Here is a 72,089-nt window from a genome sequence, read left to right on the forward strand (position 1 = left end):
AAATTATGAGGAAAAAAAATCAATCCACTGTATTTCCTTCACGAATTTTGAACTAAAAGATTACGGGCAACAGATAAAAACTTTTATGTTATATTCAAGGATGAATCCAAAAATTATAGGTGGATTGAGCTTTTAGGTGTGGAAGGAGTAAATTTTAATGGGCTAAATAAAAACTTTATATAGATATCTCTAATTTTACTATTAAAGAAGTATATTTTAAACAATTCCGTCTTTAATTGCACTTCTTAGATCCTCTATACTTGAGTATATTATAATATTTTTGCACAAAGTTAAAATAAGATTTTCATATTATATTTTATCAAAATGATTAAAGTATATTTTAAACATTTCTTAGTTAAAAGTACGAGGAAACAGTAAAAATATCATTAAGCATAATGATACTTGTGTATGGAATTAAAAACTTAACAAATATCTCATTGAAGTTGGACTAATATTGAAAATGTTGAACTTCAAAAGCACTAATAAAAAAATAATAAAAAATATATTTGTTGAACATATTTATTATTATTATTATTATAGAAATATCCATATTAATATTAATACATATTGGTAATTACATTTTTAGGACCAGTACATAATTTTTGAAGGATAGAGTCACCTTTAAGCTTCATGTAAATGAAATTTTATGTGAGATTTTTGTTAAAAGAATGCAAATAAAGATATTATAATGGTCCTTGTTAAAAAAAATTAAAATAATTTTGTTTATGATACGAAATGGAGTGATAATATTATTTGGGATACAATAAAGGCACACAAAGCCTTTTTTGCTTGACATTAATTTGTCTGATATATTTACATTTAATAAGCATAAATAATCCGGCAAATAGTTAGGGGATCACAAACAAAGATGGACTTACCGACGTGGGGCCAACCATTTAGGCCAATCGCACGCGGAGGCTTTGTAGCGCCCGACACAAACCACTGCTTTGTGTTCCAAGCAAAAGAGACACGGCACCGAAACACGTTATTTTCCCATCAAACCGCATTCAAATTTCGACCTACCGACGTGCTTACTCCCTTATAGACCCGTTTGCAAATCCCAATGGGAGTAAAGACTGCGGCCCTTCACCGCTGGGCCCGATTACTCAGCGTCGTCGGGTAATCGCTGTGTCAGTGTCTAGAGTTTCCCTTTCCTGTTCTATAAAACGAATCGAAGACCGCACCACCGCATTCTTGCCTCCTCTCCCGCTTTCGGGTAGTCTTCTTCGCCCTTCTCTCCGCCTCCTTTGAATCTGGATCTCGAAGAGCCGTAGATCGCGGGGAGAAATCGTTCTGCCTCGCGGTCGCTGGGTTCTGAAGGCGATCAGAGTTGGATCTTGCTTCTGATTCGTCTCGGGAGGGTCAGATCTGATATCCTAAACTCGATTTAGGAAGGAATGCGATTGAAGCTACGCTAGGTGAGTCTAGATCTGGAAACTTCGTCGATGTTTTTTTTTGTTCCTACAGTTGGCTTCTACGTTTTGGTTTGGGTAGATATTATCGCTGTGGATAGTTCGAGATTTGGTTAGAATAACAGTGGCAAAGATGAGCTTATTTGTTGTTAATTTGTTTTGTTATTGCACTTTTTCTTGCGTTGATAGAATGTCGGAGAGGGAATTTAGATTAAATCCGAAACTACCTGATGTTTGTTTTGGCTTGGACGTTAAAAGGCGTCTGCTGCTGGTTAATGGAGTAACAAGATCCGTCTGAGAATTTTGTTGATTCTTTGTATTCGTTTAGAGTTTACATATGGCAATTGGTATGTTTGTATGATCCAGCAGTTGTTTCTTCTCTCTCTCCCTCTCTCTCTCTTTAGTTTTATTCTCAAATTTTCACCTTCCAATCGTAGTTTTTCACTGTTTGCAGAATTGCTACTGTTGTCATCTCAACCACCTTGAGGAACTATTGGCTGTGTAGTTCAGAATTATCGCTTCCATAATAGCTACTTTTTCAATGCCAAAGAACGGGATGATTGAATGCAACAACTGCGGCTCCAAATTGGTTGCACCGAGTCCCAGATCTGTATCAAGAGCATATCATAAGCACAGGAGTCAAGTGTCATCCAAACACAGAGCTCTCAACTTCTTTCTTGTTGTTGGTGATTGCATCTTAGTTGGCCTTCAGGTAGCTTACATTGATTTCTATGTATTAATTTCAGAGTCATTTGAATATTCTTTTGGACCAATATTATCCTGACTTGTTTAAGTTATGTTTTTCATTTAAAGATTCTATTGAAACTTTACTTATGGTCCTTTTCTTTCCCTATTGACATAACACTAGGTGTATGAATTTGAATCACATTTAGGCACAAATGCATGTTGGTTACATTGGGTGTTAAAACTATGGCTCCTTGTTTCATCTTTCTCTGTCTCACACATGATACTTGTAAAAACTCAGCTTTGCATTTTACCTGATTTTGTTATTTCTTTTGCAGCCTATATTAGTTTATATGTCCAAGGTGAATGGGAAGTTCAACTTTAGCCCAATCAGTGTGAACTTTTTGACAGAAGTTGCCAAAGTTCTCTTTGCAATCACCATGTTAATTATCCAGGTTTATTGTTCAACATTTTCTATATTAAAATTTAATTTATTTAGGTAGAATGTATTTTATGATTTACCCCAAGTAATCTCTTTTCAATTCAAAATTAGCCTATAACATCTGGATACTCTACATTGCTTAATAATGTAACTGATAGTGAAGGCTTTTATTTAGCTAATTAGCTTTTTTGTAAGTACAATTTCTTAATCTTATAGCCTAATTTTGCCTTGTTATAGGAGTTTGGAGTCTCAATAATAGTCTAAATTCTACTCAGAACTAAGGTTTCAAAACATATGTGCTGATGGAAAAAAAAACATATGTGCTGATGGTATGCAGTCAACGATTGCTTAGTGCATATGTTGTATGTAAGCGCAAATTCTAGGGCATGTGTTTTATTAAAAATATTTAACAAAAAATTCTATGAACAAAGTAACTAAAATATATTCAGTAAATATCTTAATTAACACATCCAATTCATTCGTCCACATAGAAAAATATATGTATGCCACTCATACAAGATAAAATACTTGAAATATAGTAATCATATTATTCAACAGTGTAGAATAGGTTCGATGGTATATAACATGCATATTATTAGTATCTAAATTGTTTTCACATGCATTTTTAGGCTATTCATCATATAACTTTCATTTTTAGTATATAAATAGTAAATTTTATGTACCATTTTTAGGTCAGATTGTTGTTATAGCTATACACTAATATTCATTATGTCATAAATGGAGGAGGGTAGTAGTAAATAATACATCACATATATGAACATCATCAAGATGCCTGGTAAACTAGCTGTGCTAATTTACTCTATAAGAAGTTGAGTTAGATCTTTTACTAAAAGAAGTGAGAAACCTCGTAATAGTATAATTCATCATTTGGTATGTCACTTGGCTTGGATAGGACTGCTTATGCTCTAAATTCCTTTTGTGTTTAATTTGATAATAAAATCAGCCGATTTTTATCATTTTTATGTCCGTAAGTCGTAACTTTAAATCAAGGACTAACTACCAGAAAAATACAAAACCACTATCCATAAGGTACTTCAGTTATTTATGTGTATTGTGAAAGAATAAGAAAGAAATTCCTAATACATGCGATCCTGGAGACTCAGGTAAGGTAGAGTTTATGGAGATGATATAATTGGTGTATTTATTCAAGATTGCAAGTCTTTGGCTACATATATGGTAGTACAGAATTGCACACCTGGTGCAAGTTGTCATTATGGTTCTTGAGTTTAACTAACTTTCTTTTGTGGAGGAAGCTTAGGCGTTAGAACAGAAGAAAAATCTACTGAATTTTTGCTTAATTCAGTGAAAAACAAAGGAGGCTAGTAGTATTTTCTATAGCTAATATTTTCTATAACTAGTCCTTTGTGTATGTTTACACTTTTTTCTGCCTCTCTTTTCTTCTATATTATATTTAGATTCTTCTTACTACTCTGAATGATCTTTTAGATTCCATTATCTGATTCTTGAACTTGAACTATCATCCTTTGCTTGCCATACTATTTTGTTTTACTGAGCTAAGTTATAATTTTCCCCAATCATAGTTGATAAGTAATTGATCTAACCTGCAGCATGAGTTTTTTCTCTACTTCATTTTCATAGTTAATGTGGTAGGAAGGTTTGTCATGCATTTATATCTGTACTGTTGACAGGCTAGAAAGCAGAAGGTTGGAGAGAAACCCCTTTTATCAATTTCCACGTTTGTACAGGTATATTATGGATCCAAAATATACTATGTTCATTGAGCTTGTACACTGATGAAATTGCTTATTTTTTGAACATTTTTTCCTGGTTTCTTATTTTGTATGTCTTGATTAGCTCTTAATTATATTATTATGTAGGATAATTTTTCTTCTTGTATTTGGTTTTTGTGTGTACCTTTTTGTGGCAGCTGACATGATCCTTTTTTTACCTTGGGCTTTAATTATGCCAATTGACTAGCTTAACTGGTTTATAACATAAATTCTGTAGGACCTTCAAATAATAACATTGCTTCTTAAATATTGAAAGTCTTCTGGTAGTCCAGTTTATAGCTTTTCCAGAACAATTTCCCATTCTATGGGAATGGGGTGCACTATTAAATGTTTGCTTGAAATACAAACATTACCAAAGATTTTGCTTTACCTAGTACGAAACTACATCTGGGAGAGTGGCAATTATTTTATCACAAACGTACATATCCACAGTCCTGATTAAAACTATTCAAAGATAATGGACAAAAGAAAAGTTTCACGTGGGTCTAACTCAGTGGATTTTTTTAGGTTACAGAAGATATACTGTCTCCATAAATGTTTCTTTCAAGTTTACACAGCCTGATTTTGAGAGCATATGTTATCAAGGCCTTTCATGCAGAACACATTGCCTTCATTTCTCATATCCTGTCACTTTCTGTTGCTCACGTTCTTTACTCTAGCTCTTCTGAAGCATTTCAAACTTTTTTTTTAAATCAATAGGAGTGTACTTGAGTATGTTTGCTCAATGGATTCTCATATTGAAACTGGATATAGGTCACATACCACTAGTGCTACTCCAGAGTTGTTACAACATAAACCAATTAGTTAGATCAAAATAAAGCATGGTTGCTAGTGACCTGGCCCTAGCATGTGTAAGGGCAGTAACTTTTCCTCAGACCCTGCTTTGCATTTCCATAGCCACATGAGTGCTACTCCAGAGTTGTTACAACATAAACCAATCAGTTAGATCAAAATAAAGCATGGTTGCTACTGACCTGGCCCTAGCATGTGTAAGGGCAGTAACTTTGCCTCAGACCCTGGTTTGCATTTCCATAGCCACATGTATTCTTCCCAGGCCTGAAGAGTCCCATCCTCTGAAGCACTTTTAATCAATTCACATGTTGATACAACATAAGATGGATTTCCACAGAATTGTGTTGTCTTCTGCCTTCTAAGCTATGTTGTACAATACAAACTGGCTTTTGAACCAGTGAGTCTGGTAAAGTTTTCTTTCTGAGAATCATCTTCTCTTAAAGCATTGTTGACAATGCTTTTGCTTAAAGAACACAGGCATAAATGGTGGGTGAACACAGGATCAGGGTTCTCTTGATTTGTTCCTTATTAAGTTGGCATTGTGTCGGTGAAATTTGGAGGGCATGGAGTCATACTTTGTGAAAGGTTGATATGATTTCTTCACGTTCTTTTTTGAACGAGTTTACGTTTGATTATAATGGAGTGATAGCTGAGCTATCTATAAATGCAATATGGAGTTCTATTTCTTTTAATTTTGAAAGAAGTACAATAGGTTCTCTGATAACACTATTGTCTATTTGTCTTCTCTGTACTTCAATGCCGTGACTGTCATTATCTAATTCTTTGCCCCCTTAGTTCTCAGTGCTACTGTAGTTATGTTCATACATAAGATTTTTATCAAATCCTGTACCCAAAAACCTCATATTCATGTTATAATCTGATTGATTGTCCCTTCATTTTCAGGCAGCTCGGAATAATGTTCTTTTGGCTGTACCTGCTCTTCTGTATGCAATTAACAACTACTTAAAATTTATCATGCAGGTATATTTGTATCTGTATGTCATAATAAAGCTGTTATCTACATTCGCCAATGTTTGATTTATTTATTTGGATGCCTCTGGAAGTTGTTAATATTTTTGCTATTCTCATTAATTTCTCCTCTTTGCAGTTATACTTCAATCCTGCAACTGTGAAAATGATGAGTAACCTGAAGGTATTTTTTAATGAGGATTAGGCTGAATATAGTTTTTTTTTCAATCATTTATTTCAACATAATGTCTTTAAAATGGAAAATATTGGCATTTTATAATCTAACTTTGTAATGGATAAAATAGCCTATTGAAAATTGCACTTAGGTAGAAGATACTGGCAATTGTTCATGCAATTGTTTTTGAAGTTGCAGTTCTTTATCTATCTGTATTGCATTTTCAATCTGATATACATATTTTGCTTCATGAAACACTTTGGAGTATGATGCCATCTTAGCAACACTAATAACCTTTTTTGTTTTTGCTGCAAACTGAGCCAATTAGCGTGAATTTGCCTTTGCAAGACTCCGGCTTATGATCAACTAGTGTTGAGTTATTGTGGAGGGAATTGGGCTAGATAACACGAAACATGTTTCACTGTTTTTATATTAGTTTAAGAGAGTTATTGATGACCTATAAACCTAGAATTAAATCTCAAAATAGAGGGCTTTTTTTGGGTGTCTTTTCACTGTTTTATCCTCTCGTCTTTTATTTACATGACTTGTTAGTACAAATCATAAGATGATGGCAAACTCAGTCTGCAAGCATATTGTGGATATTTATCTTCTTTATGCAAACTCTTGTAGGTCTTGGTGATTGCTGTCCTACTAAAGGTCATAATGCAAAGACGTTTTTCCATAATTCAGGTATGTTGAACTGAAAATAAGTTTGTATCATGTGCATTTGCTTATGGAAGGGTTATGTACTTACCTAATCATGAATATTTGTGCCTCAGATGAAATGATATTCTTTTACTGGACTATTATCTACACAGTCAATTTACTTTTGAAATTTCATGGTATGGGCTGTAATGTTTTCATATTGACCTTGACCCTCTTCATTTTTGTTGATTACAGTGGGAAGCTCTTGCACTTTTGTTGATTGGGATAAGTGTAAATCAGCTTAAGTCATTCCCTGAGGGATCCACAGCTCTGGCTCTTCCAGTTACAATGATTGCTTATGTCTATACCTTAATTTTTGTAAGTTCTATCATCCTTGTTTTCATATTTTTTGTTTTTGTTCCTCTTTTGCATTGAAATTTATTTTCCTACCCTTGATTAACCCAATACTCAAATTGCAGATTTGTCTTTTCTTCCTAATACATAAATTATATGTTTGCTGAACTATTTTCATTAAGTCAATGAGCTATAACTTCTGCTACCTATTTGTTTGCCTTTAAGGCTCAAACTCGGTCATATAATCAATTAGATGGATCTAACATCATCAGATCACGGCAATGCTTTTCTTCAATTAACATCTTTAAACCACAATGTTAGCCTGTTTCAATCCAAGAATTAATTCTAAATAGATTATTAATTCATTTATCTGTGGAAAAAATGCAGTTTTGATGGGTACTTTTGAGTACATGACATTCTTTTGTTCGCATTTAAATGTGCATTAAATTTTAGTTTCGGTACCATATAATTCTTCTGTACATTAGGCTACAAGTATTACATGATCATGTGAACATCCTTACATTTTTTTTCGTCTAGGTTGCTCATCTAGTAGAAAATATTAGTTGAAGTTCTTTTACGAGAACTTAATGAAATATTAACAAGTTGCAAGATAAAGTGAATCCTTATAAAGATTACTACTTTCAGTATAGATATTTTGATTTAATCTTATAAGCTCACATAGCACCATGTAATTCCAGGTTACGGTTCCCTCATTGGCTTCCGTGTACAATGAATATGCTTTGAAGAGTCAGTTTGATACAAGTATCTATCTACAGGTGACTCTTTATAATGAATGTAGCTGACATTCAGTCAATGAATAACTTACACATTACCTTTGTTTTTTTCCCTTCAAATATACTGGGAAATATGCCAGCCCATATACTGATGACAGTTTACCACCCTCTTTTCGTTTTCAGAATTTGTTTTTGTATGGCTATGGTGCAATATTCAACTTTTTGGGCATTATAGGAACTGCCATCTTTAAAGGTCTGTATCCTTTCTCTTGACATCAAAAAATATACCAAATACCTGTGTAGCTGTTGTGCTTTTCATGACTGCCTGTTTTACTTTGTTGTGCTAATGACATTCTATTTTTGTATGATTAATTTTAGCAAATTTAGAGTCAAACAAGATAACAAAACTCTAAGCAAACACAAATTTTATAGCCGATGATATGAGAGTGATGCTATGCAGCGTGAGTATCATGATATGGCACTAGTTGACGTGATTATAAATAATTTATTTTAAAGAAACTTTGAGTGATATAATGTCATAAATTAACATATTAGGAAACTTTACTAATTCAATATCATATATTTTTTATAGGAATTTTAAACGTTTTTTTTTTTTTTTTTTTTGTATCATCATATCATTGGATATTGATACTAAATGTTGACACAAAATGATATGGCAAAACCATGTCAAAAAACAAAGGTTTATCCCTATGCAGGGTTCATGAATGCATGTTACAGATAGAAAAAGCGCCTATTTAGTCATTGGCCAAATCTTGGTGTTTGTGTAACCTTGTTTCGTTTGTACTTGATTTTGATTTAATTTGGAAAGAGATCACAATAGTTTATGTTCTTTGAGTTGTATCCTTCTGTTTTTGTATAATTTTTTCTTGTTTCACATTTCAAAATCATCTATAGGGCCTAGTAGCTTCAATATCCTTGAAGGGCACTCAAGAGCGACAATGTTTTTGATATGCAACAATGCAGCGCAGGGCATATTGTCATCATTCTTTTTTAAGTATGCTGGTAATTTATCATAACTCTGTTATTTTTTACTTTAGATGGTTATCAAGACTTGTGAATCTTAGGGATATTTTTCTTCCTTTTACTCTTTGTCCGACTGCTCTAATGGTTCTGGCAGACACCATCTTGAAGAAGTATTCATCTACTGTTGCTACAATTTTTACCGGGATTGCATCTGCTGCTTTATTTGGCCATACATTGACTATGAATTTTATCTTGGGGATTTCAATAGTCTTTATTTCAATGCATCAGGTATTTGATGAATTAGATTCTTAGAACCATTCTAGTCGTTTAGTTCCATAATAGCCTTGCCCTCTTTCTATCAGTTCTTTTCTCCCATGGCCAAAATCAAAGATGAGGCACCAGTTGGATCATTAGAGATGGTGGAACCTCAACGTGCCAGGTTATCCCATAAATTAATTTTGTTATTATTTGTGTAGTTCCAGATGTTGGTTCTGATCTATAGTTGCTTTTGTGTGGGAAAAAAAAATCAAAGATATTAAATATTATCTTATATAATCATTTTAAAGGGCTTCAGCACTTAAATTTAGTTGTACGGTTGTCTCTCTTTCCAGGTTGAAAGATGATTCTTTTGCGAACATGGCTGCTGGTGCTGCTGAAGATGTAAGATGCCGTGAAGCACATTTCTTGCATTAGGTTGAACTATTATATTCTTACACAAAAACTATTTCTTTTTCAGGCTGCTCATCATGTTGGACACGATGAGAGACAACCACTTTTGCCCATATAATGTTTCTTTGAGGCACTACTCAAATCCTTGTTTATTATTTGATGCATTATCTGATAACTAAAGTTGCATTTCAATCTGTAGCCTTCATTTTTACTCAAAAGATATATTTATGTTTAATTATTCTGCCTTGGTATGTTACTAGTCTATTCTCTTAACCTTACCAATTTTTTTTTTTTTTGTATCTAGGTTGAAGAATAATATCCTAACATAGATTTTATCAGACCTCGTTCTTGCATTCTCTTAACAATCATGCATGAAATCAAGTGCCTGAATACATATTGTGTCACTTTAGATTTGACAATATTGATCAATAAAATTTCCATTCTGTTTTATTTTCTGCCAAATTTATTGAGATTTTATCCTCTTCATAGGTAGATTCACTTGTTCATTGACAAGTGGGTTGATCTAGCTTGGAAAAGTATAGAAAAACATCGGTCTCATTGAGTAGAATTGTCTGATAGAGGATGATTAATGCTAGCTTGGAAATATTCTTCCACCATATATTAGGCAATCTTAATTCCTTAGCCCTATTTCTTATATTACGTTTTATAAAAATTTGCTGATAATTTTATATTTTCTAATCGTGGTCAAATTCCTTGTGAAGGTTAGATGAATACCTGTCCTATCCCTTCTAAATTTACATTAATATTGGTCAAATTCTCAAGTCAAAACTATAGTGACAGCAAATTTACATTGCATACTATTTTTTGCGACAGGTATCTTTGAGTTCTTTTTTGTTAACTTTAGACACAGAGGAGCCACCAACAGGGAATATAACTATCCAAAAGTGGGGAAAAGGAATTCTTGATCCACGACCGTCATATCTTCTCTGTGATCAATGTTTTGTTTGAGCAAAAGAGGAAAGTAGCAGCCATTACTTGAAATTGCAGAGGATGGTATTAAAGAAATTGTACAGGTGGATCCAAACATCAATTAATGGTGTAATTTTCAATAACTAGACTTCCCTAGAAATCATTTTCCATAAACCTCACAGGTCTCTCATTATTCTGTATTGCATTCCCTCTCTAGGCATTTTGATATTTCGTTCCTTACCTTATTTCTCTATTTGTTCAATAAAATAATGATTCATGTTAAATCGATACCCCTGCCTGTCGCTCTTTCTCTTGGGGTGTTTTGAGGATCAGTAAAAATTATATTGGACATAATCGTTTATTGTGCCAATGTAGCAAATAATTCTCATCTATTTGTTCTACTACCAAGAATACTGTCAGTTCATTTTTTTCTGCATTGAAATGCTTGTTCATTTTCCTCACGAGATTGGGAGCTTGTGTATTGTGTTTTTGTTTGGTGAATGTTGCAATAATAACTTGGGTTTCTATTGTTTGACACTGAATATGAGTACCAGTATCGAAATTTGGACTTCTCCCCTATGCATTTATACGCAACGGCGATCATTTCTAAAGGTTTATTTCAGGTGCAAGACAAATGATCTTATTAAAGAAATTGATGATTATGTCATTACAATGGCCTTTATAACAAACTTCATGATCCAGTTGTCTTCGTCCTTTCAGATGGGTCTAGTGGCTAGTACATGAGATGTTGTTATCATGAAGTCTGGGGTTTGAATTTTGGTAAAGTCGAAGTAAATGTCTCCTTTATGTATTAGTCACTATTTCAAAGGTTAATAGTTATCCATGATTTATCTTTTCTGTGTTAACCTTAGAATGGATTGATGAGGACGTTGGAGGTGAATATATTCGTCTTTTTTATCACCATGATCTAGTTGTCTTCGCTATATAAGGAAGTTGTTTCTTGACCGTGACTTTGAACGTGATTGGTGATCACATAATAAAGTCTCCATATCAATGTCTATTAGTTAAATATGTACTAAAAACTTGTACCAGAAAATCTTGATCATCGTCTCGTTCTTTTTCCTTGCGATTCCATGTGATGGCATTTTATTCACAAACTCATGAAAATGAGCATTAAAGATATTCTTACTTTTAGCTGTTTTGGGCAGACAATGTTACGGCGTGGCATCATGGAGTCCCTTGGTAGTAGGGCTGTAGGAGGTAAGTTTTGAGGTGTTTAAATTTATTTAATAAGGTAATTGAACTAAGTGGAGTCGAATTTAGAATGAATTAAGTTTTTAAAATAATTATTATTTTTTATAAGTTTGAGTTTGTTTGAAGTTTCATTTGAGCTTAATTTATTTTGATGTTGTTAAATTTTTAATTTAAATTTGACTTGAACGAACTTGCTATCCATCCAATCGAACTTTCTGCTAAATATGGCGTGTGTAGAGATAGCCATCATGCGACGCATGACCTGAAACATGCACGAACACTGTCCTGTGCATCTACACAACCTACCACTAGCACTAGACATCATCGAACAACATGATGTCGTTCGTCCCATGTCACGCAGTTAGCACATGTAAGTGCAGATCGTGTGGAGCCGCCATTTGTAGAAACCTTAGTGATATGAAGTAGCTCCCTAAGGTAGCGGATCTACCTCTTAGGCTATGTTTACTCTAGAGGGTGGATGAGGAAAGGAAATGAATCAACGATAGAAAGTTGTCTTTGGAGGAAGAAAAAAGAAAGGGTGAAGAAATCTTTTCCTTTGCACACTTGTTTATCTTGATAGAGGAAGGTGAATACTTATGATGTAATTTTGTAAATAAAAAAGGGTGCATGCGTCATTTTTTTTTTTGTATATGGTGTAATTTTGTGAATGCAAAAGGGGTACATGCGTCATTTTTTTTTCCATCCGTTGCTTTCCGTCCGATTTTGAGGTGATTGATTTTGGCTCCAAAATTATCCGCGGATGGATTACATTACTTTTCCTTCGGAAAATTTTAATGAAGTAAACGACGGAAACTTTTCCACCGTGGAAACTTTTCCTTAATTTTATTTTTCACTCTCCCAAATAAACAGAGCCTTAGTGATATGAAGTACAAAATCTCTCTAATAATTAAATAGATTAAGTAAAATAAACTCATGTTAATTGTACGATAATTAAAACATCCATATCAATTATTTTACCTAAAGATTTATCTTAAATTTAGAATAGGATAGTTAAAAAATTTTTACATCAGTTACTCTATTCATTATCTAAATTTAGTATTTATAAATAGTATTTTTCTAAATTTAGAAAATATATATTATTCCTTAAATATTATAGAGGAGAGAAAAAAATAGGGAAGCTAATATATGGTATAGTGAAAACTATATATCCAAATTTAATAAAATAATTTTTTTACCTTAAATTATATATTTTAGATAAGAAAGTTAGTATGGATGCTTAGTATACTTAAAGAATTTGAACTACTTATAACGATAGCATGCATTTCTCGATTTATTCTGATTGTTGATAGGAAATCATTTCTCGATTTATTCTGATTGTTGATAGGAAATCTATGTAGAATTTAACGGGTCAAATTTTAGAGAGTTGGATACTTAAATTAAACAAATAATAACCTCTATCTCACATTCTGTATAAGGGTAAAGGCATTGATATCAATTTCTTTATAATATTTTTAAAATTTAAGATAAATTGTTCATTTAAATTTAAACAATCACTCTTCACTATACACAATATTAACTATTGTGAAATTTCTATTATTTTTATTATTTTCTTCTATTTTCTATTTTTTAAATTATTTTTTCTCTCCTATATAATATCTATTTTTCATCGTCTAATTCATTCTTTTTATTTTTTGTCATCCAAATCAAATGATATTTTAATATTTTGAAATGGATTTTATTATCTAAATTTTAATTTAGAGAATGAATAAGATAATTGATATAAAGATTTTTTTAAAAAAATATATATATAATTTAAAATAAATTCTGTGCTTAGAAAAATTAATGTGGATCTTCATGAATGATTTTTTTTTTTTAAAAAAAAAGTAAATATAAAAAATCTCAAGTCATTCATTTAGATGTACAAGATGTGCTCATCAAAAGCAAATATAAAAATCTCAATAAATAGATTTAATAAACATATAATAGAATACAATAGATAGAGAGGCAAGTCAGCAACTTTAGCAATTGAAAAGAAAGTCCACACTATCTAAACTTTGGGAGTGCAGGTGTTTCATAATACTATATTTGAATTGTCAATTCATCAAGGCCATAAGTAACTAAGTTTTGGCTTCCGACATGCTGGTAGTACGTTGGCATGTATTTTCATTTCCCTCCCGGAGAATCAGTAAGAGAATTTGTTTTTAGAGCATCCATGAGAACGTTATCTTTGGAGTTTAGACGCCAATATTTGTCACAAAAAATTGGTAGTTTATCAGTACACATTCTAGTTGACCCAACAAACCAATTAGACATTATAGTGTCGATGCGGAAATTAAAATTATGCTGATAAAAAATAAATAAAAGGGAATAGCACAACCAGCTAAATGTAAGTATTCCAAGAAACTTTAAGATCATTTGTACTGTATCATAACAAATAACTTGTGTAAGTCAAGGTTAACAAGAGAACGACTAAAATCTGGTAATTCAATATGCTAGAACACCCAAAGTCGTAGAAATGGATACAGCAAATAAGAGAAGTTCGAAAGAGGTGGAACGAACACAAAGAACTGATTACAGGTCTATTACGCGGGAAAGCTTCTGGATACGATTCAAAAGGAAGTCCCCTTGCTTGATAGTTGCCTGGTAGAGTGCATTTTTAGCATCAGGTCTGTTGGTTTCCAGAACACCAGCAACCTTGTCGATCTTGCAATGCAGTTTCCCAGCGGCTATGAAACGAGATAATTCCCTAAATAAATGGGAACAAACAAAACGCATCATGCTCAGTGGAACTTAAACTGGTGTTTTCATAGCGAACCATCAGCAAAAGGCATCATAATTAATAAATATCTTCATGAACTTTCATTGAATAATATTGTCGAGGTATACACAGGTTCCTTCTCGATTTAAACAAAAAGTATTATTCAGTAGGGAACATTTCAATTTGCTCTTGAAAGGTTATCCAATATCGACAGGAGGTTTGCAATCACTGATCACATCCCTTATTCATAGTCTTCATCAGATGTAGATAAAATGTTGAATGCACGAACAACAAAGTACATGTAGTGGCACATATTTGACTGATAATATTTGTTGCAAACAAGGGCCTAAATGTAAATACCATTAATACAACCTACTTGTAATGTGCATATTGATTAATAATATAAACAGAAAGAGAGAGGACTACCTAAAGTAATTAATCTAATTTTCCCCTTGACGGTGGTAGTAAACCCTAGGTATCTCATTGAATCTCTCCCCTTTTCTAATTGCACCGATCTACTTCCTTGCTGGAGATGAGCCCCCTTCGCCCACGCCAAGTCCGACCACTCTCCATCACAGAGCCCTTATACTAAATGCCAAAACAAACATACCACTGCGACTCTGAGCTCTTACCTCTATCTTCCTCATCTAACCTCAGCAGACACATCACCACTGCCTGAATATGACTTACGCCAGGAACATCTAACTGTACGCATCTTTGCCCAGGAATCAATGCCATCATCTCAAGATGTAAGACACACTTCAGAAGCACTGCCCAATGATCATGAGACCTCTATATGGATGTCCCTGGGTAGCAAGACAACTCTGCTTCTGCAGATTGGGCTGCAGTGTTATTCTCTTCTATTGAGGCAACACCCAGTTTGCATCCTGCCAATGATGACCAAATTGCGACCGCTTTTCATTAGCAAACCAACCAAGAGAGCAGATCATGCTGGACCCTCAAACCTTGTTCCTCAATGTGCAGATTCTACTGAAGAAAATGTAAGGAGAAACTTGACCCTCTGCTTGCAAAGGCTCTTCATTGTGCAAGACAAGACCATTGGCATTACCGTATCCATCATCCTGTGCGCTCACCCATCCCTTTGAAGACGTAGGGTTCTGGAACTAGGGCAGCCTGGTGAACTATAGAATCCCTTACAAGCTAGAGTAGTAAGTCAAATCATCCTAGTCGAAGAGGCGACCAGATAGGAGAAAGGCTTTGTTAACTGCACATCCCTACGCAAGGAGCAGACAGCAACAGGTTTCTGCAAGAATAACTTGTTCCAAAAAACTTTTAAAAAAAAGGTTGTTTGGTAAATCCTCCAAAACTATACTCAATTTAAAAATTCTAATTCATCAACTACCCTCTTGATGCCTCAGATGATTATGGTTTTTTTTTAGCCCTTTTGGCTAAATGATTACTGCAGAGAAGTCAAATTGGAAGAACTGCACTTCATAGGTTGCAGCAGTTAGTTTGGTTTATGGATCAAGATAAACTAGAACACCTCGCTACTCAAGCAACTGAGATTTTTTGGGTCAAACAGAGCTGCATACTACTATGAAAATCCATTGATCCTAACCTGTGAACCATCTCCCACGGACTCTCTTGCTTTGAGACTTAGAAATAAGCTATGGACTTATTTATGAGTGCCAACTCTGTATTCTATAATGAGATTTTGGTCCTACAGTGGACCGATCTGCTCTAGAAGTTTAATCATTGTCTAGAGGGTCATTTAGCAATAGAGGACACAACATCCAACTCTAATTTCTTCCTCCTGGATCTTGTCCCCCTCATTTTTACAAAGGCACTAGAAAGAGGCCAACTTCGCATTTACCTTATAGTTATTTATCATATGCTTCATTATCGCTTTAGCGGCCAATTGCATTTCAGTTAATGTTGAGCAATTATCAATGAGATAGAGCTGTCCCCCACACTGGTATTCAGAAACTTATTCCTTCAAGAGAAGCTCACAATGGGTTGTAAGTGAGGTTTTAAATGTACTTCTAATGGTATTTTGGCCCTTCAAATCCCAATTAGTGCTGAGCTATCAATGAGCCACTGTAACGGTACTTTCGAGTTTTCTTTTACTCTCTAGGGAAGTTTACAATGAGTTTCAAATGCTCTTGATGTATTGTAGATCAACAGTTAAATGCTTCTCTGATGGTTAGGGATATAATCAGACTTATGATGCAGATTATCTTGACACATTTTCTCCAATAGCCAAGAAATCTTCAGGTCGCATCTTTCTAACCTCAGCAATTGTTGTTCCTTCATTAGCTTAACATAAGATCCTATTCCTTCGTGGTGATAAGCTTAACATAAGATCCTATTCCTTCGTGGTGATGATGCTAATATGGAGCAATCTCTAAATTTTTTCATCAGGGGCAATCTACGAGTGCTCAATTCAAAAAATTGAACTCTTTTTTGATATGGCTTGATCAGAATCACAAGAAACCACTAAGTATTTACCTCGTTTCTCAAAGACATCCTTCTTATTGTCTTCAATATTATCATGATTGGTAATGATTCCATTTAGATCACATAACAGAGAAGCCCCTCTATCAGTATTCTTAGACTAAAGAGTTGGGTGGCCTCAAGTGCTTCCATAGTATAGAGGTTGCTTGTTCAAACAAAGAAATTTCTCTCTTAACAGAAGAATGCATTTCATACTGAAGAAGTTGGTATACTGTGGACCAAACTAACAGGCACTCTTATGCATCCTAATGTCATATTTATGCCAAGTCAAAAGGACTCACTAATTGATCTTCAAAGGCCTGATAGAGCACTAAACTACTTTACAGTTATAGTGTAAAAAAAAAACTTACTCTCTCATTCCAGTCCGTAGGATAGGATCAGTAAAACCCTAAAAATTCCTTTCATGATCATTAGGAAGAACTTTAAAAATTCTATGGCACCTCAAAAATGCTCTAAAAAGAGTCATCTGTTTCAGAATCAAGATCATCTTTAGATTGAAGGGCATAGAAATGCAAGTGGAGCATGATAGGCAATCCATATCAAGCTACTGCTTTCTTTTATAAGGAAACTGAATTTCCAGGAAATACAATACGCAGACTCATGTCAATAAGCAGACTCATGTAGCCAGATCAATTGCAAGGCAGATATAGTCATGGAGCTAAATAGCATAGGAGCTTATCTGGATTAACAATTGATTGGCTGAGTTAGGACACATTCCTGTAAAGCTGACAACTATGCCAATGAGGCTTTCGTGCACATAGCTTCCAATCCATAATATCATAAGAGAATAAAACACATAAAGAGCAATTATCCCTTTATCAAAGAGAAAGTGAAATTGGATGAGATCATCACAACATTTGTCAACTCGCTAGCACACTTGCTACCAAATCATAAGTATACATGTAACAAGCTAAGGTTTCATAATATATTTGAACCAACACGAGGGAGTCTTATGAAACTAGGGCCTAAATTTAAATACCATTAATATTGGCTAATGTTGACTTTGATTAATATTACCAAATAGATAGAGGGTTATCTTTGGTAATTAAGCTAAATTTCTACCAACAATATTATGTCAAGAACCTCATAAAAATGTGATTGCGGCACTAAGTGGTAATCCATTGTGTAAGTTGAAAAAAAATTCTAATGTGGCAAAATACCAAATGAGACTATGAAGAACAAACAGAAACTACGTAAACATCATAATAAAATAGTATAAAGTTTTTAAAATGCAAGTTTTGGAGTCATGATCACCGAAGAATAGCACAAACACTTACAGATCAATGAAATCAACAGATACTCCAAAAGCTGTTGCCATTGCCTCCATTGTCACGCTTTTGTAAGATTCAAGGAACTGAGAATAAACTACTGTGCGAACTTCCCTCATGTAATACCGAAAATGAGGCTGTAAATACCGGTCAAACTTTATCTGCTCAGTTAGTCCAGCTGAGAAGCAAATGATCACAATCAAATAAGTATGGTTGAAGGGGGGAAAAGCTAGAAACATACTAAAAAATGGAAAGCATTGTCGATGTAGCCCACTAAAATTGAAGAAAATTTGATGAGTTATGGACTTAAAAAATACTACAACATAGTTGTATTATAAAATTTCAAAAATAAACTTTGTGAGTCTGATTTACTGATTCAATTGAAATTGCTTACAATGCTTGAAGGTACGGCCTTTACAAAAAACTGTATATATTAAATTTTAAGTTCAACGATCAATAGGTCCAGAATCACAGTATGAAAAGAATGGCTGTGGCAGTGAACACTGAATAATATGAAGCCACGTGTGTAGATGAAAAATATGAGAAAATATATCTACCTAGTAACTCAAGCAACAAGATGAATGACTGTCAAAAATTAACAACAATTCCAAGAGATGAACTTGGTGAGCACAGTCCAAATGTGGCTAGACGCTAATCGAACTAAACCATGAGCATGCGCAAAATATACAAGCAAGACATCAAATTGAGTTATCTTTGGCGTACTGTTTAGAAGACAGCAATTTATCCACTTACAGAATGCAGAAAAAAATGACTTGTACTGGCAGCCATAAAGGGAGTTGAGGAATTCAGATAGATGAGGAATTTTGCCAATAACTGTTAGAATTTCAGGTGCATCAACAACCTGCAGATTATTCATTGGAATTTTAGCTAAATACAAGAAGCAAACGAGTAAAGCATCTTGACAGTGCAAATACCTTTTGTTTAAGAGATACTCTGTCCAATGATATAATGCTTGTGAGAACAGTGTAGAAAATGAATGTATCATAAGAGAATAGCTCATAAGTTGTGAAGGTTGATATTGAATCCAAAAATAAATTGGCTGCTTTCTTAAAGTTACGGGTAGACATGCAATATAAACCTTCGTATACTTTTAATCGGTTCTTCCTCTCCCAGTCACCTCCTTCTTCAAATAGTCTGTCCAAATTATGTCCAGTATAATTAGCTAAAGCTTCTCCAGATCAAACTAGAACTAGAAAATTGATAACTTACTTCTTAGCCCTGTCAATTGACCTAGAAATGAGATCAAAATCCATGTAGAAGAAACCAAGTTGCAAGGTATAGAAGACAAGATCCATCTTTTGTCCAATAGCAACTGTTTTTCCTTCAGTTACTTTAAGCTGTTCTAATGCCTTCTCCTGTAGTTAAAAGTTTAACAATTTTTTAATACTATAAATGTAACATTCAATAACAAATTCACATTCAAAAATCATAACCATGTGTACCTTGTCTCCAATCTGAATGTAGAACAAAGACTTAGCTAAATGAGCTTCACGTACTTCACTTTCTCCTAGATTCTCTTCAGCATCAGCAATCCTTTCTCATAATAAAAGCACAATGTTATTGGCATGCCATATCATACCCAATGGATTAGAAACAAGAATTTACTCCTACTTTAAGAATATTACATATGTGACAAGGGCAAGAGTGCAGGTGACAAATTTCTACTTTTAAAAATTATTGTATAATAGTAGGCCAACTAAAAATATATATATTAAGAAAAACATTCAATGCCGGTCCCAAGTTCAAATGAAAATGTTGAGTTTTGCCTATACAATCTGTCAAATTTGTCTAAGCCTAGCTATGAACCTATTGTCAGGCTAGGTTGTCACCTAAAACTAAAGCGAAGGGCCTTCGATACCTAGGTACCTCCATATTCAAAGTATGGGCAATGTGATGCAAAATAACTAAGTGTTCTGGCATTATTATGATAAATAATGTCTCCATGATTATACGAAAAGGTTAGCAACTTGCAATTAGGGACGTCAACAACAACAAAACCTTATCTTACTAGATATGATTGGCTATATGTATCCTTCTATGCCATTAGGCTCTATCCCCTATTATATAATCATTTATATTTAAATAAATTTTATCTTCTTTTATTGTTGCTAACCAAGTTTTTTTTTATCTTCCTCTTCCTCGTTTGATATGCACATTTGTCATTATTTACATCGCCTAACTGAAGCATATATTGGTCGTTAGGTGCAACCCAACTTTCTCTCTAATTTTTCATTGTGTTATCCTATCCATCCTTGTATATCCACACATCCATCTTAACATCCTTATCTCTGCAACTCTCATCTTTTACTCATGTGCTCAAGTCATAACCCAACATTCAGCCCAACATTTTACAATATAGGAAATTTTTTGAAAAAAAAAATGACTAGAATTACTATATGTCATGACTAGGAAAAAACATAGTGTAACTTTCTTATAGAAAACAAAATACGATGGAGAAATAACTAGAAAAAAAATCAGTAACATAGGTTTTAACATAAGCTAGAAAGGCTATACATAAAAAATGGAGTAGGCATTATGCAAGGTTTCTAAAAGTATGTGCAAGTATGCAATCAACCATTACATAGCACATATGTGATAGGTGGGGCAAGAATAAAAAATATTATGAATTTTTTCATGTAGAAAAAACTTGCAACAAAGTCCATAGACAACAATTTGGTAGGTTTTAGAGAAGAAAAGAATATCTTACAATTGTATTGATATGACAAAGACATGTATAATAATGTTATTGCTAGTGTTAGAAGAATCGGGAGTGCGACAAATATTTTTTCTCTGTAGTTGTAGGTTAATCAAAGGCCAACTCAAAGTATAAATCTCTTCACATTAGTACTAAATATGCTAACCAATCTAAACCTCCTTAGTGTATATTAGTCGCAAGCAATATCATGTTGATTGATCCAAATGTAATTACATCGAATTGGAAATTGCAATTGTGAAAAATAACTTTTAAAACATAAGGTTTTAAGATAAGTATAATAAAAAATGGAACATCTGAACTCCGATTTCAAAAGCAAGAGAAAATTGATGAAATGGTCAAGATGGATGGATATGAAACCCTTGAAAGAATTTATGTATCTCAGATTTAGTTTTCAACAAAAAGAGGGCATTGAGTATGACATAATTAACATGATAAAAATTGAGTGGTGAAAATAGAAAGAAGCTTCCTGAATCTTATGTGATTGTTGTCTCCCTTAGGCTAAAAAGAAAAGTATATATACAGTATGATTTACTATAATTTTGAATCAGTGTGTTAGGTTGTTTTTAAAAAAAATAATGAATAAATTAATGCAATAAATAAATAACTCTTAGAAAGATGTGTGGGGTTATTAGAAAGTATAAAATAAAGATTCTAATATTTGGGAGTTATCAAGTGTAGTTTCAATGGGTAATAAAATGAGAGAAAATACATTGAGATTATATGAAGATATTTCAAGATATCCAGTATATGTTATAACTAGATAAGTTGAATTTATTAAAGTGGAAGGTTGAGGGGCAAAGTGAGACCAGAAAATACTAGACAATTTAATAAAATTGATTTTATTAATTTGAATATTAGTAATGACATGACTTTGCATAGGACTCGAAGAAGGGATAAAATTCATGTAGTGAATCTCAAATAATTGAAACAATCATAGCTGATGATGATGATCGTATTGATGATGATGAATGGGGCTGACTAAGAAGAGGAATTGAACTTTCAGTGACCAAATTCTTCTACAAGAATATTTTATAATTTATGTGACCACTAACAGGGGAGTTGAGTTGTGAGTATCCAAATTCTACCTCGACTATATTAATTCATGACAACTAACAGGGGTAAATGAACACAGTAATATCTAGACAGGAAGGGCTGAAGTTAAATGAAGATTCAAATAACATCTTTACACGGAATAGTTATCCAAAGCACATATTACATGGTGTTCAATTATTGGATAGTTACTGTAATAGACAGAAGGTCAAACATACACCAAAACTAGATCAGATTAATGACATTTGATATTTAAGTTGCTGCAGCGTATATTTTTCAATTGTTCTTAGCTTTCTTTTTCAAGCAACAAAACGCAAGCAGAGAATAATCTCTCAAATATCTGTACTCGAGTATTAACAGTAAGAAATCTAGATAAGCGTCTCAAGAGGTATCTAACGTCAGTCAAGCCACACAGAATGGTCAGACAGAAATCGGATGAGATGAAGATGATATTTTCCTGCTAGAAACGGCTAGGTTTAATATCGTGCATGTTTGTATGCAAACTATGATTTCAGCTTCTCTTGCTCGAGTCAAAAAATCTTCTACCTGTTCTCTGACACTAAATATCATCAAACTAGTATAGATCTGATCAATGCTCCCCAAATCATATAACATGTAACTCAAGGATAGAGTTAAAACATCTAAAAAACCCCATCAGGGTACAATTACTAGAAAAACACGAGAACAATAAGAAAAATCAAATATTAAAGAGTAATAAGGGGAAAAAATCACTTTTCATCAAGCTTCTTGAGCTCCTCCTCGATTTTCTTCTTCATTGAATCGAGCACCGAGGCGTCTATCTCCAGCACCGAGGCGGAGGCGAGTGACTCATAAAGGGAGGCCATGTCTGTTCGGGCAACAAAGAAGCAAGATGTGAAGAAGCAAAAACAGACAGAAAGCGAAACCCGGCGAAGGAGTGCGTCACTTGGCAAAAGCATGGAACAAAACGATCTCTACGTTCGCAGATGCAGAACCCATTACCGTTTGCCCTGACGGCATCGAGGACCTCGCCGCGGAGGCGGACCTTCTCGATGTCTTCGGTATCCGGATGGGAGAGGAGGAAGAGTTTGTGAGCGAGGGCGAGGTGTTCTTGCTGCGTGCCTTCTTGCCCTTCCATCTCCGCCGCCCTTGCTTCGCCTGCTCCTCAGACTAGCGCTTCCTCTCCGTTTTTTCTTTTCCCTGGGATTCGCTTGCTGCTCAAGCAACCCGATTATGATGAAGCAGCGAGATGTGGGTCTTTCCGCATAGGGCTCAGGGTGCGGGCCGGTTTAACTCGAGTTATGGTTGGTTCCGACCGAAGTTATTTTTGGTTGATTTTCATTGACACCCCTGTAATTTATTTTTTCTCAAGAAAAATATTCTCAGGCCATTTAACTTGATTTTGAATTGTCACGTGTAATTCACAATGGAGCTAGAATTCAACACAAAAGGACCCTAGTAATAGGACGCGTTTTCTCTTGCTCGATAGGTAGTCCAATTGGATGGTTTTGATGGGTTAGAAATTTACCCTGCACCAATGAGTGATAATGAATAGAAATAGCCCTAGAGCATAGTTGAGTTGACTACTAGGAAATAGATATTATTATAATAGATAAAAAGTTAAATTTTAGTAAAATTGAGAAAAAAGCACTCCAAGTAATGATCAATTATAATTTTCTAATTTACCTCTTGATCGTTGGGTTAGTTATGTAGGGTCGTTAGAATGGTATATTCCATATTTTGCTACAATGATAATGGATAGAAATACTCTTAGGTATAGTCGAGTTGGTCATCATATGGTAGAATTGCTGCAATAGGCAAGGGTTAACTTGGCAAAAGCTAAGAAAAATACCCTCCCACATGGGGGGCCAGTTTCGATTTCTTGATTTACCTCTATACAGATGGTTATAGGGTCAACTGTGAGGGGCATTCGGGATCAGTGTTATAGGATCAATTGCATATGAGAAGGGAACGAATCACGTGTATTTAAAAAAAACAATTTTTACTTTTTAAAAATGAGTGTGCAGTAGAAAAATAGTTGAGTAAGAAATAATAAAATAAAATATAACGATTAACTTGGTTCAGATCATTCGACGACTCATATTCCAAAATAAGACCTTTTGGACCTTTTCAACGAGTAATCCACTAATAATTACAAAAACCAATACAAATAAAGAAAGTGTAACAACTCTATACTTTTTTAAGTAATAATTAAATTAATTAAAAGTTACCCAACACAAAGACGTCGAAATGAATGAGTTCATGTGTTAGAGTCAGTCTGACTATAACAATCGAGCATAGTAAAGTAGCATAGCATGAGGACGTTGCAGCATAATGGCCAAGGAAGTTCATGTAATTGTTGTGTAATGAATGCTACCGCTAACCTCCTTTTATACTGCATAAGAGGCGTCTCCGTTCATGCTGATCCTCTCCATGAACTTTAGCTTTATTTGATTGGAGGCGCCTTCCATAAGTTCTGAGGCGCCTCCAATGCGCTCCAAGGCACCTCTAGTCCTCTCTGAGGTGCTTCTCCAAAGCAAAATTTTATCTTTGAATCCTATTCGTGTGAGGGGTGCCTTTGCCCTGTCTAGGGTGCCTCCAATCAGCTCTGAGGTGCCTCTAGTTAGCTCCAAGGTGCCTTGAGCATTGCTCATTTGAGGCTCAATTTTACACTTTGCATCTGCAAAAACATATTAGTCTGAATAACAAAAGGTAATATGCAAAACAAAGTTAGCATATTAAAAATTATTGGGACACTTTAGAGCTAGAAGGGGGTTGAATAATTCGCTCGCTTCGTTGATGATGATCTTTTACAATGGAAAACTCGAAGCGAAATTCTCCAATGCTAACACAAATAATTTACTTGGTATTCACCTCAAGATGAAGTAACTAATTCAATAATCCACACCCAAGCACACTCTCCGCTATAAAAACACTCCTTGGAAATGGAGAAACCTTATACATACTCACGTAAGCATACAACTTAAAATAAGAAGTAAATGTACAAGAATACAAATGAAAATCTCTTCTTGCTTGATCTCTTGTATCTTGTAGATGTCTCTTGAATCTTGGAAGTGCAGCAACACTTATCTTCAAGAACCTTCAAGAATTGGTGACAATGGCGGAGAGAATAGCGTAAGTGATTGGTGAAGGGACATGTGAGTTTTAACCTCGCCAACGACTTTATTCTGTCATGATCTAGGGCTCTCAATCGATTGTCACGTCAGATCCAATCGATCTCAGCCATCCAAAGCTCGCAACTTACACAACAGTTATATCCCAATCGTTTGACCAATCGATTGGGGAGGCTTCAATCGATCGACTGATCGATTCATAGTGCCTCTGTGCTCTTGCAGAAGGCCCAGAATCGATTGACCAATCGATTCTGGCTACCTCGCAAAATTGAGAAAAACCTTCTCCAATTGATCAGTTGACCGATTAGAGTGTCCCAATCGATCGGTTGATCGATTGAGACAATCTCAATCGATCAACTGATTGATTGGGAAACTCTGTGTGTTTACGTTAAACTTCCAATCGATCGACCAATCTATTAGGCTTTGGGCCAATCAATCAACTGATCGATTGTCATGCTCTATCTCGTCAAACACAAGTCTAAGGTTCCCATGTCCAACATCCAGTCAACTGGGACATGTTAAAACTTCCTCATGCCTAGCATCTGGTCAACCTTGACCTGGACTTCGTCACTAAGTGTCCGGTCAATCTTTTGGCCAATTTGGACTTTCTTCTCTTGCCAAATGTTCGGTCAACCTTGACTCACTTGGACTTATCATCTCATGCCAAGTGTCCGGTCAGCATTGACCCACTTAGACTTCCAATCACCAGGTGTCTGGTCAACATTTGACCCACCTGAATTTTCAACTGTCTGACTTAACTCACTAGGACTTCCTCACTGCCTAACTCCACTTACTAGGATTTTTCACATTAAGTGTCCAGTTAGCACCGACTCACTTAGATTTTCTTCTTTTACCAACCTTCCTGTTGGTTTTACCCTTGCCTAACTTCCAGTTAGGACTTCTCAATCAAGTATCCGGTTAACCTTGACCTACTTAACTCTTCATCACATCAAAATGATCAAACCTTAACTAGAGGAAAATTACACCAATAATCTCTTCAAACAGACAATTACACCTGCAATCTCCATATATTGTCAAATATTAAAACTCAAATATCAAGACTCAAGCTTAAGCTAACTTAAATTTAGTCAAACTGATCAACCTTAACCTAGAGAAATTGCACTGACAAAAATAAGATAAATTTAAGACTTAGATCATGTCTTCCCAATACTGAGATCTAGTCATGATCTCAACTTAGACTACTAAAATGGATATAAGTTGAACCATCGCTTACTACCCCCACTAAGGCTTGTCTTCACTGGATCACTCTCTTCTAGTGCTTACCTCACTTACCATTATAGGCTTACTCAACTCTTGACCCACTAAGTCTTCCTACTAGATGCCCTATCTGAACTTTAGTCAATTGTCAAGTCTCGCGGACCCCACTGGAACACTTGGTAAATAAGTTAAATCACAAGTCTAACTTTAACATTTATCGTACATCAAAATCTGAGTTTACTTATTAGTGCAAACTGCACCAACAAATATATGACCTTTTATTGCAACGATAATGTGGTAGGAATGCCGATATCTCCACAATTGCATGATATTATCCACTTTGGGCCGAAGGCCTCATGGTTTTGCTCGCTCTCATGGTTTTACTCTTGGGCTCTACCCAAAAGGTCTCATGTCAATGGAGATATCTTTTTCTCTTATAAACCCATGATATTTTCCATGTGTGTTTCAATGTGGGACTATGTTTGTAACATTGCAACCCCAACAATCCCCCCCTCAAACAAAGGACTACAGGCTTCCCACGTCCGATCCTCGACCCACCAGGACTTCCTGCCCCTCAGTCCACCTGACCTACTAGGACTTCCTTATCTAGACACAACTAGGACTTTCTGCCTGGCGTCTGGTCCTCTTGATCCGAACATAGGAGCCCCCCATTTTATTTGTTCGAGGTCAATATTGTACCCACATGGCTCAATCAGACCATAGCTCTTGTGCACAGTCGGCAGTTAAACCTTCTGATAGTCCGAGCTTTGATATCAATTGTAGGATCGTAAGAAATTTAGATATCTCCACAATTGCATGATATTGTCCACTTTTAGCCTAAGACCTCATGGTTTTAGTCTTGGACTCTACCCAAAGGGCCTCATGCCAATTGAGATATCTTTTTTCTCTTATAAACCCATGATCTTTTCTATGTATTTTCAATGTGTGACTATATTTGTAACTTTGCAACCCCAACAATAACTGAGTTGGTTACCACATGGTTAGTTTGTAGAATTGAGCAAGAATCGATTTTTGACGAAACTGGTAGAAATACCCACCCATATCGTAGCTTACTTCAATTTTCTGATTTATTTCCTCCTAATGGTGTGGAGTAGTGATGGGGGGCCGTCAGGGAGACAAATTTCACCTTTTACAGAAAGAAGATAATGGTATAGAAATCTACCTCATATCATGGAGCATTGACATCGTTAATCAATTTCACGAAGAATAACATATACCAAATGACTCACCAAGAGTTACTTGATGAGAACCTCCAATGCTTAAATTAGATATGAGATATAGAAAAATAACCTATGAGCACTTGATGTGACAAATTGACTCAGGAAGCTTTTTTTTAAATTATTTTTTAAGATTTAGAATTTTAGGATTAGAGTTTATGATTTAAAGATTATGTTAGTGTTGAATATAAGAAAATAATAATAGTGGGCATCCAATTAAATATTTTTTTTAAAGAAATGTTGAGTTAATTTGTCACATTAGCATGTATATATGGGTTATATATATATATATGATCCGGTAGTAAGAGCGGGCCCCCCCCCCTTGTGAAGTCAACGCTAAGCGGAAGTCACCGGGACAGCCGCCCATCCGGGTCCGACTGGACGGACGGCCGGCCGATGTAATTGAATACCCGGATGGGTCCGGTCGGCTTGCCGACCGGACGATATACACTGATGGTTGGAAGGCACCCTGTCAAATCAGGGTTCCGGCGCTCAGTTGAAAAGGTCATGGGCCGAGCTGACCTCTAGGTCGACCAAAGCCATAAGGCACCACTGCTTATTAGTCTCCACAAAGCACAAGTAAACCCCTGCGGATGTCCAGCCGGATGTTGAGGGAGCTGTCCGCCCGGGCGACAGGTTTGGAGCTAAGGGGAAAAGGACAAGGGACTTCTTTTTCTGACAACTGGTAGGTTTCACGTGTGGGCCATGCTCCAAATTTTGTGACAGGGGATTCTGCTGTCCCATCGAGGACATGCTTTGACTGTAGCGGTATGGGTCAGGTGAGCTTTCTGACAACCACATACCGAGGAAAGGACAGAGGACACATATGCACCTCGGTATGCGTGCCCTAACCCTTCACAACTCTATATAAAGAGCCTCAGACATCGTCGGAGGTACGTATTCTGAAACTTTGGGAGCCACCTTTTTCACCGTTGCTTACCTGACTTGAGCGTCGGAGGGTCGCCGCCGGGAACCCCTTTCCCGGCTCGACTTCTGTGCAGGTTCGCCGGAGCTTCGTTCCAGCAGTCGAAGAGCGCTCCGTGCCCAGCGTCCATTGATTCAGCCTTCGGACAGGATCAATTGGCGCCGTCTGTGGGAACGCTCCTGCATCCGACCGGAAACAATGGATGAGGCTGGACGACAACATACGGTGACGCTTTCGACGGAAGAACTCGACGCTCTGGTCGAGATAAGGGCCGCTAAACTTGTGGAGCAAAAACAGAAATCATCTGCCGAGCGGCCGGAGCAACAAGCAACATCTGCGTCGGGTGGCCGAGCGGAAGCACCTTAAGCCACTGCTGCATTCCATCGAGCCTTATTTCGCACCCCTGAAGCCGTACCAGCTCGAAGAGATAGAGGATCTTCTTCAGACGAAATGCCTAAGCGAGATGACAGAAAGGGGAAAGTCCCCCGAGCGGACGCATCCCCCGAGCGGATCAATCGCCAATTTTCGGAGGCTATTCTACGAGACCCTCTGCCCAAGCACTACGTGCCTCCGACGATCGGCGAGTACAATGGAACAACGGACCCTGATGATCATCTGGGTAAGTTTGATAACACAGCTACGCTCCATCAATACACAGATGGAGTAAAGTGCCGAGTCTTTCTTACCACTCTCTCGGGATCGGCTCAACGGTGGTTTCGGAGGCTGCCGGACGGATCCATCACAAGCTTCAAGGACTTCCTAACGGCCTTCCTTCACCACTTCGCTAGCAGTCGGCGTTATCAGAAGACAAGTGTCAGCTTGTTCGCCATCAAGCAAGAGCCGAGAGAATCGCTTCGAGCTTACATCCAGCGGTTCAACAAGGTGGCAATGGACATTCCAACGGCCACCTCGGAGACGATGATGAATGCCTTCACGCAAGGCCTGGTGGATGGCGATTTTTTCCGATCACTCATTCGGAAACCGCCCCGAGATTATGATCACATGCTACACCGAGCCAATGAATACATCAACGTGGAGGAAGCGCAAGCGGCCAGGAAAAAAGAAACACCAACCGAACGGGCTCCACCTGCCGAGCGGAAACCCTTCGTCGCTCATCAACCGCCAAGAGGACCAAGGGCCGAAGCAATCCGCTCCCCTCGTGTGAGGTCCCAAGTGCAAGAAGTAGCTGCCGCTCGGAGCAAGCCAAAGAAGAAATGGACCCCTATGTTCTGCTCCTTCCACCGGACGGATACGCACAACACGAGGGATTGTCGAAGTCTTCCCTTCGTGGCTAATCCCGTTCCCAGGAGTGCCGAACGACGGTCTCCTTCCATCGACAGGAGACAAAGGACCCATGAAGCCGACCGGACCCGCACCGAGAGGCGACATCAACAGACGCCCGATCGACACCGATCTCCAAGACAGGAGAATCGCCGAGCGTCCAGAGAACGGTCTCGACCGTCCGCTCGGGAAGAGGAAAATAGAAGCAATACTTCCCGAGGCGAGATCAACGTTATTGCTGGTGGGCCGACCGGAGGAGACTCCAACCGAGCTAGAAAGGCGAGCGTCCGGCAACTCCAGATTCATGCAGTCGGCTACAACCAAGAGCGGGCGAACGGACCGGAAATCAGTTTCGGACCAGGGGACTTGGAAGGAGTCGAAGTACCCCACGACGATGCCTTACTCATCAAAGCGGTAATAGCCAATTACACTATTCACCGCGTATTTGTTGACACAGGGAGCTCGGTCAACATCATATTCAAGAAGGCGTTCGATCAACTGCAAATTGATCGAGCCGAGCTGCTGCCTATGACGACCCCGCTCTACGGGTTTACGGGCAACGAAGTTCAGCCGGTCGGACAGATTCGGCTAGCTACCTCGCTGGGAGAAGAGTCGCCAGGAGGACAAGGACAATAAACTTCGTGGTGGTCGACTCTCCCTCGTCCTACAACGTAATTTTGGGACGACCGGCGCTCAGCGAATTCCGAGCGGTCGTCTCAACCTTCCATCAGAAGATCAAGTTCCCCATGGAGGACAAAGTGGGAGAAGTACGGGGAGATCAGCTAACAACTCGGCGGTGCTATATAGAGATGATCCGAGCAGAAGCCTGTTCCGCTCGGAAGGCGCCCCGGATCGAGGTAAACGCCATCACTGAAAAGTCACCCTCTTTAATTTATGAAGAAAAAGAGGAAGTGCAGATTCACCCCACCCGATCGGAGGCCACAACCTTTATTGCGTCCGATCTGGAGGAAAAACAGAAAGAAGAACTAATCCAATGCCTCCAAAGGAATCATGATGTCTTCGTATGGTCGACACACGAGCTGCCCGGAATTTCGCCGAGCATAGCGCAGCACGAGTTACATGTCCGACCGGACGCTCGGCCAGTGAAGCAGAGAAAAAGGGATTTCAGTGCCGAGCAGAATGTCATAATCCGGACAGAAGTAGAGAAACTTCTGGAGGCCGGCCATATACGCGAGGTGCAGTTCCTGAGCTGGCTGGCTAACGTAGTATTAGTCTCCAAGCCGGGCGGCAAGTGGAGAGTCTGCATCGACTTTCGGGACTTAAACAAAGCGTGCCCCAAAGATTTTTATCCCCTGCCCCGGATAGATCAGCTGGTGGACTCTACGGCCGGCTGCGAATTAATATGTATGCTCGACGCTCATCAGGGATATCATCAAGTGCCGCTCGCCCAGGAAGATCAAGAAAAAGTAAGCTTCGTAACGGCCGACGGCACTTATTGCTACAATGTGATGCCGTTCGGATTGAAGAATGCCGGGGCCACCTATCAACGCTTGATGAACAAAGTGTTCAGGGAGCAGATCGGGCGGAATCTGGAAGTCTATGTGGACGACATTCTTATCAAATCTGTCCGAGCGACCGATCTCTTCAAGGACATGGAAGAAACCTTCCGAACGCTACGCAAATATGGAGTCAAGCTAAATCCCCAGAAGTGCCTGTTCGGAGCGAAAGGAGGGCGTTTCTTGGGGTACATAGTGACCGAGCGGGGAATTGAAGCAAATCCTAGCAAGGTGAGAGCTCTCCAAGACATGTCGTCTCCAAGAAATACAAGGGAAGTGCAACGTTTGACCGGTCGGATAACCTCATTGTCCCGATTCATCTCCAAAACTGCCGACCGAAGCCTCCCTTTCTTCAAAATTTTGCGCAAGGCCACTAAATTTCGCTAGGACGAGGAATGCGACCGAGCATTCGAAGAATTGAAGACATATCTTACTTCTCTGCCTGTACTTGCCAAGCCGATCGGGGGTGAGTCACTTTATATTTATCTGTCTTCAACTGAGCATGCTGTAGGCTCGGCACTTATAAGGTCTAGCGGGGAAGAGCAGCCGGTGTATTTTCTGAGCCACATTTTAAAAGATGCCGAATCTCGTTACACTGGGCTCGAGAAGTTGGCCTTTGCTTTGGTTCTGGCCGCTCGGCGCCTTCGACCATATTTCTTGGCTCACACCATCATAGTCCGGACGAACAGTCCACTAGGAAGAGTACTGTTGAATCCAGAAGCGTCCGGACGGCTCATCAAGTGGACGACAGAACTAAGTGAATTTGACATCCAATACCAGCCCTGCTCGGCGATCAAAGTGCAATCCTTGGCTGATTTTGTGACCGAAGTGCAAAGGCCAGAGCCGGAAGCTATGTGGAGAATATATGTGGATGGGTCGTCCACTCGGCTCGGGAGTGAGATTGGAGTATTGCTGCTCTCACCTCAAGAAGAGAAGATGCATCTATCCGTCCGGTTGGATTATAAAGCTACCAACAATGAAGCAGAGTATGAGGCCCTCATAGCCGGATTGCAGGCAGCTCAGCATGTTGGCGTCGGTCGGGTAACGCTTCATTCTGATTCGCAATTGGCCGCGCAGCAACTCTCTGGTGCATTTGAAATTAACAGCGCCCGGCTCAAGCTCTATGCTGATGCATTTGGGAAACTTAAAGCCAATTTCAGAGAAGTTATCGTCCAGAAGATACCCAGAGCAGAAAACCAAGTAGCCGATGAGTTAGCCAAACTCGCAAGCTCAATAACGTCGGTCGCCATTCAGCAACCAATTGAAAAAGTACTGCTGGTGGCGCACGTCGATCGGATGGAAGGCCTCACGTTTCCAAGCGACTGGAGGACACCCATTATAGAGTTCCTCCGCTCGGGAGCTACATCGGCCAACCGGAATGAGGCCCAACTACTAAGCCCGCTGAGGTAGCCGAGCGCAGCGGAGTCTCCACCCGGCGCCTCTTTTGCAGGGGCTGTTCCTCCTCCCGAGCGGACCCTTCCTCGGGGGCCGTTGGTTCCCCGGAGGGGATAGCTCCGCTGGCCACCTGCTGTTGAGAGGCCTGAGCGGCCGATTTAGCCTGGGTGCCACTCTCTCCTTCGTGAGAACCGACCGGCTGAATACCCAGCACTTCCATTTCCTTAGCCGCAGCGGCCTCCAACGCCGCTGCCTTTCTCTTCAGAACGCCGGCCATCACCGAGTCCATGACGATGTTAGCTGCATGGAAAGGAGAAGAAATCAGTTAGCAATTAAAGTAAATGCCCAAGCAAAATTCTTACCGAAGCCGGTCGGAAGTGGGGTCCGTATAGGACTCAGCCCGAAAATGTACATCACTCCCTCGTGAAGAAGTTTGTTAATGTCAAGTCGCAGACCGGCTAGTACATTTGCGGCATGAAGATAATCCGGTCGGGTCTTGAATTTCTTCAACTCGGGAGTAGGAGGCAGACTGACCTGCCACTGGGTCGGGAAGTTTGGCTGACTGGGCATGCGGATGTAGAAATAATAGTCCTTCCAATGTTTATTGGAGGTGGGTAGTTTGTTGAAGAAGACCAAGCCGGGTCAAGCTTGGAACATAAAGGTGCCCGGCTCGGCTTGCTTAGGGTAGTAGAAATAAAAGAAGACCTCCGGTCGGAGGGGGATGTTGTGAATCTTAAACAAAACAACAACGCCGCAGAGGAGACGGAAGGTATTGGGTACTAAACTGCCGAGCGACATACCAAAATAATTACAGACATCTACTATGAAAGGATGTACAGGAAACCGTAGACCGGCGGTAAATTGGTCGCGAAAGACACAGAACGCGCCGCGCGGCGGTTTGTTTGGCCGAGCGGAGGGACCAGCTAGGCGAACTTCAAAATCCTTGGGGATTTCGAAATTGTCTGTCAAAATATCGAAATCTCGTTGTTCGAATCGGGACCGCATGGTAGTGTACCATGGGCCGAGGGATTGTTCTTCGGGATGAGAAGAACTGGCCATGAGCTGGACGGAAGAAATCAAAAAAGGAGCGGAAAGGCCAGAGGAAAACAACCGACGAAGAAAAGAAGTTTCAAAGATTGGAGCTAGGGAAAGAAATGCGAATGAGACACCGGAAAAGAGGGAGGAAAGATATAAAACCTTACTGCGGGGAGAGGGATTAAGGAAAGGCGCCGGAGAGCATCGGAGGGCAAAAACAGGATCGCCGGAGCTCCAAAGCGCAGAGGGCAGTAGCAGAAGTCGCGGAGGCGAGTGAGGGAGAGAAGGAAACGAAGAATTTATAGGGTGAAGGCCGGGCAGCCTCAACCGTCGGATCCAGGTCACGGGAATCAAAGCATGCATCTAGCCGTCCATTTCGAATTGCTTCGATCACGTCAAAATATCATGCTACCGCCGCCGTACTCTGATGGCATTGCTCCACGTGGCATTCAATCATTCGGAGCATTTAATGAGAGCATGATCAACCTTGATGTCGAAGATTGGCGCAGAACACGAGGAGATCCGATGAAAGTCATCATTGATTCGTTCAAGGATATCTCTACGGCTGACCGGGCGAAGAGTACTAGCACGGAGGGGTCGTTCGGCTAGATTCACAGTCCAGTCAGTCGGACTATTCGCCTCCTTCGACTAGACTTGAAGAGGAAGCAAGTGATCCGGTAGTAAGAGCGGCCCCCCCCTTGTGAAGTCAACGCTAAGTGGAAGTCACCGGGACAGCCGCCCATCCGGGTCCAACCGGACGGACGGCCGGCCGGTGTAATTGAATACCCGGATGGGTCCGGTCGGCTTGTCGACCGGACGATATACACTGATGGTTGGAAGGCACCCTGTCAAATCAGGGTTCCGGCGCTCAGTTGAAAAGGTCATGGGCCGAGCTGACCTCTAGGCCGACCAAAGCCATAAGGCACCACTGCTTATTAGTCTCCACAAAGCACAAGTAAACCCCTGCGGATGTCCAGCCGGATGTTGAGGGAGCTGTCCGCCCGGGCGACAGGTTTGGAGCTAAGGGGAAAAGGACAAGGGACTTCTTTTTCTGACAACTGGTAGGTTTCACGTGTGGGCCATGCTCCAAATTTTGTGACAGGGGATTCTGCTGTCCCATCGAGGACATGCTTTGACTGTAGCGGTATGGGTCAGGTGAGCTTTCTGACAACCGCATACCGAGGAAAGGACAGAGGACACATATGCACCTCGGTATGCGTGCCCTAACCCTTCACAACTCTATATAAAGAGCCTCAGACTTCGCCGGAGGTACGTATTCTAAAACTTTGGGAGCCACCTTTTTCACCGTTGCTTACCTGACTTGAGCGTCGGAGGGTCGCCGCCGGGAACCCCTTTCCCGGCTCGACTTCTGTGCAGGTTCGCCGGAGCTTCGTTCCAGCAGTTGAAGAGCCACGTCAGCAGTCGAAGAGCGCTCCGTGCCCAGCGTCCATTGATTCAGCCTTCGAACAGGATCAATATATATATATATATATTTTTTGGTTTATTAAAATATCGAGCCATTATGGGCTATAGCAGATCTGACCTGACCCATATCAATCTCCCATGGGCTTTTGTAATAAAATTGAAATGTACCCTACATTTTGGCACTGACTCATCGAAATATTTGGCTTTGAGAAGATGAAGACTGAAGCAATATAATTAGAAGAGAGCTAGTTGACAATGGTGGTGGCTCCCAACTAATCGAGAGTGAGTAGGAAGCCATGATTCTTCCTCATTCGTATAGGATGACAATTCCGAGCATTATTGTCACGCCAAGTTTAGAACAATCTCTTATAAAGTAGAGTAACATTGCGTACAATAGGATCCTTCCCCCAAGATCCGTTTTGACGAGAGTTTGCACGAGGCTACCACTACTACCTCAGGTACAAGTTCACTTTTCTTCTCTTGTTCGTTTAGTAATTTGGTGTTTCCCTATAATGGAAAAGTAATATATCTCATCTTTAGAGTAAAAGATGATTACACTCAACCCCAGCAGCCTTCCACTACCGGACCCACAATACATGGAAGAGAGGTAAATCACGAAAGACCTTTGACCTACCGAGCGACTTCCTAGGTGAGGGGGTCACTTGCACGGGGCAGCTCCATTGCTTCTGCCATTTGAATCGAAGTCCATTTGGAGCAACTCCTCATCTGAGTACCAACTCAACTACCCTATGGGGTCACAATATATCTTATCTCATCTTGATTCTTGCATAATTTCCTTTTGCACTAGACCATTTACATTGCTATCGACTTTTCACGTAGATTCTAGGGATGACAATGAGTTACGTTTGGATTGGATTCCACCTCCTCCATCTATGCCCCCATTTATTATCTCTATACCTATATCCATCTTCATGTGCTCAACTTTCATCTTCATTCATATACCTGTCGGAGGATCAAATATTCATACTCATGTCCATCCTCATTTAATTGAACTGACAAAACTTTCTAACAAAACTCGAAGAAACCGAATTGATAAAACATTAACGGTGATATTGATTTTGAAAACTATCACCATTATGAACCGAATTATCCATATATATATATAGAGAGAGAGAAATAATTGAATTAAATTTTTAAATTTGATCTATTAATTTAGTTTAATTGAATTTTTACTCATCCCTACATGTTAATAGAATTTTGATTTTATTTGAGATTTAGGAAAATAAATTATATATATATAAAAGAGCTCACTCAAGGCATATGTCACTAAATGCCTAGGGCCCCTATTATATTGGGCCCATCAAAATTTGTTATTATATATATTTTATATTTAGTAAACAAAATATGATTATTATTTTAGAAATATATAAGTTTAGATGGTAAATATTTAAAATTATTGTTACAATCAAGATTCATTTTAATTTTTACAATCAAAATCATTTTAAATTTTTTAGATTTGACCTAAATTTTTTAATTTTTTACATCAAAATTAATTTGATTGTTTTTAATTTTGTACTCACCTAAGTTAGATTTAATTGATAATTTTACTTTTTTACTATTAAAAATATAGATTTGATTGGTAATTATTTTTTTTAATTAAAATTTAATTTTAATTTTAATTTTTTATTGATAAAAAATTATTGTACTTTTAAATTAAGTTTAGTTAATAAATAAAATATATTTATTGATTATATTTATTTATAATTGATATTTTTTTATAAAAATATTTTGTAAGTCAAAAACATATTTAATATTATATTATTATATATTATAAAATTTTATTTCAATTTACTTTTCTCCTTCCTCCCCAAGTTTCTATGCACATTATCTCTCTTCTTATTTTTAATTCACCGGGATGTTTGCCAGTTAAATATTTTTACTAAATAAATTTAATTGATAATTTATTAAAATTTATAAAAAGTTAATTAAATGCACGAATGTTAATGTAAGATATCGGAAAGAATCTATCATAAGTAATTTTTTATATTTACTATTTGGGCATATTATTTTTATATCACAAAATAACAATTTTATTGTTGATTAACGTCAAGACTTGCTGTATCAAAATTAAAGTAACAATTAAAATGTATATTAATATATTATAATAATTTATTACTCATTGTTAGAGGTTAGTATTTTCAATATTTTATTAACAAAATTTAACTTTAATTATTAAATTAAAAATATTCATTAGAAAAAAAATATTATTTTTTAATAAATAATGAAAGTTTTTTTTTTTAAAAAACTTTTTTAAAATTTTAATTGAGTTTTTATACCAGATAAAATTATTACTATATGATCCATTTGTATACTCCTTCTAATTGTGAAAATAATCTTTTATAATTTATGAAACTGTCTTTGTAAATATCTCTAATAATATTTTATATATATTTTTTTAAAAAAAAATAAAATTTATTTAAAAAATATTAAAATTTTAATTTTTGTTTTCTATGCCTAAATTTATATCCTAAAATATCCATACTCATCTATTTAATCAGGTAAAAAACCCATTATATCCTCCTCCATTCCTATTTATTTAATTGGGTAAAAAACCTCTCTATATCCATATAAATATTCTTTGACTAGATAGATCATGAATATTTGTTTATATTTCTTTTCTGAATTAGATAACAAGTTCATTAAAAAAATAAATTAAAATTGCAAAATTTGTAATGGGATTAGAAATATTATTCAGTTGCGCTAAATTAGGCTGAATTAGAAATATTTTTTTATATTTCTTTTCTGCATATAAAATATTCTTCTGTTGCGCCAAATTAGACTGATTAATTCTTATGGGATTAGAAATAAATTCAACTAGATTTCATAAACTTCAACTTACACACCGCACCGCGCTAGCTTTCATCCCTTCTTACGACACCTTTCATCCCTTGAGCAAAGATGTTTTATTCCCACTCGTTGTTGGCTAGGAAGACTCCTCTTGGAATGGTGTGGATTGCCTCCCACTCCCAGAAGATGAAGAAGACTCAGATAGACTGTGTCGACATCCAGTCTTCTGCAGGTTAATCTCTAGACTATTTCATTCAATCCTTTAGATTTTTAACAACGCAACCCGGGCCCGTACGAGTCTCCTTCTCGATTGTTTAGTTAGATTTGGTTGTTCTGTCTCAATAAGCGATCTACATATTTTGGACGTCCATTGCGGAGTTTCCTGTTAACTTGAAGAAATGAATCCGGGTCGTTATTTTATTCTTCTTCTTATATACAAAGGTAAAATTATATTTTTTACGTGTGTTTTAGTTGGATTTTTCAGAAGATGAATTCTTTATTTAGAATATCACCAAAACATGTCTATATAGATATGGATAAATGACCCTGTTGTTGTTTCCAGAGCAAGTTTAGGGTATATGCTTCATGTTCTATGTTTTCTTTTAATTTACAGAATGTTTACATTGGTTCATAAATGTATATTTGATGAAATATTCGTTGCTTTTACTTTCTTTTTTTTGCTGATTTTTTTATTGTTTATTTTAAAACAAACTTTGTTGTAAATTTTGCATTAGGAAAAGGTTTTGTCATTTCCTTTTATAGGATGGCCTGATCTTATACTTCGGTTTTGTGATGCTTGTTTTTAACTTGTGTGTTTTGGTAGATGATATTATGTATCCTCGAGCTCCAATTGCTTTGAGACTGTCGGGACATCTTTTGGTTGGCCTTGTCAAAATATACTCGCGGAAGGTGAATTATCTTTTCCAAGACTGTAACAGAATGTTAACTAATACAAGGGTGGTCGTTGCTTCGATACACATCAATTTACCCACAAATGCAGATAAAGCGCCATTTGAGTCTATAACATTACCTGAGACCTATAACCTTGATGCATTGGAGTTAGAGGAATCAATCAATCTTATTGAGTATGTAATTTTTCACTTTAAATTTTATAGGAAATTCAAGTGGTTTTTAGCTCTTTATAATTATTTCATATATTTTGATACAGTGATCCAGACAATCACCAAAAAGATTATGAGCAAATAACTTTGGCAGGTCAGTAAATTTTTTTGATTAAAAAAGGGTTATTTGAGAGATAGGAGTTTGCTAACAATGGATTTATTGTACTAAGCGAAGCTTCAGCAGAGCAAGATCAATATGTGGCTTTCTTCATTGATAAGGTCTCAAATATTTTATGTCTTACATGTATCAATATTTTTATAATTTCAATAATCTAAATATTTAAGCTTTTATATGGGTTCCATGATTTAGGATATCAATACAAATTCATCAATACAACTACAAACTAGACATGATGCAGAGCCGATGGAAGAAGAGTAAGACCTTATGTTAAGTTTCTTACCGAAACACTCTGGCACTCATTTTCTAATTGTTCACTTTGATGCAGTGTGTTGCCGCCATTAGATGATGATTTGGATGTCAGCCGAGCTTTAAATTCTTCATCTTTTGAAGGTCCTGGTTCAAAGAGTCATGGCAATGGTTCTTTTCAAACTTTTGATGCCAACAACAATATTCAAAATTTTCAAAAAATTGAGGTTATGCGTGACAATAACTTAGAGCTTGAGAACCGATTAGAGTTGGACAATACTAGCAATGATGTTGAATTAAATGATCATTCTACATCAGTAACAAAGAGAAAGCATAGTTTTGATCCAATGCTTGAAGATATTTTGGTTTCTAGAGAGGAACCTTTGCCTTCAACATTTCATGTCACATCACCCGTGACTACATTTGATTCCAACATTGTAAACATGGATATATCTCCGGGTAAGATTTTTTTTATTCTCTGATATATATTTTTCAATTGTTTTGGGGTCAATCGATTTAACAATCAATAATTTTAATGTGTATGATAATATTGTTTGTGATTCATCTTATTCTTTCTGTTTGTTGGTTGTTTGGTAGGTCAAGCCTTGCCTCACCTGGAGTTGGAGCTTCAACCTTCACCTCCTGTTAGAGAACGGAAACGAAAGAGAAGAATGAAAGAGCATTCATATGATGAGAACATTGTATTGTCAAATGTGTAAGTATCACTATATTTTTTTCCAGATATTTGCATCACTTGTCACAATATTTCAGATTTCAAGTACTCTCATCATTATTCTTTGTTATTATACCTGGATTTTCACCTTTTAGCTATATCAATCTTCATAAAATAGTAGCATGGTTTGATAATCGATTATATAATTGCTGAGTTATTTAAAGCACATGGAATGCCAAAATTCACAAATATAAGTATTATAAATTTATAAGTCAGTTTCTATCTCTCTAAACCTCAAACAAATATCTTATGAAACATAACCTTAGTAAAACTTATTATTATGGTTATCAAGCTCATATATTTGTAATTCAAATTGCACAATTTGATCCTATTTAGGTCACAAATATGACAAATCTTATGCGTTGATCAGTCTGGATCAAGAATCAATCTAACATGAGTTGATCAAACTGATTTATCAAAATCACATTAGTAATAATTCATGGAAACAATACAAAAACCCAAACTAATTAATATATTTTGTTTTTTAGTTTGTGCTCAAACAACACAATGTTAAATTTTAAATGGGACACAAAGACCCAAGTTAGGCATATAGTTGCATTTTTTTCTTTTTCTTATTCGTCTCTTTTCTCCCCTCTCTAATTTGCTATCGGCACCATACAATTGGAATAGTGACACTACTAAAATAATATTGTTTCAGTCATATATTGAATCTTTTGAACCTTTAACAAATCATATGAAAATGAAGTATTTTTTAAACAAATGATGTTATTTGTTCATTAGTGTTAATAATAGATACAATGGTTGTAGAATTTGCTTACATGATTAATTTAATTTTTTGTAAACATCATGGATTGACATTGTTTTTATAAATCATACAATCTGTTTTTCTTTTAGAGACATGAAAAAACAACTTAAAGACACTACCGATTTAATTCGCAAGAGAAGGAAGGTTTCAGATGACCGCCAAAATGAGCAAGTATTGCATGAAACACTGCAATTAGGTTAGTTTCCCTTTTCTTTTCTTTTCTTGTTTTCCATTTTTACAATTTTGAGTTATATGATCCTTAGTTTGAATCAAACATATATGCAGTGCGATCTCGTAAGCTCCAAGAGCTTTGTTCTAGACTCTTTCTTTCTCAAAGCAACAATTCGAGTCATATGGAAGCTTCATCAGAGTTTGCAAATGAATTACCTCATGTTGCCTCAGAGGATCTGCAAAAAGAGCCTAAGCAACAAAATAATGATAGGAATACAGAACGAGAACAACAGGACAAGCTGAATGCAGTACCTGAGAATTCTCAATTCGATATGCATACTGATATCCAACCAAGAGAACAGGATGAGTTGCATCTAATACCAATACCTGAGATTGCTCGATTTGATTTGTATAGTGGAGCGAATATAAATGAACCAATACAATCACCCTCCGCAGGAGTAGATATGACTCTCTTTAACACCACAATAGCAGATTCAACTCATGACTTTGATAAGACTTTTGATACAGAGATATTACCTACAGTTGAAAGTTTTACTAGGACCAAAGCAACTAGTTATGCAATTGGAGCTAGCCTATTCTCTCTGGAGGAAGAACCACTTCAAAATAGCATGCCCAGAATTCCAAATGTGTTGCTATCTGTGGAGGAAGTAAGTTCCTTAGTAGAAGAATATCAGTGACACTACTTTCCATGTTTTACTTTAGTTAAGATTATTTCATACTAATTATATACCTTGCCTTGAATCTTTGATTTTGCTTTGTTTAGGATTTTGATTTTCTTGATGCAAGTACCCAATCATCAGGTAAGATAAGTATATATTTTGTTTTTTCCTTTGCATACTTTGTTACATAGAAGTTCATAAATCTTAAAATAGTTGTCCTCATGCAGGTTATAAAGATAATGAAGCTGGAACTTTATCCGCACGGACTAGGTAAGAGACATGTGATTTATAATATATTTATTTTCTTCATTAAAACAAGTAGAAGAACAATGCTTATGTTATTAAAGTTTCTTCATGGTAGGGCTGTGGTGCAATTTCTTAAAAATCAATCACCACCTCAGAGTGGAGATAGAGAACATAGAGTTTTAAGTTTAAATGAAATCTTACAAGGACAAACAAGAAGACGGTGCGCGCAAATGTTCTTTGAAAGTTTGGTAATGTTATATTCTGAGAACATTTGTTTTCCTTTTGATTAACATGATATGTGAACATTGTTAATTCTTCCATTAGAGAGTATTACAATTTAGCCATTTAGTGGTGAAATTAATTACCAGGGTTAAAGGAGGTCATGATGATTAACTATTCCCATAGTTAACATTTCCTTCTAGCTAAAACATTCTCTGTCAAATATCACAGAGGCAAAAACAATCTAGTCTCATCTCTAGATCGACTTAGGTTTTTATGAAGAACAAATTCCTTAAGAAGAGATCTTTGAATTAGTAACTCCCAAACATCACTTTTTCTTTCAAGCAATATGTATTCTATATCTTAGATTTTGATGTGGTTTCTACTTATTGTAGGTACGTGTTTGGTCATTTTAAGTGTTTAGTCTTCATTTTATTAGAAATTCTTTAACTCAATTTATTAGGCGTAAGTATAAATTTCTTTTACCTTGAGTACATTTGATAGTCGCACATTGTTTCATTGGAATTTAAAACTAAGATCCATTTTCATGATTGAATAACATTGTTAATCCTTGTTGTTTCATTTGAACTCTCGCTTTCTTTCGAGTACAAATAGAAAAGAAGTCTTTCATCTTTGTGCTTATTCGGAAATCTTTGTTGCTAGGTTCTAAAGACTTATGGGTTCTTAGATGTACAACAAGAAGAGGCATATGGCGATATTGTCATTTCTCCAAAACCTGCACTTTTTGCTACCAAGTTTTGAGGCGATATCTTCCACAGACTTGTCTGTATTGTATATAGAGGTTAAACTCTATCCAACCTGAATCTTAACTATTGTTTGCAACATTCAGCACGAACAGCACCATGAAGCACCACGGGGCGATGACCTTCTTCTGGGGAAGAACTCGGAGATTTTGTTCGCCAGCTGGCCCAGCACACACTAGTCGCCGTCTTCCTCCACTGGCCGGTAGAGTCAGCAGTGGAGGGTCTCAGCCACACCATCCTCCATGTCCTCCGCGTCGGCATGGGCTACCTTCTCATGATCGCCGTCATGTCCTTTAACAGTGGCATTCTCACCGGTGCTGTTGCCGGCCACGACAATGGGTTCCTAGCTCCTTTTCACTCTCCTGGCGCTTCAGAAGGAAGAAATGGATTAATGTTGTCCGTGATGATGGCGAGAGTCCAACGGTTTTAACTACCTCCAGTCAATATGATGCGGCCTAATTCCCAGTAATAAGGGCTTAGTCGATCAATTAATGTGTGTCGCTTGTTTAATTCAACATTTTAATTATTTTGAAGTTTGTTGTGTGATGGTCCTCCTTTTCACCGAGATGAGCTCCTCCTCTTCCTTTGTCTATAGCGTCTGGTCCTGAGCCGTCTCAGGATGATTAAATCCACCTGCGATACAAAGGAGAGTAGATCCTCTCGATCGTAAATTGGGATTTAAAGAATGGATCATTATATTGATTAGTTGATTTGGGTGAACTTTATCTATTTAATAAATGAGGTCTATCCAAATCAATCAATTATCCTTTATGATCCATCTCCTGATTCTCAAAGTGCGAATCAGAAAATTCTATCCGAATATAAAGACCATTAGTATTAGTGATGGATTGGCATTGTTGGCGCAGTCCCTTCGACGGCCACTCTGATAATTTTTAAAAACGAACTTTTTTTTTTTATTTTTGCCATAGAAATAATCTTCTATCTGTTTGGCCTCCGGACATAATTGGGTTGGTACAACTAATATTTGTTGATTTTTTTTATAGTCTCCTACATAGTATGGAACATGTTTAAATGAACAATATAGTAGTCGTCCATAATTTACTTCCTCCGTATTGGTCTTGAGACGAATTTACAGGGACGCTGGGACGAATGTATTCGTCTTTTTATCACAATGTTGAAATGAACAATATAAGCAGATAAATGAGAAAATACTTTTATTAATTGATGAGAATGTCATAATATAATTTTATTTGATCCGATAAATGAGAAAGATTGATAAATAAAATGTCTAATAATTAATATATCATAATATAATTTTATTTGATCCGATAAATGATTTATTTAATAATTCCTTCTTACTCCCGACTCCACGGTGTACATCATCCGCACCATTGCCATTGTGTACATGTTGTTCACTGATGTCAACTTCGTTGGCCCTCCCGTCGCTACGATACCCTGCGTGATGATGTGGCAAAAGATAATTACGTTTGTCTTTAGTGCCCCCGTCAGTCCGCCCCAAGACTAATACAAAAAAGACAAATCACAGTAATTGAGCGGCAAGTGGAAGGGGTGAAATACAGATTGTAAAGATTTATGTTCCGCCATCCTCGAGATTCGACTCCTGAACCTCATGTGGCAAATCAACAACCATTTACCAGCTCAGCTAATCCTGGGGCGAGGGGTGTACTATATGATGATGTACTTTTCTGTCGATGCTTGCTTTCACCCGATCAAAATTAAATCCCCTCAAGTCGTAACAATCGAAAGATGAATTAGCTGATAATCTAAAATTAAAAATAAAATTTTACTTGCGACGGAGGTGTCGCAGAGTGTCGGCTCAAGACATAAGTTGTTAAGGCCTATGTCTATGCCTACGTCTTAATAATTTAAGAATATTTTTATTTAATTTTTTTAAAGAAAATGTTCACCTTTAATCCTAAATTATTTTAATTTTGTTTATTTCATATTGTTTTATAATTATTATTATTAATTATGTGTGTGATTTTTTAAAATTTAATTAATTCTGATTGGTCTTTCAAAATATATGCGATAATCTGGTATCTTTTCCTTTTCTCATTGTTCTGTATTTTTTTTTCTCTTTAATGATTTGATATCTCTTCTCTCACTCCAATTTTACTCTCGAATGTCCTTCTCTCATTATAATATTTCTTCCTCAGTTTTTTTTCTTAGTTCTTTATCCCGTCGACCAAAGTAGAATATTAATTTAAAAAAAATGATTTTTTTTATTTTTTTATTACATAAATACAAAATGATCACTTCATAGTTTTTAATGAAAAAAATAGAAATGACATACTATTTTCCAAAGATTTTTATTAATTATAATATTTAATTCATATGACAAAAAATAGTTCACTCATCCTATCACCCGTCAATCTCTAGACTAACACAAAAAAAAATTAATCATAGATGACTATCAATCACATGTGGCCAAGACATGGAGGGATAATATTTATAATATTTAATTCATGATACTTATAGATTGTTGATTAATGTTTAAAATAACGGTAAAATAAAGAAAAATCCCCAGTCATAACTTGAATTTTACATGCAATCCTCACTCATAAAAAATTTTATTTCCACTTACTGCATGTAAAGTTTTATTTGCTTCAACTCTCCCGTGCAATTATTGTGACTTAATTGACCCTCAAATTTTTTAGGTACAAAAGGTCCAAAAATGAGTATAATTCCTCTTAAATTCAGCACTTTACATTAGAATCGAGTATATTTTCGATTAAATTGAGCATATTTTTTCCTATTTTAATATAATTCCTTCAAAATTCAGCACCATATAATAAAAAGAAAATCTAGTATATTTTCTATCCAATTAAGTATCATTTAAAAAAAATCTAGTATATTTTCTATCTAATTGAGTATCATTTAAAAAAAATCTAGTATATTTTCTATCTAATTGAGTATCATTTAAAGAAAATCTAGTATATTCGAGTATATTTTCTATTAAAACTATTTTCATATTTTTTAGGTATAAATAGTCTAAAAATGAGTATAATTCCTATTAAATTCAGCATTTTAAATTAGAATCAAGTATATTTTCTATTAAATTGAGTACAACTTTTCCCTATTTAATATAATTTCTCCTAAATTCAGCACAATTTGAAAAAAATCTAGTATATTTTTCATCCAATTGAGTATCATTTAAAGAAAATCTAGTATATTTTTCATCCAATTGAGTACCATTTAAAGAAAATCTAATATATTTTTCATCCAATTGAGGTGGAAAAAGAATCGTACTCAATTTGATAGAAAATATACTAGATTCTAGTTTAATGTACCGAATTTAAGAAAATTATACTCATTTTTAGACTTTTTATACTTAAAATATCAGGGACAATTAAGTAAATATATTAGATTAGGGAGTGAAAACAAAGATTTTTTTCAATGGAGAGTGCATACAAAATTATGTTTACAAATGAGGACTGCATGCAAATTTTCTCTTAAAATAATCTAGTAGTATTGTTTAAATTTGGACCGATTAGTCGTTAATTAAGATACTCATTCTATTTAATCCAAATAAAAAATAATATTTATTTCCTTTTTAATAATCGAATTTTAAAATATCATAAAAGTATATGATATAAATCAGATTTTATTTTTTCCTTTAATTTTAAATAATTTTATTTTGATAAAATATTATAGACTTATATTTTATATTATTTGAATATAAATATTTTTATTAAAAAAATGATTTTAGATATACAAAATGTATGAAAAACTTTTATTATATTTTCAATATTTTTTTTTTAGAAAAATAAATGATGCTAATCCCAAGTTCGGATAACAAAAGATGAAAATAAATATTTAATTTTAAAAAATATATATAAGTCTAGAAGTTTTTTTTCCCGCCTAGGTCTCAAAAATACTTGAGCGGACCCTGGTGTCGCGGATGGAGTGGCTGAAGGCGCCATCGACGGGAACGGGGCGGGGGATGAGGGGCGAGCCGACGACGTTGAGGAGCATCTGGAGGGCGATGTTGGTCCTGCCGGCGGCGACGAGGACCCCTTCGCCGTCGCGCTGGCGAAGTGCGCCAACCGCCCGACGGGACCCACCATCGAGGAGCTCTTCACGTGGACCGGCTATGCATATAAATTTATATCTGCAAAATAAAATATTTAATATCTGCATATAAATTATTTAAAAATAGAATTTATATGGTAATAGTAAACATATTCTTTGATTAGATAGATCATGAATATTTTTTTATGTTTCAGTTAGATAACAGAATTTTTGCAAAATTTATAATAGGAATAAAAAATTATTCTGTTGCGCGAAATTAGACCCATTATTCTTATGAGATTAGAAATAAATAGATCTAGATTTCATAAGCTTCAATAAATTACAACACGGAGCTAGCCTTCATCCCTTCCAGAGAAGAACAAAGATGTTCTACTCACACTCGTTGTTGGCTAAGAAGACGCCTCTTGGAATGGTGTGGATTGCTGCCCACTCTCAGAAGATGAAGAAGACTCAGATTGACTGGGTCGACATCCAGTCTTCTGCAGGTTAATCTCTAGACTATTTTATTCTATCCCTTAGATTTTTAACAACGTGATATAGGCCCGTACTAGTCTCCTCGATTGTTTAGGTTAGATTTGGTTGTTCTGTCTCAATAAGCGAATCTAAATATTTTGGATGTCCACTGCGGAGTTTCCTCTTAACTTGAAGAAATGAATCCTGGTCGTTATTTTATTCTTCTTCTTATATACAAAGGCAAAATTATATATATTTTTTTATGTGTGTTTTAGTTGGATTTTACAGAAGATGAATTCTTTATTTGGAATATCGTCAAAATATATCTATATGGATATGGATAAATGACCCTGCTATTGTTTCCAGAGCAGGTTTAGGGTGTATGCTTCAAGTTCTATGTTTTCTATGCTTCACGTTCTATGGCCTGTGTACCTGCATGAACCTCCCTCCATATCCGTGCGGCCGGCACTAGGGGGACCACTAAGGTAGCGGATCTACCTTTTTTTAATTTACAGAATGTTTACATTGGTTCATAAATGCATATTTGATGAAATATTCATTGCTTTTACTTTTTTTTTTGCTGATTCTTTCTATCGTTTTTTTTAAAACAAACTTTGTTGCAAATTTTGCATTACGAAAAGATTTTGTCATTTGGCTTTTATAGGATGGCCTGATCTTATACTTCGGTTTTGTGATGCTTGTTTTTAACTTGTGTGTTTTGGTAGATGATATTATGTATCCTCTAGCTGCAATTGCTTTGAGACTATCAAGACATCTTTTGGTTGGCCTTGTCAAAATATACTCATGGAAGATGAATTATCTTTTCCAGGACTGTAACAGAATGTTAACAAATACAAGGGTGGTTGTTGCTTCGATACACATCAATTTACCCACAAATGCAGATAAAGCGCCATTTGAATCTATAACATTACCTGAGACCTATAACCTTGATGCATTGGAGTTAGAGGAATCAATCAATCTTATTGAGTATGTAATTTTTCACGTTAAATTTTATAGGATATTCAAGTGGTTCTTAGCTCTTCATAATTATTTACTTTGTTCATATATTTTGATACAGTGGCCCAGACAATCACCAAAAAGATTATGAGCAAATAACTTTGGCAGGTCAGTAAGTTTTTTTGATTAAAATAGGGTTATGTGAGAGATAGGAGTTTGCTAACAATGGATTTATTGTACTAAGCGAAGCTTCAGTAGAGCAAGATCAATATGTGGCTTTCTTCATTGATAAGGTCTCAAATATTTTATGTTCTACATGTATCAATATTTTTATAATTTCAATAATCTAAATATTTAAGCTTTTATGTGGGTTCCATGATTTAGGATATCAATACAAATTCATCAATACAACTACAAACTAGACATGATGCAGAGCCCATGGAAGAAGAGTAAGGCCTTATGTTAAGTTTCTTATTGAAAGACTCTGGCACTCATTTTCTAATTGTTCACTTTGATGCAGTGTGTTGCCGCCATTAGATGATGATTTGGATGTCAGCCGAGCTATAAATTCTACATCTTTTGAAGGTCTCGGTTCAAATATTCATGGCAATGGTTCTTTTCAAACTTTTGATTCCAACAACAATATTCAAAATTTTCAAAAAATTGAGGTTATGTGTGACAATAACTTAGAGCTTGAGAACCGATTAGAGTTGGACAATACTAGCAATGATGTTGAATTAAATGATCATTCTACATCAGTAACAAAGAGAAAGCATAGTTTTGATCCAATGCTTGAAGATATTTTGGTTTCTAGAGAGGAACCTTTGCCTTCAACATTTCATGTCACATCACCAGTGACTACATTTGATTCCAACATTGCAAACATGGATATATCTTCTGGTAAGATTTTTTTTGTTCTCTGATATATATTTTTCAATTGTTTTGAGGTCAATCGACTTAACAATCAATAATTTTAATTTGTATGATAATATTGTTTGTGATTCATCTTATTCTTTCTGTTTGTTGGTTGTTTGGTAGGTCAAGCCTTGCCTCACTTGGAACCGGAGCTTCAACCTTCACCTCCTGTTAGAGAACGGAAACGAAAGAGAAGAATGAAAGAACATTCATATGATGAGAACATTGTATTGTCAAATGCGTAAGTATCACTAAATTTTTTTACAGATATTTACATCGCTTGTCACAATATTTCAGATTTCAAGTAGGGGTGAGCATTTGGTTAATTCGGTCTATAAATTAATCGAAAACCGATTTAGTATTGACTAACCGAATCAAATCAAAGTTTTACTAAAACTGAATTAACCGAATTAGTTATTTCAGTTAACACCGAATTAACTAAATTTGTTTAAAATAACAATAAAAAGAATTTATACAAAATTAATATCAAATTAACCGAATGCTCACCCCTAATTTCAAGTACTCTTATCATTATTCTTTGTTATTATATCTGGATTTTCACCTTTTAGCTATATCAATCTTCATAAAATAGTAGCATGGTTTGATAATCGATTATATAATTGCTGAGTTATTTAAAGCACATGGAATGCCAAAATTCACAAATATAAGTATTATAAATTTATAAGTCAGTTTCTGTCTCTCTAAACCTCAAACAAATATCTTATGCAACATAACCTTAGTAAAACTTATTATTATGGTTATCAAGCTCATATATTTTTAATTCAAATTGCACAATTTGATCCTATTTAGGTCACAAATATGACAAATCTTATGCTTTAATCAGTCTGGATCAAGAATCAGTCTAACATGAGTTGATCAAACTGATTTATCAAAAATCACATTAGTAATAATTCATGGAAACAATACAGAAGCCCAAGCTAATTAATATATTTATTTTTTAGTTTGTGCTCAAACAACACAATGTTAAATTTTAAATGGAACACAAAGATCCAAGTTAGGCATATAGTTGCATTTTTTTCATTTTCTTATTTGTCTCTTTTCTCCCCTCTCTAATTTGCTATCGGCACCATACGATTGGAAAAGTGACACTACTAAAATAATATTGTTTTAGTCATATAATGATTCTTTTGAACCTTTAACAAATCATATGAAAATGAAGTTTTTTTTTAAAACAAATGATGCTATTTGTTCATTAGTGTTAATAATAGATACAATGGTTGTAGAATTTGCTTACATGATTAATTTAATTTTTTGTAAACATCATGGATTGACATTGTTTTTATAAATCATACAATCTGTTTTTTTTTTTTTTCAGAGACATGAAAAAACAACTTAAAGACACTACCGATTTAATTCGCAAGAGGAGGAAGGTTTCAGATGACCGCCAAAATGAGCAAGTATTGCATGAAACACTGCTATTAGGTTAGTTTCCCTTTTCTTTTCTTTTCTTGTTTTTCATTTTTACAATTTTGAGTTATATGATCCTTAGTTTGAATCAAACATATATGCAGTGCGATCTGGTAAGCTCCAAAAGCTTTGTTCTAGACCCTTTCTTTCTCAAGGCAACAATTCGAATCATATGGAAGCTTCATCAGAGTTTGCAAATGAATTACCTCATGTTGCCTCAGAGGATTTGCAAAAAGAGCCTAAGCAACAAAATAATGACAGGAATACAGAACGAGAACAACAGGACAAGCTGAATGCAGTACCTGAGAATTCTCAATTCGATATGCATACTGATATCCAACCAAGAGAACAGGATGAGTTGCATCTAATACCAATACCTGAGATTGCTCGATTTGATTTGTATAGTGGAGCGAATATAAATGAACCAATACAATCACCCTCCGCAGGAGTAGATATGACTCTCTTTAACACCACAATAGCAGATTCAACTCATGACTTTGATAAGACTTTTGATACAGAGATATTACCGACAGTTGAAAGTTTTACTAGGACCGAAGCAACTAGTTATGCAATTGGAGCTAGCCTATTCTCTCTGGAGGAAGAACCACTTCAAAATAGCATGCCCAGAATTCCAAATGTGTTGCTATCTGTGGAGGAAGTAAGTTCCTTAGTAGAAGAATATCAGTGACACTACTTTCCATGTTTTACTTTAGTTAAGATTATTTCATACTAATTATATACCTTGCCTTGAATCTTTGATTTTGCTTTGTTTAGGATTTTGATTTTCTTGATGCAAGTACCCAATCATCAGGTAAGATAAGTATATATTTTGTTTTTTCCTTTGCATACTTGGTTACATAGAAGTTCATAAATCTTAAAATAGTTATCCTCGTGCAGGTTATAAAGATAATGAAGCTGGAACTTTATCGGCACGGACTAGGTAAGAGAGATGTGATTTATAATATATTTATTTTCTTCATTAAAACAAGTGGAAGAACAATGCTTATGTTATTAAAGTTTCTTCATGGTAGGGCTGTGGTGCAATTTCTTAAAAATCAATCACCACCTCAGAGTGGAGATAGAGAACATGGAGTTTTAAGTTTAAATGATATCTTACAAGGACAAACAAGAAGACGATGCGCGCAAATGTTCTTTGAAAGTTTGGTAATGTTATATTCTGAGAACATTTGTTTTCCTTTTGATTAACATGATATGTGAACATTGTTAATTCTTCCATTAGAGAGTATTACAATTTAGCCATTTAGTGGTGAAGTTAATTACCAGGGTTAAAGGAGGCCATGATGATTAACTATTCCCATAGTTAACATTTCCTTCTAGCTAAAACATTCTCTGTCAAGTATCACATAGGCAAAAACAATCTAGTCTCATCTCTAGATCGACTTAGGTTTTTATGAAGAACAAATTCCTTAAGAAGAGATCTTTGGATTAGTATCTCCCAAACATCACTTTTTCTTTCAAGCAATATGTGTTCTATATCTTAGTTTTTGATGTGGTTTCTACTTATTGTAGGTACGTGTTTTTCATTTTAAGTGTTTAGTCTTCATTTTATTAGAAATTCTTTAACTCAATTTATTAGGCGTAAGTATAAATTTCTTTTACCTTGAGTACATTTGATAGTTGCACATTGTTTCATTGGAATTTAAAACTAAGATCCATTTTCATGATTGAATAACATTGTTAATCCTTGTTGTTTCATTTGAACTCTCGCTTTCTTTCGAGTACAAATAGAAAAGAAGTCCTTCATCTTGGTGCTTATTCGGAAATCTTTGTTGGTAGGTTTTAAAGACTTATGGGTTCTTAGATGTACAACAAGAAGAGGCATATGGCGATATTGTCATTTCTCCAAAACCTGCACTTTTTGCTACCAAGTTTTGTGGCGATATCTTCCACAGAGTACTTGTCTGTATTGTATATAGAGGTTAAACTCTATCCAACCTGAATCTTAACTATTGTTTGCAACATTCAGCACGAACAGCACCATGAGCACCACAAGGCCATGACCTTCTTCTGGGGAAGAACTCGGAGATTTTGTTCGCCAGCTGGCCCGGCACACACTTGTTGCCGTCTTCCTCTGCTGGCCGGTATAGTCAGCAGTGATGGGTCTCAGCCACACCATGCATCCTCCATGTCCTCCACGTCGGCACCGGCTACCTTCTCATGCTCGCCGTCATGTCCTTCAACAGCGGCATTCTCACTGGTGCTATTGCTGGCCACGACAATGGGTTCCTGCTCTTCACTCTCCCAGCGCTTTGGAAGGAAGAAATGGATTAATGCTGTCCGTGATGACGGCGGGAGTCCAACGATTTTAACTACCTCCAGTTGATATGATGCCGCCTAATTCCAGTAATAAGGGCTTAATTAGTTTAATTCCACATTTTAATTATTTTGAAGTTTGGTGTGTGATGGTCCTCCTTTTCATCGAGATGAGCTCCTCCTCTTCCTTTGTCTATAGCATCTGGTGGTGCTAGCCCGATCTTTTGATCTATATTTAATTATAGTTAAATCGTGGTCACAATTTAGTTGTAATTGGGTTATTATCTCCTTTTGATTTATTTTTTAATTTAGGTTATGATTTGGGTCGGAGCAAGAGGTTGGAGATTGCTTGGAGGCTAATTTCTCTCTGCATCCGACAGTCCTACTATCCGCCCACCACGGCGATCTCTAGACGACAATCCAGATGAAAAGATGAATCTAAAAAATCACAACTAATTATGATTGAGTCAAATTAGGATTACGATTCGGACATAATCGGATTGTAAATTATTTTTTTATCCACAAAAAAAGGTCTAAGGATCCTCTTTCCACCTCAGGATGATTAAATTGATCTGCGGTATAAAGACCATTACTATTAGTGGTGGGCTGGCGCTGCCGGCACAGTCCCCCCAGAGTCAACAGTCAAGTCATTGAATACTACCGAACGGGAAAGGAAATAAATAAATTAAGAGACAGAAGCCGCCTCAAATAGAGGATGGCATAATGTTTAGTTTGATGATTTTCATCTTTTTATAATTATTATTATTTTCTTAACAATTTGATTAAATGCATGCAGCTTCATCAAATAATTCAATTTTAAAAAAAATACAGCGCCTCCTATCATCATCATTCGTATATAATTCTCCTTCTATTATTATTATTATTATTTAAAATTTTCATCTAAATCATAAATTAGTCATAATAATTAAGATTACTACAACACATATTTAATTTATTCAAAAATATTCATATTATTGAAATTATGAAATTATAACTAGTATGTCTTAAATATTTTTGAATAATTAAATTTACATTGGAACAGCCGTGAAGCAATTACGATTTCATATCTATTTTAATAGATCCAACTGCTATGAAGTAGTTGCAATTTCATATCTATTATAGTCTGACTGATTCAAATTTAGATGGGAGATAAAATGATATTTATGGGTAGGATGACAAATATACACTATTCAATAGTAGGATGTTTTTTTGATAAAAATATAAAATAGAATATCACTTTGATGATTTAAAAAGCACCTTTTTAATTTTTACTCATAAAAATACTCTTCTATCTGTTTTGGCGTAGCTGAGTTGGTACAACTAATATTTGTTGAATTTTTTTATAGTCTTTTACACGGTATGGAACATGTTTAAATGAACAATATCAGCAGATAAATGAGAAAATACTTTTATTAATTGATTAGAGAACAATAGGTGCCGATTAAGAGAAAAGTTTAACATAATTATTAAATAAATTTCGAATTTAAACGGACAAGTTGGATTTATTTTATTTTATATTTAAACAAAGAAGTCCTAGCTACTTATTACAATTACAGGAACACAGTTGGCTTAACTGAAGCGTCTTGGTCTTGGTGGCGAGCTCGACAATAAAGGGGGCAGGATCTCGTATATCACTTTTTTATAGTTTAGGGGATTAAATCACTAATATTTGCAGATGGATCGTGACCGTGATCAGTCATAATTGGTGGTTCTGTCTCAAATAATTGTGAGCATTCGATTAATTTGATATTAATTTTGTATAATTTTTTTTATTATTATTTTAAATAAATTTAGTTAATTCGGTGTTAACTGAAATAACTAATTCGGTTAATTCAGTTTTAGTAAAATCTTGATTTGATTCGGTTAGCCAACACTAAATCAGTTTTCAGTTAATTCGGTTAATTTATGGACCGAATTAACCGAATGCTCACCCCTCTCTCAATAAGTGAATCTACATATTTTGGACGTCCATTGCGGAGTTTCCCGTTAACTTGAAGAAATGAATCCTGATCGTTATTTTATTCTTCTTCTTATATACAAAGGCGAAATTATATTTTTTATGTGTGTTTTAGTTGGATTTTTCAGAAGATGAATTTTTTATTTAGAATGTCGTCAAAAAAATGTCTATATGGATATGGATAAATGACCCTGCTGTTATTTCCAGAGCAGGTTTAGGGTGTATGCTTCACGTTTTATGTTTTCTTTTAATTTACCAAATGCTTACATTGGTTCATAAATGTATATTTGATGAAATATTCGTTGCTTTTACTTTCTTTTTTGCTGATTCTTTCTATTGTTTTTTTTTAAAACAAACTTTGTTGTAAATTTTGCATTAGGAAAAGATTTTGTCATTTCCTTTTATAGGATGGCCTGATCTTATACTTCGGTTCTGTGATGTTTGTTTTTAACTTGTGTGTTTTGGTAGATGATATTATGTATCCTCGAGCTCCAATTGCTTTGAGACTGTCGGGATATCTTTTGGTTGGCCTTGTCAAAATATACTCGTGGAAGGTGAATTATCTTTTCCAATACTGTAACAGAATGTTAACTAATACAAGGGTGGCCGATACTTCAATACACATCAATTTACCCACAAATAAAGATAAAGCGCCATTTGAGTCTATAACATTACCTGAGACCTATAACCTTGATGCATTGGAGTTAGATGAATCAATCAATCTTATTGAGTATGTAATTTTTCACTTTAAATTTTATAGGAAATTCAAGTGGTTCTTATCTCTTCATAATTATTTACTTTGTTCATATATTTTGATACAGTGGCCCAGACAATCACCAAAAAGATTATGAGCAAATAACTTTGGCAGGTCAGTAAGTTTTTTTGATTAAAAAAAGTTATGTGAGAGATAGGAGTTTGCTAACAATAGATTTATTGTACTAAGCGAAGCTTCAGTAGAGCAAGATCAATATGTGGCTTTCTTCATTGATAAGGTCTCAAATATTTTATGTTCTACATGTATCAATATTTTTATAATTTCAATAATCTAAATATTTAAGCTTTTATATGGGTTCCATGATTTAGGATATCAATACAAATTCATCAATACAACTACAAACTAGACATGATGCAGAGCACATGGAAGAAGAGTAAGGCCTTATGTCAAGTTTCTTATTGAAACAATTTGGCGCTCATTTTCTAAGTGTTCACTTTGATGCAGTGTGTTGCCTCCATTTCATGATGATTTGGATGCTATTGTCAGCCGAGCTCTAAATTCTGCATCTTTTGAAGGTCCTGGTTCAAATATTCATGGCAATGGTTCTTTTCAAACTTTTGATGCCAACAACAATATTCAATATTTTCAAAAAATTGAGGTTATGCGTGACAATAACTTAGAGCTTGAGAACCGATTAGAGTTGGACAATACTAGCAATGATGTTGAATTAAATGATCATTCTACATCAGTAACAAAGAGAAAGCATAGTTTTGATCCAATGCTTGAAGATATTTTGGTTTCTAGAGAGGAACCTTTGCCTTCAACATTTCATGTCACATCACCCATGACTACATTTGATTCTGTAGGACCGTTAGATTCGATAGAGGGGGGGGGGGTGAATATCGATTCGAAAAACAAGAGTTTAAACGCAGCGGAAAAGTAAAATAGACACAATGGTTTTACTTCGTTCGGAGCCTGTGACGACTCCTACTCGAAGGCCCGTGGTCCTTGACCACTTTCGTTGGGCAATCACTAGCAATTCGGAATAATGATTACAAAAGAACCGTACAGGGAATGCTAATGAAACTGAAAAACAAATAACGACAAAAAGGGAAAAGAATGGAGCGTAGTGTCGGAGCTTTGTTGGCGTCGCACTGAGCGTCGAGCAGCAAGACCAGCAGTAGAAGAGTTCTCAGCTTGATTGATTGATTCTGAAGCTCCTGTCTGGGGCTTCTTTTATATGCTGTTCCGGGCGCCTGGATCCCTTCCGGGTGCCTGGAATGTGACGTAACTACTCAAACCAAGATGCTCCACGTGGCGACGACTTGGCTGGATAGAATTCGCCTTCCGGGCGCCCGGACCTCCAGGCGCCCGGATCCCCTCCGGGCGCCCGGACCACCTTGTTCCAGAAAAACTCCTTTTTCCTGCAAAACAAAGTTAGTCCGAGGCAAATATACATCCTGTAAAACAAATTGTTAGCACAGTTAAAGTTCAACAGATGGATAAAAAGAGTATGACTTAGATTCCGTCTTTCCGAGACCGGAATCTAGTCACGATCTCGACTTAGACATCCGAAATGGATCTAAGCCGGATCGACGCCTAATGTCCCCTTCCCGGGAACGCATCCTCATAGTCACTCCCCTCCAGTGACTTACCTCACTTACCTGCCAGACGTCCGGTCAGCCCGTCGACCCGTCTGGACTTCTTGCCAGCTAACCGGTCAGCCCGTCGACCTAGCTGGACTTCGTGCCAGACATCCGGTCAGCCCGTCGGCCTGTCTGGACTTCTCCTGCACACTCGATCAAAGTGTCAGACAACAACAAGACTAACTTAACCTATTTGTCATTCATCAAAACCTGGGTTAAATCGTTAGTGCTAACCGCACCAACAATCTCCCCCTTTTTGATGGAATGACAACCTGGTTAAGTTAGTGAAAACATATGCAAGAAACAACATGCTTTTATGTGGTTTTAAAGTTAGTTTGTGTTTTCAAATTGGTTTAGCTAACTTAACCACCTAACCCTCCTCCCCCTTTGGCATTCATCAAAAATAAGCAAAGGTAAACAATCATAGTGAAGAGTCACTGTAAAAGGTAATCAAATTTTGAAATATATCTAAGTTTGGTTCAAAAATTAAGCGATAAAAGTATAATTTTTAACACCAAGTTAACAAAATAGTCAAGTTGACTTGGGGGAGACAAGTTGAATTTTGAAAAGTATAAATTCAAAGTTAATCAAGTTTAACTTTTCAAGTGTGTAAAAAAAAAAATTTAAATCAGGTTTTCCAAATTTACTTTTAAAAAAATAAATTTTCAACTTCAAATTTTCAAAACCAAACTGAAAGTTGATTTTTCAAGCATATGTTACAAAACTGAATAAGTTTAAATTTGCAATATTCAACTTTTAAAATCAGGTTTTTTTTAAAAAAATTAGGTGGGATTAAACTTAGTTAAATTTAACTTTTTGAAAACTGTTTTTTTTTAAAAATAACATAGATGTAAAAAAACATTTTTCAAACACACATCAATTTCTCCCCCTGAACTTGACATTTATCTTTAACCAGCTGTCTAACCAATTAGGTACTAACTAACTATCAGAAGATAGTAGCTTTCACTTGGTTAGTCAGATTAAGTTAATTATAACCAGTCAGTGTTTGACTTGACTGATGAACTTTAATCTGATTAATATCTGAATTGTATTTAACGTCCAGACTTATGCTGATGCACTGAAATAAGCATCTTAAGTCTAGACAGTTGGCCTATGCATCTCACCCCTTTCTATGTTTGTCAAACACAAGCAAGGTAAACCTAAGGTGTTGGTGAGATGCTCAAAAACTAGTCCTATGGGTACATGCTTTCTAAGGATGTAAAACTAGTCTAAGGCCAAAACTGTTTTTGAAAGTCTAAAAATGGAAAGTTTGAAAACATACAGTTTTAACTTATAAGTTGGTAAAATCATTTTTGAAAGTATTTTTGAAAGATCCTAGCCTATCAAGATAGAACATTTTCAATGTAAGTCTGAAATACCACTAGATAGATCCAAAATAATTTACAGGTAGTGTAACTACAGAAGTGAGTCATAACTAGATCTACTGAGAAGATGAAGGGGGTGGTCCAGACCCTAAGGATCGGAGAAGCGCCATCAGCTCAGTGTGTCGGGTATCCCCGGCAGCTCGTAACTCGGCTACCTCTCGCCGAATGTCCCGATGAAAGTCAGAGTTCTCCTGCTGGAGACTCGCCATAGCTCTCTCTAGTCTGGTCATACGGTCAGCTAGAGAGCGATGAGCGTGACGTGGTGCTCGAGCTGGGGGCGGTGGTGGAGCCGGAGCGGCTTCCTCTGGAAATAGTGCGAGCATGAACTCGTCCACCTGTGCGTCTGGATCGGGCTGGTGCTGTGCCCCCCTCCGCCAAGACATAGTCCCGTCATCTCTATCTATCTGGATACCGGCTAGGGAGAAGTTTCGAGCTGCTATAACATCGAACTCGGTCATATGGGCAATGTCTCCTCTAGTGACATCAATGTGCAACGAGGACATATAGGCTGTCAGAATGTGACCAAATGGCATATGGACTCGACTATCAGTCACGAATCCAGCTGAGTAGATAATGGTGGAGAAGATATGTAGGCTGATGTCAATGTCTAACCTATGAATTAGGGCATAAAGTAAGAACGAATGGAATGGGCGCATCACAGCGATGTCCCGAGTAGTCAGTGGTAAAATGCAAAGGACTACAACCCTATAAGAGCGTAGTCCTGGACCCGAAGTTCTACTGACCTAAACTGTGTCACAGTGGGATCTCTCTCTCCCCCGAAAAAATACGAATAAATCGTATCGAGAGTAATATGTGAGTAGGGATCTTCGAATGGTAGATCCCTCGGAGGATAGCACAAAAAGGAGCAAGTAGATGGACGCAACTCTAAAAACTCTCGGATAGTCGTAGGGGAAAATACGATATCAGTGCCTGCTGCCCTAGTGGTATAGGTGAGATCGTCTACTTTCACCAGGTTATTGCAAAATTCGGCACACAGACTTATGTTTATTGGACTGGTACATTCGACAAGGTTCCTTAAGTTATAGTGGCCTATAACCTCTAAAGCGGAGGGACATGACCTTAAAAAGAACGATCTATCTATGCAGGTAGTCCTAATTGCCTTATAAATGGTTGACTCAAACTTAATCCTAAGTTCGTCTGTGGGAAACCTAGGGTCTGTACTAGCATTGGAGGGTCCAGCACCAGTATTTGTTCGTTTCCTACTGTATATAAATAAAAGAATATTCTAAGAAAAGATTGAGAAGACAAATTCTAATAAAATTTTCAGAGAGGGGAAGAATTTTTACCGAGGAGCCATCGAAAAATATAGATTTGACGACCTCGGTTGAATCGCAACAGCGTCTTCACCGCAAGAAAATTTAGATTTAGAGTACTTTCGCACTGAGGTTCGGAGTGAACCTTGGCAAAAGTGAGAATTAGTGGTGCAAAGATTGGGGGCGCCTGCTGCCCCTTATTTATAGGGGACTCCGGGCGCCCGGGGTTGCTAGGGCGGGGCGCCCGGATCCCCATTCGGGCGCCCCGGAGGGGAATACCAGGGGCGCCCGCCCCTGGTTTTTTTTTTTTTTGGAAATTAGGTTTGAAGTTAAGTTTTAAGTTTAAAATAATTTTTTAAGTTTAGAATTTTGAAATTAATTTTTTAAGTTTAAAATTAGAATTTTGAAATTAGTTTAAAATTTTGAAAATAATTTTTAAGTTTAAAATTAGAATTTTGAAATTAATTTTTTAAGTTTAAAATTTTGAAAATAATTTTTAAGTTTAAAATTAAAATTTTGAAATTAATTTTTAAGTTTAAAATTAACATTTTGAAATTAATTTTTAAGTTAAAATTAAAATTTTGAAATTAATTTTTAAGTTTAAAATTTTGAAAATAATTTTTAAGTTTAAAATTAAAATTTTGAAATTAATTTTTAAGTTTAAAATTAAAATTTTGAAATTAATTTTTAAGTTAAAATTAAAATTTTGAAATTAATTTTTAAGTTAAAAATTTTGAAAATAATTTTTAAGTTTAAAATTAGAATTTTGAAATTAATTTTTAAGTTTAAAATTAGAATTTTGAAATTAATTTTTAAGTTTAAAATTTTGAAAATAATTTTTAAGTTTAAAATTCTGAAAATAATTTTTAAGTTTAAAATTCTGAAAATAATTTTTAAGTTTAAAATTAAAATTTTGAAATTAATTTTTAAGTTTAAAATTTTAAACCTTATTCATCTCACCCGATCTATATTATCAATCAGGGAATCCTATGATTTTGTGAGATGAAATTAGATATATTTTTTTTCATGGAGTTTTGGTTTAACTTGAGTTAGATTCAGATTTAGCTTTGGTCTCCACAAATAGGCATTCTTCGGATAAATTTCTAAGCTTGGTGAGTCACATGGACGTCATTAGAAGTAACCAACCTTTCGAGATTTTCCGAATAGTCCTATCCACGGAGCTTAGTACTAAATCTTGGTCTAACTGATTAGGATCCATTTAAGGGTAGCTTCGGTCAGTTCCACTTGGCCAAATGCACCAGATCGAAGCCATATCTTTCTAGACATGCGATGCCCAAGCTTCCCTAACGTACTATCATCCAAAAACTTCTCCAGTATCATGATTCAAGTTAAACTTGGTCTCTAATTCTAATTACCCTGCCGGGTTAGTTAGTTTTGGGCTACCCTGTCGGGTAAGTTAGTTTTGGAGGTGCCAGCTATTCTGGAGCCTCCCCCTGAATTATTGGCCATTAATTTAAGTTTTGATTTTAGGCTTGTGTCGATTCTTTTTATAGTTATAGTTAACTTGGTGATAATTTTGTTGTTTTTTAAACTGTTTAGATTTTGAATTTGATTTAGGTTTGTATTTTGGATTTTGGTTTGGTTTATTCAATTTTATATAATGTATTTTTTCTTTAGGTATATAATATTGATTAAGTCCTACTTGCGTGGTCAGACACGCTTTCGGAACCCAAGCTAGATTGGTTGACTTGTATTGGGTTATTAATGATTTGAAGGTTTTATTTGAATTCGACTTATATCCTAGTCCGGTTTTATTATAACATGCTTTTTGATTATTTAGGATTAGGTCTAAATTTTTTGATCTTGTTGTGAATTTTTCTAACATCTCCTTTAAATTGTTTATTTCATTTTTTAATGATAAATTCTCCTCCTCAAGTGTTAGATCTTGAGTTGGATTCGAATTTTTTAATTGTTCCTTGAGGTTCTGATTTTCCTCAAGAAGTAATTTGTTTTCATTTTCTACTTTGGTTAATTTACTATTTAAACAAGAAATGATTCTAAAAATTTTTTTGTTTAAATTAAAATATACCTCATTCGAGCCTTCGGAAACGAGTACGGACTCGTGGCTTGTTTCGGGTTCGGACCCGTCTTCATCTTCCGACTCATTTTCAGTTTCGGCTTCGCGGGCCATCAGTGCGAGGTGGCTCTGATGTTTCTGCTCTTCTTCCTCCGATTCGTCCGAGGAGTCGTCCCACGTTGCTTTGAGTGCTTTCTTTTTGGTTGGCTTTGGTTTGTCGAACTTCAGTTTTGGGCATTCGTTCTTGTAATGTCCCTTTTTGTTGCAGCCGTAGCAAGTCACGTTCTTTTGTTCTGAGGGAGAGCTGATCTTTTGTTTTGCTGAAGCTCCTCTTTCTCCTGGTGAACATTTTTCTTACCAAGTTCACCAGGTGTTCTTCGTCTTCAGAATCTTGATCGGAGTCTTCTTCAAGTTCAAGCTTGCTTTTCTTTTCTTTGGAGGAACCTGCAAATAGAGCTATACCTTTCTCGGCTCCAGCATTAGTTTGTTCGTGTAATTCTAATTCACAAAACAGCTCGTCTAATTTTAAGTTAGAAAGATTCTTGGAAATTTTGTAGGCATCCACTATTGATGCCCACAAACTATTACGTGGAAAGGCGTTTAACACGTACCTTATTAAGTCTCTGTTCTCCATTTGGTGGCCTATCGCATGAAGCCTGTTGAGGATGTCCTTGATCCTCGCGTGTAGTTGATTCGCTGTTTCTCCTTCCTGCATTTTTATATTAAAAATTTTATTTAGAAGCAAGTCTCGTTTTGTTACCTTAGCGTCGCTCGTTCCCTCGTGCAGTTCGATCAGCTTGTCCCATAGCTCTTTAGCGTTTTTGTGTGGACCGACTCTGTTCAGTTCTTCTCTTGTCAATCCGCACTGTAGAGTGTTGATCGCTTTATTTTCTGTTGATGCTTTTTTCTTGAGATCTGCTGTCCAGTCTTCAGGATCCACTAGATTCTCGGCATTGTCCACTGGAATTTTGTAGGGTCTCGTAATGCTCATCCACTGGTCGAAGTCTGTTTTGAGGTAAACCTTCATGCGCTTCTTCCAGTAAGGGAAGTCGTCCCCGTTGAAGAGTGGAGGTCGCACTGTGCTGAATCCTTCTTGTTGGGACATTCTGTGCACAGGTAAATAACCAAAAAAAATATCCCAAGACTTGGTCTTGGATTAGTAGTGCGGGAAGAGAAAAATAGAAAAAAAATCTAGATTCGTGTTGCACTAATTTAAATTGTTTAGATAAATATTAAGTTAACGAAACTCCAGTTTTAAAATTAATTATCGAACAAAAACAAAAAAAAATCACCCCCTGTCTGATTGGTGGTTGCACCAAATCAGAGCGGTACCTGCTCTGATACCACTTGTAGGACCGTTAGATTCGATAGAGGGGGGGGTGAATATCGATTCGAAAAACAAGAGTTTAAACGCAGCGGAAAAGTAAAATAGACACAATGGTTTTACTTCGTTCGGATCCTGTGACGACTCCTACTCGAAGGCCCGTGGTCCTTGACCACTTTCATTGGGCAATCACTAGCAATTCGGAATAATGATTACAAAAGAACCGTACAGGGAATGCTAATGAAACTGAAAAACAAATACCGACAAAAAGGGAAAAGAACGGAGCGTAGTGTCGGAGCTTTGTTGGCGTCGCACTGAGCGTCGAGCAGCAAGACCAGCAGTAGAAGAGTTCTCAGCTTGATTGATTGATTCTGAAGCTCCTGTTTGGGGCTTCTTTTATATGCTGTTCCGGGCGCCTGGATCCCTTCCGGGCGCCTGGAATGTGACGTAACTGCTCAAACCAAGATGCTCCACGTGGCGACGACTTGGCTGGATAGAATTCGCCTTCCGGGCGCCCAGACTACCTTGTTCCAGAAAAACTCCTTTTTCCTGCAAAACAAAGTTAGTCCGAGGCAAATATACATCCTGTAAAACAAATTGTTAGCACAGTTAAAGTTCAACAGATGGATAAAAAGAGTATGACTTAGATTCCGTCTTTCCGAGACCGGAATCTAGTCACGATCTCGACTTAGACATCCGAAATGGATCTAAGCCGGATCGACGCCTAATGTCCCCTTCCCGGGAACGCGTCCTCACAGTCACTCCCCTCCAGTGACTTACCTCACTTACCTGCCAGACGTCCGGTCAGCCCGTCGACCCGTCTGGACTTCTTGCCAGCTATCCGGTCAGCCTGTCGACCTAGCTGGACTTCTCGCCAAGCGTCCGGTCAGCCCGTTGACCCGCTTGGATTCCTCGCCAGCTATCCGGTCAGCCCGTCGACCTAGCTGGACTTCGTGCCAGACATCCGGTCAGCCCGTCGACCTGTCTAGACTTCTCCTGCACACTCGATCAAAGTGTCAGACAACAACAAGACTAACTTAACCTATTTGTCATTCATCAAAACCTGGGTTAAATCGTTAGTGCTAACCGCACCAACAGATTCCAACATTGCAAACATGGATATATCTCCGAGTAAGATCTTTTTTATTCTCTGATATATATTTTTCAATTGTTTTGGGGTCAATCAACTTAACAATCAATACTTTTAATGTGTACGATAATATTATTTGTGATTCATCTTATTCTTTCTGTTTGTTGGCTGTTTGGTAGGTCAAGCCTTGCCTCACTTGGAGCTGGAGCTTCAACCTTCACCTCCTGTTAGAGAACGGAAACGAAAGAGAAGAATGAAAGAACATTCATATGATGAGAACGTTGTATTGTCAAATGCGCAAGTATCACTAAATTTTTTTACAGATATTTGCATCACTTGTCACAATATTTCAGTTTCAAGTATTCTTATCATTATTCTTTGTTATTATACTTGGATTTTCACCTTTTAGCTATATCAATCTTCATAAAATAGTAGCATGGTTTGATGATTGATTATATAATTGCTGAGTTATTTAAAGCACATGGAATGCCAAAATTCACAAATACAAGTATTATAAATTTATAAGTCAGTTTCTATCTCTCTAAACCTCAAACAAATATCTTATGAAACATAACCTTAGTAAAACTTATTATTATGGTTATTAAGCTCATATATTTTTAATTCAAATTGCACAATTTGATCCTATTTAGGTCACAAATATGGATCAAGAATCAGTCTAACACGAGTTGATCAAATAGATTTATCAAAAAATCACATCAGTAATAATTCATGGAAACAATACAAAAACCCAAGCAAATTAATATATTTTGTTTTTTAGTTTGTGCTCAAACAACACAATGTTAAATTTTAAATGGGACACAAAGACCCAAGTTAGGCATATAGTTGCATTTTTTTTCTTTTTCTTATTCGTCTCTTTTCTCCCCTCTCTAATTTACTATCGACACCATACAATTGGAATAGTGACACTACTAAAATAATATTGTGTCAGTCATATAATGAATCTTTTGAACCTTTAACAAATCATATGAAAATGAAGTTTTTTTAAACAAATGATGCTATTTGTTCATTAGTGTTAATAATAGATACAATGGTTGTAGAATTTGCTTACATGATTAATTTAATTTTTTGTAAACATCTTGGATTGACATTGGTTTTATAAATCATACAATCTGTTTTTTTTTTCCAGAGACATGAAAAAACAACTTAAAGACACTACCGATTTAATTCGCAAGTGGAGGAAGGTTTCAGATGACCGCCAAAATGAGCAAGTATTGCATGAAACACTGCTATTAGGTTAGTTTCCCTTTTCTTTTCTTTTCTTGTTTTTCATTTTTACATTTTGAGTTATATGATCCTTAGTTTGAATCAAACATATATGCAGTGTGATATGGTAAGCTCCAAGAGCTTTGTTCTAGATCCTTTCTTTTTCAAAGCCGCAACAATTCGAGTCATATGGAAGCTTCATCAGAGTTTGCAAATGAATTACCTCATGTTGCCTCAGAGGATCTGCAAAAAGAGCCTAAGCAACAAAATAATGACAGGAATACAGAACCAGAACAACAGGACAAGCTGAATGCAGTACCTGAGAATTCTCGATTCGATATGCATACTGATATCCAACCAGGACAACAGAATGAGTTGCATCTAATACCAATACCTGAGATTGCTCGATTTGATTTGTATAGTGGAGCGAATATAAATGAAACAATACAATCACCCTCCGCAGGAGTCGATATGACTCTCTTTAACACCACAATAGCAGATTCAACTCCTGACTTTGATAAGACTTTTGATACAGAGATATTACCTACAGTTGAAAGTTTTACTAGGACCAAAGCAACTAGTTATGCAATTGGAGCTAGCCTATTCTCTCTGGAGGAAGAACCACTTCAAAATAGCATGCCCAGAATTCCAAATGTGTTGCTATCTGTGGAGGAAGTAAGTTCCTTAGTAGAAGAATATCAGTGACACTACTTTCCATGTTTTACTTTAGTTAAGATTATTTCATACTAATTATATACCTTGCCTTGAATCTTTGATTTTGCTTTGTTTAGGATTTTGATTTTCTTGATGCAAGTACCCAATCATCAGGTAAGATAAGTATATATTTTGTTTTTTCCTTTGCATACTTTGTTACATAGAAGTTCATAAATCTTAAAATAGTTGTCCTCATTCAGGTTATAAAGATAATGAAGCTGGAACTTTATCCGCACGGACTAGGTAAGAGACATGTGATTTATAATATATTTATTTTCTTCATTAAAACAAGTAGAAGAACAATGCTTATGTTATTAAAGTTTCTTCATGGTAGGGCTGTGGTGCAATTTCTTAAAAATCAATCACCACCTCAGAGTGGAGATAGAGAACATAGAGTTTTAAGTTTAAATGATATCTTACAAGGACAAACAAGAAGACGGTGCGCGCAAATGTTCTTTGAAAGTTTGGTAATGTTATATTCTGAGAACATTTGTTTTCCTTTTGATTAACATGATATGTGAACATTGTTAATTCTTCCATTAGAGAGTATTACAATTTAGCCATTTAGTGGTGAAATTAATTACCAGGGTTAAAGGAGGTCATGATGATTAACTATTCCCATAGTTAACATTTCCTTCTAGCTAAAACATTCTCTGTCAAATATCAGAGGCAAAAACAATCTAGTCTCATCTCTAGATCGACTTAGGTTTTTATGAAGAACAAATTCCTTAAGAAGAGATCTTTGGATTAGTAACTCCCAAACATCACTTTTTCTTTCAAGCAATATGTATTCTATATCTTAGATTTTGATGTGGTTTCTACTTATTGTAGGTACGCGTTTGGTCATTTTAAGTGTTTAGTCTTCATTTTATTAGAAATTCTTTAACTCAATTTATTAGGCGTAAGTATAAATTTCTTTTACCTTGAGTGCATTTGATAGTTGCACATTGTTTCATTGGAATTTGAAACTAAGATCCATTTTCATGATTGAATAACATTGTTAATCCTTGTTGTTTCATTTGAACTCTCGCTTTCTTTCGAGTACAAATAGAAAAGAAGTCTTTCATCTTTGTGCTTATTCCGAAATCTTTGTTGCTAGGTTCTAAAGACTTATGGGTTCTTAGATGTACAACAAGAAGAGGCATATGGCGATATTGCCATTTCTCCAAAACCTGCACTTTTTGCTACCAAGTTTTGAGGCGATATCTTCCACAGACTTGTCTGTATTGTATATAGAGGTTAAACTCTATCCAACCTGAATCTTAACTATTGTTTGCAACATTCAGCACGAACAGCACCATGAAGCACCACGGGGCGATGACCTTCTTCTGGGGAAGAACTCGGAGATTTTGTTCGCCAGCTGGCCCAGCACACACTTGTCGCCGTCTTCCTCCGCTGGCCGGTATAGTCAGCAGTGGTGGGTTGGCGTTGTTGGCGCAGTCCCTTCGACAGCCACTCTGATAATTTTTAAAAGAGAACTTTTTTTTTTGCCCAGAGAAATAATCTTCTATCTGTTTTTGCCTCCGGACATAATTGAGTTGGTATACAACTAATATTTGTTGAATTTTTTTATAGTCTTTTACATGTATGGAACATGTTAAATGAACAATATTTTATCTTCTCCATGTTGGATGGGTTGACGGGAGCGCTAAGATGAATATATTCGTTTTTGTCACAATGTTAAATGAACAATATAAGCAGATAAATGAGAAAATGCTTTTATTAATTGATTAGAGAACAATAAGTGCCGATTAAGAGAAAAGTTTAACATAATTATTAAATAAATTTGGAATTTAAACACATTCGGGACGAGTTGGATTTATCTTTTTTGTTTTTAAGGAAGAAGTCCTAGCTACTTATTGCAATTATAGGAACAGAGTTGGATTACCTGAAGCGTCTTCGTCTTGGCCTTGGTCTTGGTGTCGAGCTCGACAACAATGGTGGACTTGGAATCCAAGGCAAACTCGTTGCGGGTGAACCAAAATATTGATATTAAAATTTTATAGGTTTTAAAAAACAGTAAAATATGTGGCATAACGACCCATGTAAATATATGATGTGGCGGAAACTTACAACCCCATATGTCCAGTGTGATTAAGAAGCGGACTGGGTTGGTCAAAATTAAAGCGGATCAATTTTGACCCAAAGGGCAAAAAGGAGAATCAAACTCAGTCTACATTTGGGTCTAGTCAAACATGTTTGGTACACACATCCAGAGGAGCCATGTTCACTTGGGGGCAAGTCAACTACTGCAACTCGTCCACAATTCTTGAACTCAACCTCACTCGACGACATACCCTCAGACTTGGCCATATACATCAACTTACTCGTCGACTTGGCCTCACTCGCCACAACTCTCCGACTCAACCTCACTCGTCCACAATTCCCGGACTCGGCCTCACTCGATGATATACTCTCGGAGTTGGCTACACGTGCCAACCTACTCTTTGACTTAGCCTCACTCGGCTACAATTCTCAGACTCGATCTCACTTGGCGATATACTCTCGGACTTGGCCACATGCCTCAACTTGCTCTCTGATTTGGTCTCCCTTGGTGACATATTCTCGGACTCGCCCCCAGTCATCGACTTCATCCCTGACTCAGTCTTCTTCACCAATAAATTAGGAAATAATTTATAAAATTAGAAATTTCACATTGGATTAGGAAATAATTTCCATATCCATAATTTCTTAAATTTCCATAGATAACTTTTACTACAATCTACACATGATAACATAGATCTATGATCTATGCCAAAGTGTAAGTGACTCTGATATCACCATTAGATTTCCAAATGTATATTTTAAAAATTTGTTTCATAAACAAGGAGTGGAAGTATAATAATTTTTTAAAATTATTACAATACGCATCACACACATAACCACAAGGATACACATGCGGGATCCTCTGATCCGTAAATTGCGAACCAGAGGATGGTCCACTTTGTAGATTGATGGATTATGATGACCCTATCTATTTAGGTGATGAGGTCCATTGAAATGAATTAATCCACAAAGTGGATCATCCTCTGGTCTGCAATTTGTGGACTAGAGGATTCATGCTCAAGGATACGTATGTGTTAGACATAATTATAGAAAATAATAACTTTGTTAGAAGATATACCTACGAGTTTATAATCGAACCTTGTAGAGAGTATTTTAACTTGCCTCGCAAGGCTAGCCTCTATCAGAATCAACAAGCAAGTCTAACAAGACTTGTCTTTATTGATATCCACACCAAGATATCTTCAAGACTGCTTTACTAAGTCACAAGTTTTCATCTCCGATTCAGTACTAGCCGAAGGAAGAGACGAAGTGATCTGAGAGAGGATACTCGACCTGTCTTTGTGCTCGACGGTGAGGGTAACTCAGCGACACAAAGCAAGGTCCAGCCAACTATTTGGCGACACGAAGGAGAAGGGGGCAGAAACAACCCTTGCTGTCCGGTGGCCAAAGTGATTGCCGGTCAAGGGAGGTCGGTGGCAGAGGGCTGACCAGCGACACAACAACATCTAGGCTATTGTCCGGTGGCTGATCACCAGCTAGAGGTTGTTGGCAGGCAACCGGAGCTTCCTGGTGGTAGTAGCAAGGTGCGACAACAAGCAAAAGGAGGCGACAACAGCTCCTTTGGGTGGCAACAATTATTGGATATAAGAGATGTGAATGGAGAAGAGGTGGAAGAGGAAAGAGACTTCATTGTGAATGAGACTTTAGTCTCATATTAAAAGTTTCATGACATGTTGGTTGATTTATATTGATTCACATGCATTGAGGATGTGAACAAATGCATGGGGAGAGACTCTTTCTCACGTGTGAGTGTGCAGAGGGTGCAAATCCAGAGCTCGGATTGCACTGAATCATGTTGACTCGTGTGTGGGCACGACCTGCGCGCGTCGAATGCCGAATTGGTCGGGGCAAAATTTGCCCAAACAGAACAACCAACATTTTGTCACGTAAAATTTTTTGCTGCTTATGTAACAAATGCATTAAAGAAATATTAATGTAGTCGAGTGAAATGCTGGCGTTACACAGCTGACAAATAATGATCATTAACGTTGTCCATTGGTCTGAGCTCCTATATAAGGAGGCTGCGACCACAGACAAAAGGTTATGCACATAGAAAAGCAGCAAAAGCTCTCCATCTACGTTCCCTTCTCCTCTGTCGTGCAACTTTTGCTCGACGGAGTGGCTGTGATAGTTCAGGTACCTCTTAGTTCACCGTGACCCTAAGTGCTTGGGGAGAATCACAGTTCGTTCTTGTATCTTGGGAAACAGACGACCCGAGAAAGCCTCGAAGCATAGCCGGAGGTGGGGCGAATCTGTTTCAAAGAAACTGCGTTTGTCGCAGGCCTTAGTTTACTCAGTTTCACTCGTCCGACTAGTTTCTAGGCTTCGCTCTGCTGTTTGGTAGCAACTCGCTTGGCAGAAACCTGCAATTTGTTCGGCAGTAACTCGCTTGGCAGAAGCCTGCAACTCGCTCGGTAGAAGTTTGCAACTTGCTCGGTAGCAACTCACTCGGCAAAAGCTTGCAACTCGCTTGGCAGAAGCCTTCGATTCGCTTGGTCGGCCTTAAGCTTCGCTTGGCCGAACTCTTCGTTCGGTCGACTCTTCGTTTGGTCGGCCTTAAGCTTCGCTCGGTCAGCCTTAAGTTTCACTCGGTCGGCCTTAAGCTTCGTTCGATCGGCCTCTTCACTCGGTCGACCTCTTCACTTGGTCGGCCTAAGCCTCTACTTTCGATCGGCAACCTTCGCTCGATTGGCCTAAGCCTCTACTTTTAGTCGACCTTAGTCTCTTCGCTCGATCGGCCTAAGCTGTTGGATCGATACACATGTGAGAGAGGGGGTGAATCACGTGGTTTTTTTAAAAACTCATCTTTTCGATTTTGAAATCAAAGTATAAGCAATGGAAAAATAAAATGAAAGTAAAGAACACAAGAAAAACATGGACGGTTTTTATTTGGTTCGGAGACTTCGGCGACTCCTACTCTAAGACCCAGGTCTTGTGGACCTATCGATGGGTAATCCACTAAAAACCTCTTCCGGTACCTCCGGAAGAGGAAATCGAGTACAATGAAAATTAAATAAGTGCAATGCACTGCATTTGTCTTTTTGCAATAATTAATTACAAAAAAAATTATCGACACTTAAAGATCGATGTGGAAGCGCTCGTGTTAATGTCAGTCAGCCGGTCATGATCGAAAGTCCTCGGAGCAGTCATCGGGCGCAGCAACTTTACAGCAGTGTTGTAGCAGGAGCTCGGAGCAGTCGGAATCTCAAAAGAATGCGTAGTAGCTCGTATATCAGTTGTTCTTCAATGCCTTCTCGAGATAGCCTTATAAAAGACATAAAAGGTGCCTTCCATAGTCATGGAAAGCGCCTTCAATGAGATAAAATTGATCCCAAACAACCCGACACTTATCTACAACTTTGGCCAAAATTTATCCTACGGAAGGCACCTTCCATAGCCATGAAAGGTGCCTTTTATGAACAGTACGAAGGCGCCTTTACTGCTTAAAGGCGCCTTCAACACTGTCCATCCGAAGGCAAATAAGCTCATTTTATCCTACAAAAACCACATTAGTCTAAATAGCTTGCAAAACAAGTATCAGGACAAATAATAAATGATAATAAAGG

At 36.6% G+C, this 72,089-nt stretch overlaps 4 protein-coding genes and 2 long non-coding RNA genes across 6 annotated transcripts; 5 read left to right on the forward strand and 1 right to left on the reverse strand.

The window, feature by feature from the left end:
• The first annotated feature begins 1,183 nt into the window (after nt 1-1,183).
• LOC122023678 (CMP-sialic acid transporter 5-like) lies at nt 1,184-10,846 on the forward strand. The gene is made up of 16 exons (XM_042581935.1): nt 1,184-1,418; nt 1,867-2,124; nt 2,435-2,551; nt 4,209-4,265; nt 6,006-6,083; nt 6,211-6,255; nt 6,877-6,936; nt 7,147-7,269; nt 7,944-8,021; nt 8,163-8,232; nt 8,895-9,002; nt 9,118-9,251; nt 9,326-9,402; nt 9,575-9,623; nt 9,700-9,762; nt 10,467-10,846. Exons 2-15 carry the CDS (start codon nt 1,954-1,956, stop codon nt 9,748-9,750), a joined length of 1,218 nt encoding a protein of 405 aa, XP_042437869.1. The 5' UTR covers nt 1,184-1,418; nt 1,867-1,953; the 3' UTR covers nt 9,751-9,762; nt 10,467-10,846.
• A 3,273-nt stretch (nt 10,847-14,119) lies between these two features.
• LOC122023748 (26S proteasome non-ATPase regulatory subunit 6) lies at nt 14,120-23,244 on the reverse strand. Its single transcript, XM_042582044.1, has 8 exons — nt 23,008-23,244; nt 22,759-22,873; nt 19,703-19,793; nt 19,470-19,615; nt 19,175-19,394; nt 18,993-19,101; nt 18,249-18,417; nt 14,120-14,484 (listed from the first exon to the last, which is right to left on the reverse strand). The coding sequence occupies exons 1-8, from the start codon at nt 23,141-23,143 to the stop codon at nt 14,310-14,312; spliced, it is 1,161 nt and encodes a 386-aa protein (XP_042437978.1). The 5' UTR covers nt 23,144-23,244; the 3' UTR covers nt 14,120-14,309.
• A 14,848-nt stretch (nt 23,245-38,092) lies between these two features.
• On the forward strand, nt 38,093-41,686 carry LOC122022893 (sister chromatid cohesion 1 protein 3-like). The gene is made up of 10 exons (XM_042581004.1): nt 38,093-38,213; nt 38,805-39,066; nt 39,150-39,196; nt 39,278-39,321; nt 39,413-39,477; nt 39,549-39,928; nt 40,067-40,184; nt 41,058-41,164; nt 41,254-41,548; nt 41,668-41,686. The coding sequence occupies exons 1-10, from the start codon at nt 38,093-38,095 to the stop codon at nt 41,684-41,686; spliced, it is 1,458 nt and encodes a 485-aa protein (XP_042436938.1).
• A 23-nt stretch (nt 41,687-41,709) lies between these two features.
• Nucleotides 41,710-42,221, forward strand: LOC122023355. Its single transcript, XR_006123100.1, has 4 exons — nt 41,710-41,807; nt 41,924-41,960; nt 42,065-42,089; nt 42,181-42,221. It is a non-coding gene; the product is annotated as an uncharacterized LOC122023355 (long non-coding RNA).
• A 5,205-nt stretch (nt 42,222-47,426) lies between these two features.
• LOC122022894 (sister chromatid cohesion 1 protein 3-like) lies at nt 47,427-49,395 on the forward strand. The gene is made up of 4 exons (XM_042581006.1): nt 47,427-47,547; nt 48,241-48,502; nt 48,594-48,644; nt 48,993-49,395. The coding sequence occupies exons 1-4, from the start codon at nt 47,427-47,429 to the stop codon at nt 49,393-49,395; spliced, it is 837 nt and encodes a 278-aa protein (XP_042436940.1).
• Nucleotides 49,396-66,319: 16,924 nt separating this feature from the next.
• On the forward strand, nt 66,320-66,831 carry LOC122022756. The gene is made up of 4 exons (XR_006123079.1): nt 66,320-66,417; nt 66,534-66,570; nt 66,675-66,699; nt 66,791-66,831. It is a non-coding gene; the product is annotated as an uncharacterized LOC122022756 (long non-coding RNA).
• The last annotated feature ends 5,258 nt before the right edge of the window (nt 66,832-72,089 follow it).

This window comes from Zingiber officinale, chromosome 9B (genome assembly GCF_018446385.1).
Source record: "Zingiber officinale cultivar Zhangliang chromosome 9B, Zo_v1.1, whole genome shotgun sequence".
In the NCBI taxonomy this organism is placed as follows: Eukaryota; Viridiplantae; Streptophyta; class Magnoliopsida; order Zingiberales; family Zingiberaceae; genus Zingiber; species Zingiber officinale.

Bases quoted from the DNA above. Each gene is read 5' to 3' on its own strand.
- LOC122023678 (XM_042581935.1), top strand. From the start codon at position 1,954: ATGCCAAAGAACGGGATGATTGAATGCAACAACTGCGGCTCCAAATTG. The intron at 2,552-4,208 runs GTTTATTGTTCA...TACTGTTGACAG, and splicing joins TCACCATGTTAATTATCCAG to GCTAGAAAGCAGAAGGTTGG. The intron at 9,403-9,574 runs GTTATCCCATAA...CTCTCTTTCCAG, and splicing joins GTGGAACCTCAACGTGCCAG to GTTGAAAGATGATTCTTTTG.
- LOC122023748 (XM_042582044.1), bottom strand. From the start codon at position 23,143: ATGGAAGGGCAAGAAGGCACGCAGCAAGAACACCTCGCCCTCGCTCAC. The intron at 22,874-23,007 runs GTAATGGGTTCT...TTGCCCGAACAG, and splicing joins CGATGCCGTCAGGGCAAACG to ACATGGCCTCCCTTTATGAG. The intron at 19,102-19,174 runs GTATTTGCACTG...AATAATCTGCAG, and splicing joins GAGTATCTCTTAAACAAAAG to GTTGTTGATGCACCTGAAAT.
- LOC122022893 (XM_042581004.1), top strand. From the start codon at position 38,093: ATGTTTTATTCCCACTCGTTGTTGGCTAGGAAGACTCCTCTTGGAATG. The intron at 38,214-38,804 runs GTTAATCTCTAG...GTGTTTTGGTAG, and splicing joins CGACATCCAGTCTTCTGCAG to ATGATATTATGTATCCTCGA. The intron at 39,067-39,149 runs GTATGTAATTTT...ATTTTGATACAG, and splicing joins GAATCAATCAATCTTATTGA to TGATCCAGACAATCACCAAA.
- LOC122022894 (XM_042581006.1), top strand. From the start codon at position 47,427: ATGTTCTACTCACACTCGTTGTTGGCTAAGAAGACGCCTCTTGGAATG. The intron at 47,548-48,240 runs GTTAATCTCTAG...GTGTTTTGGTAG, and splicing joins CGACATCCAGTCTTCTGCAG to ATGATATTATGTATCCTCTA. The intron at 48,503-48,593 runs GTATGTAATTTT...ATTTTGATACAG, and splicing joins GAATCAATCAATCTTATTGA to TGGCCCAGACAATCACCAAA.